The sequence below is a fragment of the Urocitellus parryii genome, chromosome 3 (genome assembly GCF_045843805.1).
Source record: "Urocitellus parryii isolate mUroPar1 chromosome 3, mUroPar1.hap1, whole genome shotgun sequence".
NCBI lineage: Eukaryota > Metazoa > Chordata > Mammalia > Rodentia > Sciuridae > Urocitellus > Urocitellus parryii.
This window is the reverse complement of record NC_135533.1, coordinates 182,230,589-182,302,677: the sequence shown is the minus strand read 5'-3', so window position 1 is coordinate 182,302,677 and position 72,089 is coordinate 182,230,589. Positions and strand designations below refer to the sequence as shown.

The window sequence follows — 72,089 nt, the reverse complement described above, 5'->3', positions numbered from 1 at the left end:
AAGAACCAGCTCACACCTTCCAACCCACTGTGACTGGCTCAGGGTGCACTGGAACAGGAGCCATGGAAGGCTTGTGGGATTCAACCAATCTTGTTGCACTCATTCAGAGTACACAGGGTCAGGAGCCAGGTTCTAAATGTAATTCTGGACTATCTAGGCTGAATCCCAAAAAATTGATGATTGTTTTCAATGTAAAAGTAACCACCATAAGAACAGAAGGTCAGCATGCAACTTGCAAGACATAAGGAGGAATGGAAATGAAGAAAACATCATCCATTCAACAAAAGCCATTTATATGTCTCCCTCAAATCCACAAACAGAAAAAAAAAGCATAACTAGTAATATTGCACATTTAAATAATGCAACCATCATACTTGCACTAAAGGTAAAGAGATAATTTTTCAGCCAATTTGTCCTCAAACATACATGCAACATTGAAAGAACTACACATCATGCCACAAAGACCTCAAAAACTCAAGAAAAAAAACATGCAGAACATCCTGTAATACAACTTTAAAAAATCAGAAAACAAAATAACATTCTTCCTCACTGAAGAATCTATCCAGATAAAAATGTGAAAACGCTCTTTTAAACCTAAACAAACAAACAAAAAAAAAAAAACTAGAAATAATCAAAGGTGCCCTCCCTGAAACAGCCATCAGGTTCCCATGATTTTACATGTAGCTTCTGCCAAACCTTCAAGGTTACACTTTCCATGTTACATAAACAAGTCCAGATCAGAGAGAAAGTGAGGAGCTTTTTCATTAATATCACGAGGTTGGCATAAGACTGATACTGAAACCAGAAAAAGACTACACGGGGAAAAAATCTCATCTGCAAGCATATATGAAGATTATTTACAAAGCATAATATTTAAATAATGGGGAAAATATGACTCATTCCAGGAATCCAATGTTAGATCACATATGAAAACCTGTTATTCCAACCTCAGCAATTTAGTGAGGCTCTAAGTAACTCAGTGAGACCCCGTCTCTAAATAAAATACAAAATAGGGCTGAGGATGTTGCTCAGTGGTCAGTGACCATGAGTTCAATCCCCTATATCCAATAAAAAAAAATAAAATAAAACTCCTTTTAGGGCTGGGATGTAGCTCAGCAGCAAAGTGTTTGCCTCACATTTGCACAATTCTGGGTTTGATCCCCAGTTACCCAAAAAAAAAAAAAAAAAGATTATCACATACAGAATTACTTTAACAAATCCAAGAAGAAAAGTTATAGAAACATTCAATATATAATGGAAAACTCGGTGATAAATGTCAATACCCAGCTGGATGTAGGGGCACATGCCTGTATCCCAGCAGCTCAGGAGGCTGAGGCCCAAGGATCACCGAGTTCAAAGCCAGCCTCAGGAACTTAGCAAAGCACTAAGCAACTCATTGAGACCCTGACTGTAAATAAAATACAAAATAGGGTTGGTGATGTGGCCCAGTGGTTGCCCCCTCCAGTTCAATAACCAAGAAAAAAAAATGCCAATACTCATTTGTAGGGCCTGGGGCTATAGCTCAGTGGCAGAGCACTTGCCCACCATGTGTGAGGCACCAGGTTTGATCCTTAGCACCACATAAAAATAAAACAAAGGCATTCTGTCCATCTAAAAAAAAAAAAATTAAAGAGTTAATACTCATTTCTTAACGGGGGGGGGGGGGACCTCAAGCTAGAACCAAAGAAAAATTCAAAATTCAAAGTCAATATAAATTTAGTGTAATGACAGGGTGCTTGTCACCCCAATTTTGCTTTTAAAACTGTAGCAACAAGTGGCAGCCAACAAGAAAAAAAGTGTTACAAGGAACCAAATCACATAGCATGAAAAAATCAAGGTAATCAACTGACAAAGCATTAAGGCAAAGTAACAGGAAATAAGAATCAATATATAAAATCCACAGTCCTACTAAAAACCAATAGTAACCAAATGAGAGAAAAAAAGATGTATCCCATTTACAACAAAAACCCTGCAATATACACAAAAAATATATAATCATCTACCTAAAGAAACCTATAAGAATTTAGTAGATTTACTACAAAAAAAAAGTCTGTCATATATTCCCATAAATTAATTTACAAATTCAAAGAAACCTCAAATAAAAATCCCCAAAAGATTTTCATGGAATTGGATACAGTGATTCTAAAATTTATCTGGATAAGAAAATGTCCAAGTATAGATTGTTTCTACTAAAAGAAAAACTATGTAGCATTAGAGCAGAGACAAAATGATACAAAAATGACACAAAAAGAAAAATCATAATGTATACAATGTAGGAATTTAGCATGAATTTGATTTTTTAAATTGTTTTTCATTAGAGAAAAGACAAAGTATGCAATAAATAATTTTGATGATTAAATAATTGTTAACTGACAGTTTTGATAATTTGAATATCTTTCAAGTAAATTGGGAAACAATAGTTAAATTTCTTATCACTCACAACAATAAATTTCAGATGAATTAAATATTCAAAGTTAAAGAAATGAAAAATTTTGGAGAAAATCTAGAATGTTTGTAAGCATAAGTCCCAAAGTTTAAGTCAAAAGCCATAATTGAAAAGGGGCTGGGGTTGTGGCTCAGTGGTAGGGCACTCACCTAGCACATGTGAGGTCTTAGGTTCGATCCTCAGCACCACATAAAAATAAAGATATTGTGTGCACTACAATTAAAAAACAAATATTTTTGTAAAGTAAAAAGATTTTTAGACTAGCTATAAAATCTGGAAAGTAAAGATACTAATAAACTTGGCAATATCTGAATTTAAATTTTTCATGCCATAAAAATAACGTTTCTGACAAAAGATTAATATCCAGACTATACTAAGCACAACTACAGATAAAAAACAAACAACCCAATAGAAAATGACAATTGAGCAATTTATAAAAGTAAAAAACAAATGGACAATAAACAGAAATACATTCGAGTTCAGTAGTCATCCATAAAATGTAAACTAAATAACAATGAGAAATTCAGACTCCTCCTGATTAGGAGAATTTGAATAGCTTTATAATATCAAATATTAGTCAGGATGCAGCAAGACTCAGCACTTAGTGAGGCTGCAAACTTCTTGGGAAGCCATTTTGCATATTTATTGCAGTATATATTTATTGCATAAATATTGCAAATATACATATACTGTAGATACATTGCAATATGTTATGATATAAAATATATAATGCAAAAAAATACATTGAAATTTGAGATGTGAATTTCTTTTTTAAAAAATATGTTTTAGACATTGATGGACCTTTACTTTGTTCATTTATTTACATGCAGTGCTGAGAATCAAACCCTGTGCCTCACACATGCTAGGTAAACACTCTACCACTGAGTCACAACCCCAGCCCCAACATGAATATCTTTGATCCAACAATTGCCTTACCAAGTAAATACCCCAGAGAAGCACTGATGCCTGTCCAAAAGAAGGTAGGCATGAGGAAAATTGTCTCAGCACAAGGAGTGATAGAGAAAACACTGGAAATCCCTTCAAAACCATGTGGGATACCATATTTGTAAAAGCAAAAATTATATTTCTCTATGCCCATAATTCTATAAATGGTCTTAGAAGAGCCTTCAAGGCAACACACAACACTGGTCCCGGTGATTCTGGGGAAATAGTCAAGAGGAACTTCAACTCTATTGGCTTGAATAGATTATAGTGAAAGTATATGTTTTTCCACTGCTGAGTGGAGTATAGTATAGTATTGTAGAGTTTTTAGAAAGTTTTAAAAGTAAGTTTTAAAAAAAAATTTTAGAAACAAAGATAGAGCTCTGATACACTGCCCATGGATTGGCCCATTAACATCTTTTAAATAATGACACTTATTTTGAGCCAGATGTGACACCATTCTCTTATTCCTTATACTTTACTCAGGAAAAATCTGGAATCACAGGGGAGGGCAAAAAAAAAAAAAAGAAAAAAAAAAAAAGAAAAGAAAATCCAGATGCAAAAAGAACCACTAGGCACCAGGCTCCAATGAGGACCATTTCACAAATTATTGACTAACTCTCAATGAGAGTTCTAAGAGACAGGCATTACATTTTACATCTCATAATTGATAATGAAATCCAGAAACACAAAGTAGCTCACCCAAAATCAGTTTCTAAGTGGCTCTTTGGGAATCATTCAAATTCAGTCAATTCCAAAGCCTCTTCTATTTCTCCTGGAACTGTCTACTTTTTTCCTCCATCTCCGAGAATGATCATCCTTCCAGTTGCCCCAGCCCAAAGCATTCATTCAGGCTCATGGAGACAGGTCCCACAGCATGGATCCAGAGATGCGCTTTCCAGGTCTCCGGACCACAAAGGACATTTTTCCCAGCTGCTAAGAGTGAGTGGTCTGCACTGTGGGACTGCCCTGGGTGCAAAGGAAGGGACAGAGACGAGTAGAACTGGGCTGTTGTCACCCTGGGCAATGGAGTCCCGAGTTGGAGTCTGGTGGACAGGATGTACATTCGAGAGCACCCCTGGGATCAACATTTGTGGAAGGAAGGGAGAGGAAGGGTCAAAGCAGAGTTAGACACCAGGCCTTCCTGGCAGGTGAGCTCTGGAGCCAAGGCGCCCATCAGAGTTACCCCAGGTAGTCTGTACGTGGCCAGGCCACTATATCCCTGCCTCCATCAGTGACTGGATGTGGACTACCCGGGAAGGGTATGACCTTGATCTGAGGCCATCCATGAAAGGGATGACAGCTGAAGGCTTTCTGCCAACAGAAAGGCAGGCAACAAGACATTCCCTGAAGGGAGAGCGGGGGATGGCACACTTCACCTACTGTAAAGCAAGGTCTTGATTAGAAGGGTAAATGAAGGACAGTTAGAACTCAGGGTCTACCCCTCCCTAACTTCTGCAGGGAAAGAATATTCTAGCCTCTGGGGAAATATACCTGGGGAGGTTCCTGGCTCTTAAAGACCAGGAAAAGTGGGAGGTTGTGGGTAAAGCAGGGGATTAAGAGCAATAGGCTGAGCGACCAGAGGTCTCCTAGGTGAGAGCCCTTCCAGCCTCCTTTCCAAACTCCCAGAGCCAAGCTGGAGAGTCCCCTGGCTGGAGGCAGAAAAATGCTCCTTAGGAGAAATTGAGCAACCAAGGGGGATGACAAACGTTTAAGGAGATGAAAATGATAATTATCCTAATGTGGTCATGACACATCATACACCTGGTTTCAAATGAGCACACTGTTCCCCATCAACAGGTACAATTATTATGTGTCAATTTCTTTTAAGTCATACACACAGTGTCACAAGAGAATATCAAATCCACGAACCAAAGGCAAATTGGTTTTTTTGGTTTCGCACCACCACCCCACCCCCCCCCACCCCTGCCAAAGAAAGAGGAAGAAATCTTAGAAACTAAGACTTTGGTGTCACAAGAGAGCCACAGTCCTGGAAAGAAGGATGGGGAACTCCAGGAAGGTGGGGGAAAAGGAGAGCCAGTCTGGCTCATCCTCTGCTGGAAGGTGTGAGATAAACTAGCAGCAGGTACGAAGAAAAACTGAGCCCATGTTGATGCAATTAACAACTCGGGGGGGAAAAAAAATAACAGGAAAGGAATTGTAATTGAAGGAAGCCAAAATATTTCTCCCTGATGGACTGAGGATTATTGAGCTGAAGAAATTTAGGACTACAAGATATTTCTATCCTTTTCCTCTGTGTGCCTCTAGGCAAGGACATAAATTGCTCTTTCCTGGACACAACTGTCATCTGCTGAGAGCCAGCCACCAGAGGGATCTCCAAGCAAGCCCCGCTCATTAAATTCTCCTGGTATATTTGCATTCCACCGCTTACTGACTTTAGAGACACCCCCCTTTCATCCCGTCACTACTCTAAGATTTATCATTCTTCATCTAAAAGATAAGAAAGCATCTTGCTTTAGCCCTTTCTTTGGACTTCCTTGTTGAGAGGATGCCCATGCTCATCCAAAAGTGAATAAAATTTGTATGCGTTTGTTGTCATTCATCTGCCTGCATTCATTTGGTTCCTAGATCCAGTCCAAGAGCCCATGGGAGAACTCATCAGGGTGGGGTAGGGTAGAGGAGGCCCCTCCTCCCCTATGTAGTCTTAGTGTGGTCCTCGCTTTAGCACTCAACAATATTCACATGGGCATAGTCACAAACACTGAACTAATATTCAAATATTCTACAACCAGAAATGCTGACTGTATTGGGAAACCCAGGGAAAGCACAGGAGTTGGATGACAGGGTGGAGTAGAAGTCATGGAAAAAAGCTAAATGCTCATGTCCCATAAGGTTAAAAAAAAATCAATAAATAAAAACCAAAAAATGGATGCATTAGGAGAAAAAGAATCAAGACAGTGCACACCTGTAAGGAGGCTGAGGCAGGAGGAGCACAAGTTCCAAGCCAGCCTCCGCAACTCAGCAAGACCCTGTCTCTAAATAAAATATTTTTTAAAAAAAGAGGCGGGGAGGCTGGGGATGTGGCTCAGTGGTTAAGGGCCAGAGAGAAAAAGGATGGGGAGCTTCAGGGGGAGAGGGGAGCCAATCTGGCTCATCATCTGCTGAAAGGTGAGATAAACCAGCAGCAGATACCAAGAAAAACTGAGCCCATGTTGATGCAAAGCTTTCAGTCCCCAGTACAGGAAAAAAAAAAAAAAAAAAGAATCAGGACAGTATTTAGAAATGTAAGTTTTAAGTCCCAGAAGCAACAGCAACATGAATGGAATGGGACTGAGGGGCACATGGGGTAGGGAACAATTCTTTTACGCCTTCGTGCACTACTTGATTTTTTTTTTAACTTTAATAATGAAATTAATTTTTAGAGGAAATTCCAGGTAATATTCTCTCTCTCTCTCTCTCTCTCTCTCTCTCACACACACACACACACACACACACACACACACACACACACACACCGCCCAAGCACACGCACAAGTTGATAGAAATCAAATCCAGACTCAAGACCAATCCTAAGGTTATGCGTGTAGACATCTCCAGTACCCCAACTCACTTTAGGTCTCCAGGGACTTCAACTCGCCTCTCACTGAGCACTCACCTCAAGTGCATGCTGGGACCCCTCCACAGCCCCAGACCCCAGGGGCCTCACCAAGCACGCACATGGGGGGGGGTTTCCAGCCCCAGGAAAGCCTCTCAATAATGGGGACCAGGAGCTGATGCCCGATTACTTCTCCCAGTCAATCCTCCTGTCGACTGTTCTGAGAGGCATTTTACCCAGAATGTTCCAGGCAGGACCAAGCCCCACTTATTCCAGCACTGACTCATGAATGTAGCCCTCCCCTTCTCCCCATGCCCCTCACCTGTGCAACTTGGCATTGCCAGTACCTCCAAAATAATCCACCTGCATCAAGTCTCAAGGCTAAGCTTTACGGAAAACACAAGCTAAGAGCCAGGGGACACTTCATGTCCCAGTTTGCCTGCCTGGCTGGGGAGGTGGGGAATTTCCCACAACACAGAATATTCAGTGCTAAAATAGAGAAGGTCCCAGGCAAACCATGATGAATTCACCCTGGCCAGACAGCAAGGCTTTGCCAATATCCAAACAGCTTCAAAACTGATTTCTGCAGTTGTCTATTCATTTGCAAGTTCTCTCAATGTTTATATCAGGTCATTGTCTGTGCCAAAACCTAGGAACAAAGGTCGAGAGACCCGTCTTGGAGTTCTCTGGGCAGGGTGGGGGAAACAATGCTATGAACAAATCATCTCAGTCTGTGGCAAAGCATGCTACCATGGAGTCAGATGCTAGATGCCCAGCAACACAGAAGGAAAGTGCAGCTGGGGGGCAGGGAGGGCATTGGAAAAGAGTACCCAAGTGACTCTTAAGAGAAAAGACTGTAGGATGGGGAAGGATTGGCAGGCAAAAGGTTGTGGTGGGGGGTGCAATCCAGGCACTGCCAAAATCCCACATGTATTTTTTGATTTAAACATTTCATGTCGGGTGCAGTGGTGCACACCTGTAATCCCAGGGGCTCGGGAGGCTGAGGCAGGAGGATCTCGAGTTCAAAGCCAGCCTCAGCAAAAGGGAAGAACTAAGCAACTCAGCGAGTCCCTGTCTCTAAATAAAATACAAAATAGAGCTGGGGATGTGGCTCGGTGGTTGAGTGCCCTCAAGTTTAATCCCCAGTGCCATGGTGTACTGGCTTTCCTTGATACCCAGGTGGGAGTGTTCTCCCACCTGGATGGGCAAGTCCACTCTACCCTGGCTGCAGTGGTAGATGACCTCCCCGACACACACACAGCCAGCTGGGAGGGGTTTCCCGCATGGAGGGCCAAAAAAAAAAGAAAATCTTCATGAGTTTACAGATGAAATAAAATGAACTCTGTCCATCAGCAGGACTTTAACAACAACAAATATGGTCTCACGTGAACCTGGACTGGGCCAAGAAATGCGGTTAGCTACAAAACCCCTTCACTGATGTGCAAAAGCAAGACTTTCAAGCACAATCAAGAGGAAATTCCTGAGGGAGCAACAGCATGTGTCCCCACAGCCAAAACCTCTGGAGTATACAATCCTCATCTGAGAGCCACCTTAGAATCAAGATACTACTTGCTAATGTAGCAATCCTTCTATGCTGGAGACAGCAGGAGGCTCAAGAAGACAGCTGAGGGAGAAGAGAGAAGGAAATGGTTCTAAGGAAAGAGAAGAAAACTATTTTTAAGATTTCATAGAAGTAGAGAGTAGAATGACAGCTACCAGAGACCAGAGAGAGTAGGGGGGCAGGGAGGCGGGCAGAGGTATGCTAAGGTATAGCTGGAGAGGAGCAAGGTTTAACCCCTTGCTCCTCTCCAGCTATAACCAAAAGAGGATAAACCTTTCCTCTTTTTAAGTTGATCATCTCACGTATTTTGTTATGGCAATAGAAAGCTAATACATTTATTACTATTTCTCCTTTGAAATGCAAATTTCAAATTTGGTTCAAATAATAGTGAGATAAACATTAAACAACAAAGAAGGAAATAGTAAATGCTATCATTTGGACCAGGAATGTTCCCCAAGGACCATGTGGTAAAGGCTTGGTCCCCAGCTGGTGACATTATGAGGAGGCAATGGAACCTGTAAGAGATAGAACCTGGGGAGAGGTCTTAGATCACTGGGGGCATGCTCTTGAAGGGAACTGTGGGACCCTGGTCTCTTATTCTCTATTATTTCACTTCCTGGAGGCCTGGAAGTAAGCAGCTGGCTCCACCACATCTCCCCACCCCAATACCCTGCCTTAACACAAGCCCAAAACCAATGGGAGTCAACCAACCATGGATTGAGATGGAAACCAAGAGCCAAGGTAAACTTTTCCTCTTTTTAAAATTGATTATCTCAGATCTTTTGTTATGGCCACAGAAAGCTAATAAAATAAACTAAGATGGGACATCATAAAGCTGAACTGATCATGAGAGTCATGGGGACAAAAGAATACAGAGAAATTGAAAACCAGAAAAGGATGAAGAGGAGGGGACATTGTCTCTCCATTGGACAAACCATAAATTTCATATCGGGAAGTATCTGCCGTGTCACAGTTGACCTCTACTGTTGTTAACATCATATGGAAATAGTAGACAATTAGATATGAAAAAATTAAAAGTAAATGATGGAAATAATGAAGCAATGCAAAAAAAAAAAAAAAGAAAAACCTACAGAATCTAGAAAAGCAGCACCCTACCAAGCAACCTAGGAAATCCAACAAAACTAAAACACATGAAAATGAATAGAATTCTGCAATTTAGCCAGGCAAAAGAGCCAACTGATAGGCAAAAGAACAAAACAACCTACAAATAGGCAGTACTTTCTTAATAAGCAATTAAAATTATAATTTTAAGAATTCCATTCATAACAAAAACAATATCTAAGAATATACTAAAAATGTAAAAGACTGATATCACTAAATAAAAATGTACTCCAGAACAAAAAGGTGACCCGATAAAGGAAGCAACCATCCATGCCCCTAGTTAATTAAGAAGGCTCATTATTGTGATGAACTCATTCTTCTCTCAAATTAATCCATAATTCTCTGGCAATTATCAAAAATACAAACAACAATAAATGTTGGCAAGGATGTGGGGAGAAAGACACATTCATACATTGCTGGTAGGTCTGCAAATTGATACAACCCCTCTGAAAAGCAGTATGGAGATTCCTTAGAAAACTTGGAATGGAACCACCATTTGACCCAGCTATCCCACTTTTGGGTCTAGACCCCAAGGACTTAAAAATCAGCCTATTACAGGGACGCAGCCACATCGATGTTTATAGCAGCTCAATTCACAATAGCTAAATTAGATGCCCTTTGACAGATAATGGATAAAGAAAATGTGATTATATTATATATATATATGTGTGTGTGTTTATATGTATATTTATATGCACACACAAATACACACACAAATGGAATATTACTCAGCCAAAAAGAATAAAATTATGGCATTTGCCCATAAATCAATGGAACTGGAAACTATCATGCTAAGTGAAATAATCCAATTCCCAAAAAAACAAAGGCAGAATGTTCTCTGTTATGTGAGGATGCTGACTCAATAGGTGCAAGGGAGGGAGGAGGGGAGGCTCACTAGATTGGACAGGGGGGAAGTACAGGGGAGTGGGGAGAAGGGAGGGAGGATGGGAATGGGAAAGACAGTAAACTGGACATAATTTTCCTTCGTTCATATATTAATACACCACCAGTGTGACTCCACGACATGTTCAACCACAAAAACGGCAAGTTATACTCCACGTACATATGTCAAAATACTCTCTATTGTCACAGATAACAATAAAAGGAATTTTTTAGCATCCATAAATTCTCAATTAGAACAACCCAAATCCTAGTATGATTTTATAATGAAACTTGACAAATTAATTATAAATTTCCTCTGGATGGGAAAATGCTCAATAGTTGAGAAATATTCTTTAAAAAAAAAAAAAGTCCACAAAATAGCAAAAAGATTTTTAAAGTGCAACAGTAGTGCAATAGGAAAGAAAATAGTAATTACACCTTTAATCCCAGCGGCTTGGGAGGCAGAGACAGGAGGATCGTGAGTTCAAAGCCAGCCTCAGCAAAAGTGAGGTGCTAAGCTACTCAATGAGACCCTGTCTCTAAATAAAATACAGAATAGGGCTGGGGATGTGGCTCAGTGGTAGAGTGCCCCCGAGGTCAATCCCCAGTACAAAAAAAAAAGAAATTTTTAAGACACTCATTAGATCAGACTGCATTCACATACAAATAGTGTTTAAGACCAATACAAATAGAAAAGTTATTCATGTTTGGGGGACAATTGGATGCTCAGAAAACACTTAGGTGAGATCTCTACCTCATGCAAATGTGTATTGAAGATCTAGCAATAAGCATAAGAAGAAAGACATTTTTCTGTCCTTTAGGGCGCTAACAGGTGGAAAAATGGAAATTAAGTCAAAGCCCCACACAGATAAACGAAAATGAGTGTCACATTGTGGCAAGGGCTACTAAAAACCTGCTTCTTGCAGCTATGAGAATTTCAAAGACTGAGAACTGGCCAAGAGAAAAGGCTTCTCCAAGTGGCCGGGCCAAGTTCTGAAAAGAAAGAACAGGAAGCTCTGCTCAGCTAAGAGCGAGGGGCGACACACTGGCTAAGAGGAGGCTGAGGGAGGGAGGGTGTGTGGAGCCCCCCAGGAAGTGGAGCAAGGCCAGTGGGCTGGGACTTAGAAAAGAGGAAGCAGGAAGGAAATGAGCCTGGAAAAGCAGGCGGAGGCCAGACCATGCCTGGCCTTCAAGGCCACAGGAAAGGCCCCAGTCCCCATCCTGACCACAAGGGGAACTCATCCAGAGTTTGTGCCAGGGAAGAAACAAGAGACTTTGGCTTTGAAAAGATCAACTCTGGCTGGGCTGGTGGTGCACCCCTGTAATCCCAGCAGCTCAGGAGGCTGAGGCAGGAGGATCATGAGTTCAAAGCCAGCCTCACCAACTTAGCAAGGCCCTAAGCAACTGAGAGAGACCCTGTCTCTAAATAAAATATAAAAAAGGGCTGGGGATGTGGCTCAGTGGTCAAGTGCCCCTGGGTTCCATTCCAGGTACAAAAATAATAAATAAATTATGGCTGCAAGGGAGAAAAAGGATTCTCTGAGAGGCTGTCCTGGACCAAGGGATCACAGATGTGGGCAGGAGCCATGGTCCATACAAAAAAGGAAAAAGAAAAAGAGTGGTGGTGATGAAAATAGAGAGGTGCATCAATTAAAGATACATATCTAGAAAGTAAAATGAAGGCTACAATAGACCAGATGCTAAAGTGAAAGCCAGAGAGGTGTGGGTGGCGGGCTCTAGTGTGGCACTCCACAGTGGGGAGGAACACTGGTGTACTATAGATTTCAAAAAAGCTAGAAGATTTGATTTTTTTCACCACAAAGAAATAAGTGTTTGAGGAGAGAGCAATGCTTACACTCCTTTGAGAGTTTATGCAATGTATACATGGACGGAAATGTCACATGGTACCCCATAAACATGGGCAATTTGAACGTGTCCATTCAAGAATGGATGATGGTCACTCTGTTCACCTCAAGAGCGCATGACCAATCGGGAGCTGGTGAGATCATGAACTCAGGTTTGGACATGCACACTAGGAGGTATTTGTGAGATATGGGACTAGAGCTGTTAAGTAGGCCAGAGAAGCTCATGGGCGGGGGGGGGGGGGGGGGGGGGGGGAAGGGGGGAAATTCCATTTCAGTTTTTTTTAAATGGAACATGAAATAGGATACAATTAAATGTTATAACAAATAAGCCCCATAGTTTTATTGCCTGAACACAACCGAAATTGATGTTTCACAAACAGCAAAGCAGGTGTGAGCAGCTCTCACCCACCTGGGTGGGATAACTTGGGTCTCTCCTCCTGGAAGCTGGCTCCTCCCCTGGGGTCTCACTGTCCTCTGCATTCAGGCAGAAGAGGGAAAAAAAAAGGACAGAAGGCACCACTGTCACAGTACATATTGCTTCTCCCCAAAAGTTGGAGAGACAGTCCACAGGCAAGGGAGCTGAGAATTGGAGTCTCCGGCTGAGTAAGTGCTTCCCAGGTGTTTAAAAAAAAAAAAAAAAAAACTATTTGATTTTTAGTATGAGTATGTCCCAAATAGTGTATCTTAACTTCAAATTTAATCAGGTATCTTATTCTTCATGTTTCTTTGTTGGCTAAAATTGGCAACCCTATCCCAGGAACAGGTTTCTCTACAACAGGGCAATCACATATTTTGATGGATAGTCATTTCATTCATGTATTTCCTGTCCAAGCTAGTGCAGGGGAGGGGACAGTGACTTGTTCTCGAGTTTGGAGAACCAGAATAGAGAACTCTGACAAGTAAAGGAAGAATGAGAACCTTTTTTTTAATTTTATTTTATTTTATTTTATTTTAGTTGTAGTTGGACACAATACCTTTATTTTTATGTGGTGCTGAGGATCGAACCCAGAGTCTTGCATGTGCTAGGCGAGCACTGTACCGCTGAGCCACAACCCCGCCCCCCCAGAAGCATTTTTGATAGACCTTAAGATAGTAAAGTACACAATGAATCAAAATGCATTCTGCCATCATATCCCTAATTAAAATAAATTTTTTAAAAATTAAAAATTTTTAAAAAGATAGGTTAAAAAAATAAACTAGACCCTGTTTATAAATGTACTTTATTCATTTGGTCAACGAGCATCTATTGAGCAATTACTATGTTTTTAAGAGCCATGCAAGGGACTAACAACACTGAGATATTACAATCCATGCCTTCACACATGCTCATGGTGTGAAGAGTGGTTGGGGTGGGGGAGAACATAAATAAATAGATGAAGGAGCCCTTAAAACAAACTGGTGGGAATCAAAAAGGTTTCTCAGAAGGGAAATGGCTGAACTGGGCCTCAGATGTCAGTTAAACAAGAAATAACTACACTAGGGCGTGTCTTACCCAAAAGTTGGTAAGATGTTATTTCTGGCTGTGCCTGTAAGGGTATCCAATCTGTTGAGTACCCAGATAGGACCAAAAAAAAAAGGTAGAAGAAGGGCAAGTATCACCTGCATGCACGCGCGTGCGCACACACACACACATACACAAATATCAATAATCAATCTCTCATTTGCACATCCATCCATTCTGTGTGTGTGTGTGTGTGTGTGTTATTTAGACACAGGATCTTGCCAATTTGCTTAACACCTCACTTTTGCTGAGGCTGACTTTGAACTCGTGATCCTCCTGCCTCAGCCTCCCAAGCTGCTGGGATTACAGGCGTGCGCCACTGCACCCAGTTCTAGCTCCTAGTTCTTGGGCCTGCAGACTCTGTGCCCTGCCTGCCAAAGCTTGGACTGGGAGTTACACCACCACCTTCCCCTAATTTCCCATCCTTTGGACTCTGACTAAATTACCCTGCCAGCTTCCCTGGCTCTCCAGCTAGCAGACAGTCTATCTTGAGTAACTATATGGGCCAGTCTCCAGGATGAGTGTCCTCTTATGTGTCTATATATATATCCTATTGGTCTGTTTTGCTGGAGAACTCTGGCTTAAGAAGACAGTAAATCACCATGTTCCTGAGGCGGCCCTCCCTGTTCCCAAAAACTTAGCCAAGTGAAGGGAATATCGAGAGTCCAGACCAGAGTGTCCAGTTCCGTAGCATCTCATAGGACCCTGGCCTTCTCTCATGCATGCTGGGAATTCGGGCAAGTTAGTGTCGTCTGTCGGGAGCTCCTTTCTTGCATGCATCCCAAGCTTGTTGGGATGCTGGTCATACAATGGGATGAAGCAAGCTAAGTTAGTGATGTTCCCCCTTCTTGTAGCCTTGCTCACAAAACCTTTTCCTGCAGTAACTGGTGCATTACCAAAGCACAGCAGAGAGGAAGTGCTCTTCTGGCCAGCTGCCACTGGGCTAAGTGTCATGGGGGAATGGAGGTAGTATTGTCTGGCAAAGCACCAGGGCACTGTGTGAAACACAGGTGCCCCTGTCCAGCCTGTCCCCACTGGACTTTCTGGCAAGATACCTGTCCAACCCATCACCGCTGGATCTTCCCTTGAGCATCTCTTAATAAGCCTCATCTCTCACACCCCATCGCCGGGTCTCTTTGGTCTCTCAGCAACCTATGGCACAGCCCTAGCACAACCGGGCTGTGGATGTTATGTACAAGGAGACTGAGACAGCTGGAATTTTCTGGGCCAAAGTACCAGAAAGGAGGGAGATATGCAGAAAAGGATTCCAGAAATCTGCCAAAGCTCTCCTAGAATCCTTGACGAATATAATCTATACACACTGAGGTTAAAGCTCTACCTGCCAGAGAGCTTGAAGCTATATAATTCCCAGAGCCCATTCAGGGCTGGAAAATGTTTTGAGGTCTCCCAGCCACAGCAGAGGGGTCTCACAGAATACAAAGACATTCAGAGAGGTTCCAGATGTGTCACACCTTTGTAATAAAAGGCTGCTCTGCACCAGATCTAACAAAGCCAAACACCAAGCCTAGAAAGAATCAGGTTGATCTGCAGGTAAGTTTACTACCTACCAAAACAAACTTTGATGATATTTAGACAAGATTCGAATTCAAAAAAATATATCATTTATAACTTCAATATCCAATTTTGAAGTTATGCAAAAAAAAATATATCATATATATCTATATATGACCCCACACCCAAGAGAAATGTCAGTCAACAGTCAACAGCAACAGATTTGGAGCCTGGCACAGTGCCTTTAATCCCAGTGGCTTGGGAGGCTAAGGCAGGAGGAGCACGAGTTCAAAGCCAGCCTGAGCATTTAGCAAGGCCCTAAGCAACTCAGTGAGATCCTGTCTCAAAATAAAAAACACAAAAAGGGCTGGGGATGTGGCTCAGGGGTTAAGCACTCCTGGGTTCAATCCCTGGTACCAAAAAAAAGAAAAAAAAAAGAAACAGACTTAGAAATAATAAAGATAGAATTATCAAGTGAAGGTAGGTGGGAAGATGACATAATTTCAAACCAAAAGCTGGAGCTCTGTTGTTCCTGCTAGAATACAGGCATAGAGTAGCCCTCAGCCCCAGGGGTGGGCAGCTGCACCTGTCCCAAACCATGTATTTACAAGAGATATGTAAATACATACACACACACACATGCAGATATTATATTTACATTATATATATATATTATATAAAGAAAATGTAGCTAGGTATGGTGGCATATGCCTGCAATTTCAGCAACTCAGGAGGCTGAGGCAGGAGGATCACAAGTTCAAGGATAGCCTCAGCAACTTAGTGAAGTCCTGTCTCAACAAAAAGGACTGGGGATGTGACTCAGTGAGTAAGCATTCCTGGATCAATACCAGGTACCAAAAAAATACAGATAGTATATATTATATGTGTATATATTACATACATACACATATAAATAAAATAGTACATATTATGTGTGTATATGTATATATATGAAATCAATGTTAGATTTCCTGCATTTGGAAACCACTATGCTCATGTAACAGCCCTAGGTCTTAAATACATACTAAAGTTCAGAAAAACAATATATTACATATACACGTTGTAAAATTTTTAAAAGGGTACATGGGAGTTTTGGTGGAGGGGGGTGGTGTTCATTTGTTTTTTGGCACTGGGGGTTCAGCCCCCAGGGCACTTGACCACTGAGCTACATCCTCAGCTACATCCTCATCCTTATTTTTTTTTATTTAGAGATGGGGTCTCACTAAGTTGCTGAGGCTGGTCTCAAACTTGCCATGCTCTCACCTCAGCCATGTCACTGGGATGACTGGCTGCAACCCCCTCCCTGGCTTTCCCTGGATGGTTTTTTTTTTTTTTAATGTGAGTCCAAAATTATTTCAGAGAAAAAGGCTCAAGAACTTCAACCCACACCAAACTTCCAAGCCAAGCCAAGCAGCTGGAACGCACAGGGCTTCTGGAGAGCTCAGCTGGAGTCTGTGCGGTCCTCCCTGGTGGCCCTGCTAAGAAAAGGTTGTACAGCACAGACACCTGCCTCCATCAGAGGCCCTCGGTGACGGGAGGCAAAGGCATCAGTAGGATCTCCTGGGAGAATCCAGGGCACTCACCCAGATCTTCTAACACAACATGGCTCCCCTCCTCCCCACCAAGGGGCTGCAAAGTCCACAAAGCCAGCCAGAATTGGAGCCTCTCTGTCCTGATCACAGTGCTATCACTTTTTTCCATGTGCCAGACACTACAGTAGGCACTCCCACTTACACGGTTTCACTTCATCAATAAACCAGCCCCAAGAGGCGGGTGCTTATCTCTCAGAGACAGAAGCAGATTCTGAAATTAAGGAATTGGCTGGGGTAGGTCAAGAATGTCCAGTGTGAACTGCGATCTGCGATAGCCAGTAAAGCAAACTGTGATGGACATTTTGAAGTCCTCTGGTGCAGGGCAGCCTTGATAGTCAAGCACACTTGGGTCCAAATTCTAGCTCAGTCTCTTACTAGCTAGATCTTCGGAAAGATCTTCAAGACTCAGCTTCTACACAGGTGGAGTGGGGAGAGTATGTCATACTTTGTAGGGTCATGGGGAAAATTAAGGTTAAATACATGATACCAGAATAGAAAAAGGCACATACTTGGGGTTCAATAAGTATCTGCACACTGTCGTCCTCCTTCTCTTCATTAAGTACCCGAGTCTGAACATATATGACCACAGGAGGTTATATACCAAAGCCATAACCAAATCAAACAGAAAATTTTTCAGTAGATATTCAAATCAGTGGTTCTCAAAGTGAGGTCGCTGGGCCAGATGCATCAGTATCACCCAGAATTTGTCAGAAATGCACATTATGACCACACTCCTATCGATTTAGAAACTCAAAGTGGGGCCCAGCAAGCTATATCTTATGGCATCTTTGTGCAATTTTGATGCACACTAAGGTTCCAGACTGTTTGTAGAATCATTTTTCTATTACATTAACTCAAAATATTGTATAGACTGTGTCCAAGTCCTTATAACCAAGCTGACCATTGCTCATCCTTCTGTGCTTTATGGGTTAGTTTCAGATTACTTTAATTTTGATTCTACCTCTCTCCAAGAAAAAGTAAACCAGGTGAAATGGTGTCACATCAAAAACCTTACTCCAACCCCTGTGGAAATCAGTATGGAGGTTCCTTAAAAGACTAGGCATGGAACCACTGTAGGACCCAGCTATACCACTCCTCAGCATTGATCCTAGAGAATTAAAGTCAGCATACCAGAGTTATACATGCATTATACATGCTTACCCATGTTTTTTTTTTTAGCAGCACAATGCACAATAGCCAAACTGTGGAACCAACCTAGGTGTCCGTCAACAGATGAATGGATAAAGAAAACATGGTACATATACACAGTGAGTATTACTCAGCCATAAAGAAACATGACTTCATAGCATTTGCCAGTAAATAGATGGAACTGGAGACTATCATGCTGAACAAAATAAGCCAGCCAGAAATAAGCCAAAAAGTCAAAGGTTGAATGTTTGTTTTTTTTTTCTGATATGAAGGAGCTGATCCAAAATAAGGAGGGGCAGGATAAAAATTAGAGGAAAGATCGGTGGAGTTGACAAAGGGGAATGAAGGGGGGGAAGGAGGGATGGAAAAAGGAAAAAAGTGGAATGAATCTGACCCATTCCTATGTACATATAGGAACATACCACAGTGAATCTCACCATCATGTACATCCACAAGATACTAATTAGAAAAAAAGAACTAAGGAAATAGTAGAAATATCAGTGGAGTAGAAGGAAGGAAATAGGGGATGGAAGGGGAAGTACTGGGGACTGAATTAGAATAAATGAGTTTTACTGTCATGAATAACTAAAAAGGACCAATTTTTACAAAAAAAAAAAAAAAGGAAATTATGTCATGGATGGAACTAGACGCCATTAACGGAAATGAGCCAAACTCAAAGTCAAGGGTCATATGTTTTCTCTTATACGTGGAAGCTAGAGGGGGAAAAGTAAGAGAGCTGGGGCGATCTGATGAAAAATCAAAGGGAGATTAGTAGAGGAGAGGGACCAAGGGGTGGGAGAGAGAAATTGCTGGATATTGGGCAAATCAGATGGTCATATTGCATACATGTACAAATATGCAACAGCAAATCCCATCAACATGTACAACTAAAGGCTGAGACAGGAGCATCGCAAGTTCAAAGCCAGCCTCAACAAAAGCAAAGTGCTAAGCAACTCAGTGAGAACCTGTCTCTAAATAAAATACAAAATAGGGCTGGGGATGTGGCTCAGTGGTGGAGTACCCCCGAGTTCAAGCCCCAATAACCACCACCACCCACAAAAAAAATACAGAAGAAACCTACCCCTCCCAAAAAAGACTGACCTGTTGATTTGATACAAAAAGATAAATATAGAACTGTTTTTTTAAAAAGCCATCTTAGTGGCCAAGTGGAGGAAATGAAGCCTGAATCAGGCATACCGCCCTAACCCCAACAGCATTACTAACACTCCAAAAATCCAACTGTCCACACAGTATAAAAGTTTTCATTGAGCTGCTCCTGTCCCAATCCCTGTAACTAAAGCCTAATTCCTAACTCAGCTGTCCCGTTCTGCTCATTGGCAGCGCTGGGTCACACTGAAGCAATCCTGAGCCTGAAATCAGGCACTTGTCATTAGGCGCAAGCGTTTATGTGCTAAAGACGTCAAACTACTGAAAGTTACAGAACCAGAGCTGGCTGTGGTCTGGGCAGCTGAAGCCAATTACACAGGAGTCACTGGGGAATCTGAATACTTAGAATGAGTCCCAATTAGACTGCAGTCGTCTTCCTTGCTCTGAATTGCTGATACTCCTCCACATCCCTCTCCCGAGGCTCTCCTCCTCTGTCCTGCCCGGCAGATGATTCCAATTGTCTGTTTTGTTAATCTTCCCTTTTATTTCCGATGCTTTGCTTTCCTTACTTCAGGATGCTTTCAAACAAGGGTTCACAGGCGTCTCATGCTTCTACAGAGGCAGGGATTTTTCTTGCTGTCCTTGAAGCGACAGCTTGTCTTTCCCCTCAAGTGTCTTTGTCGCAATGCCTGATAAACTGTTTATTTTTCCTAACAGCTTTCCTTTTTAGCCTGAAAAAACAAACATGAACCAAAAAAAGTCCTTGTTTCACGGAATTCTCACTTTCCAAGCCATCCCTGATGCTGGAGCGCCGCCTGCTGAGGAAACGAGGATTGACAGCTTACACTGCCTTTGGTTTGGCCAAGGTTAATAATTGAATTTGGGGCCATATTTTATCAATAGATTCCTTAGAAAGGACTGCTGTAGCTTTTTTTTATTTTTCTGGGGGGAGACCAAAGATTGAACACAGGGGTGCTTAACCACTACACCTCATCCCCTGACCTTGTTATATTTAGAGACAGGATCTCACCAAGTTACATAGAGCCTCACAAAGTTGCTGAGGCTGGCTTTGAACTCACAAACCTCCTGCCTCAGCCTCCCAAGGCTCTGGAATTACAGGTGTGTGCCACCACACCTGGCTGTAGTATTCTTGATATTGTTCTTCTCCAAAAACTCGTGCAAAAGTCATTGTACATTATCCCCAAGAACTATGCTTCATGGCATACTAAAACTATTTTCTTACCACCATCTACCATGCCCTGCAGAGAATAGGTACTCAATATTTATAGGTAGAAATCAACTAATATTCTGTGAGAGCATTTGTCAAACTGCATTTTAATCCTTTACTTCTTTTTGTCCCTCAGTAACAGCCCCTGAAAAGGTGGGAGGAACAAATAGAAAAACTGTCCCCAGCACCCCCAAAAAAAAAGAAACAGAAAAACTTTCACCATTGGACCCCAGCACTGGCTAAGTCTGTGTAATAGATGTTAAGAATGTGTTTGAAAAATACTGATGATGATTCTAAATACATAATAGTCACCATTTTTCATATCTATCAGGTGCTAAGAACTATCCTTGGCATATATGGAAGAAAAGATAGCACCATTTATTGAAGAGGCTCGGTAAACTGGAAATCCATATGTAGTAGAAGGAAATTTAACCCCTATCTCTCACCCTGCACAAAACTCAACTCCATGTGGTAAAAAAACTAAGAATTAGACCAGAAAACTGTACGTACTAGAGGAAAATGTAGACCCAACACTCCAACATATCAGCTCAGGAACTGACTTCCTCAACAAGACTCCTAAAGCATAAGAAGTAAAATCAAGAATCAATAAATGGGATGGCATCAAACTAAAAAGCTTCTTACAGCAAAAGGAAACAATCAGAAGCATGAAGATAGAGCCTACAGATTGGGAGAAAATGTTTCCGACTTGCACATCAGATAGGGCATTAATTTCCAGAATATAAAAATTCAAAAAACACTCCCCCCAAAAAACAACCCAATGAATAAATGGGCAAAGGAATGGAACAGATAGTTCTTAGAAGAAATACAAATGGTCAAAAGATGAAAAAATGTTCAACATCTCTAGCAATTAGATAAATGCAAACTAAAACTACAAAGATTTCATCTCACTCCAGTCAGAATGGCAATTATCAAGAATACAAGTAACAATAAATGTTGGTGAGAATGTGGGGGAATAGGCACACTCATACATGGCTGATGGGACTACGAGTTGGTGCATCCACTATGGAAAACAGAATGGAGATTCCTCAGAAAACTGGGAACAGAACCACCATTTGACCCAGTTATCCTACTCCTTGGTCTATACCCAAAAGACATAAGATCAGCATACTACGGGGACGTACCACGTCAATGTTTATAGCAGCTCAATCCTCAATAGCTGAACTATGGAACCAACCCAAGTACCCTTCAACAGGTGGATTGTACATGCACACAAGCATTATTACCGTCATAAAGAATCACTTCATGATATTTGCCAGTAAATAGATGTCTCTGGAGATTATCATGTTAAATGAAACAAACTGGTCCCCAAAAGCCAAAGGTCAAATGTTTTCACCGATATGTGGAAGCTAACACACAATAAAGTGGGCAAGGGGAAGAATAGATATTCAGTACATTAGACAAAGGAGAATGAAGGGAAGGGAGATAGGGAAAGGAAAGACGGGGAAATTATTTTAGATTCATTCTACTATATATATGAATACACCATCGTGAATCGTACCATCAGGTACAGCCACAAGAATGGGGTTCTAATTAGAAAAACGTATCTCATGCTTATATATCAAAATAAACTCTACTGTCATATATAACTAAAAAGAACCAATGAAAAACTTCAGAAAAAGAACTGTTCCTGGTATCCAACATCTTCTTGGCTCCTTTAAGCCTGCCCATTTTACAGATGTAGAAGCAAATTCAGGGAGGTGAAGCTCTTTACTCAAGATCTCGAGTCCAAATCTGATTCAGAAACCCACGCCCTTTCCACTCAACCAGCTCCCTCTGACGAATCTGAAGCTATGACTAAGATTATTAAATATTCCTTTTAAGGTATCTGATAAGCAACCTCACACCCCGTCACTGCCACCACACACATTCACCTTCTCTCCCAATACAGTTAGCCACACATCGGGCGGGGCATGGTGTCGCACGTCTATAATCCCAGTGGCTCAGGAGGCTGAGGCAGGAGGATTGGGGGTCCAAAGCCAGCCTTGGCAATGTAGTGAAGCCCTAAACAATTCAGCGAGGCCCCATCTCTATAAAAAAAGGGGGGGCTAGGGATGTGGCTCAGTGGTTAAGTGCCCCTGAGTTCAATCTCTGGTACTAAAAAAAAAAAAAAAAAAAAAAAGCCACACATCTTCCCTCATATATGACGCAAGCTACACATGTCCCAAAACGTGGGATAACGCTTTTATTTGAACCAAAGATATGCAACCTATGAGCCTGTTTCAAAAAGCCCAGATGATTAAAAAAAAAAAAAAAAAAAAAAAGGTCTTTTCTTCATTGAAGCCAGCTGGCCATCATTTTTATAGCTTTTGCCTATAGTTTTCCAATCTTCTTCTAAGACAATAGAAAATTTAATTACATGAGTACTTCAAATATTTGCAATGTATTATCATATCTCCCTAAACTTTCAAAATAGTGATCATCCCCCAGTGACTATAAATCAGTATGGTAGAAAGTTTCCGTGTCTGACTTAACATAGCAGGTGGCAGCCCCAGCCTCTAAAAGTGTTAGGGAACCCACCCCGACTGGACACTCCTCCATCCTGCCATGAGCCACCATCTTCTGTATTTTACAAATTTTATTTCCTGGTAGTTACGTTTTCAGGTGGCTAACTTGATCTTCTTATTCTATAGCTGAGACAGTGGCAAAATGATAGATTAGAAAGGTAAAGGCCACATTAATTTTTTTGCCACAACCGGTTTTGGGAAAAGCTCCTCACCAATGGCTAACTTCCCATCCCAAAACTCAAAACACTCATTTTCAGGGCTTCTCTACGACTCTGACACATTCTTAGCACCTGGTTTCTCAGAAAATTCCATTTTCAACAGCCACCTGGGACATTCTTTTGTTAGCATAGCAACTCATAGATGAGGTGAGAAATCATGTGCACACATGTACAAAAATTGTAAGTCCAGCAGGGTGTGGTGGTGCATACCTATAATCCCAGTGACTCGGGAGGTTGAGGCAGGAGGATCGCAAGTTCAAAGCCAGCCTCAGCAACTTAGTGAGGCCCTGTCTCAAAATAAAAAATAAAGGGCTAGGAATGTGGCTCAGTGGTTAAGCACCCTTAGTTCAATCCCAAGTCTCACCCTACCCCTCAAAAATTATAAGTCCAGGTGTGGCAAAGAAATGGTCACAAATTCTTTTCTTCCTTATACCTACACCAGGGCAATGTGACATTAATTCCAATACTAACCCATCCCAGCCTAGCCAGATCTTGCCAGCTGAACCACAAGCTAAATAGCTATGTTATATGAACCTGCCACTTCACCTATAGTGTATCTGAGCTACAAATTAACCAACTTGAATCCAATCAATTCTTTGGATATAATTTCAGATTACTAGAAATATAATGGATAGAAGAAAAAGTTAACTTTTCAAAATATATATGTACATTCTACACACAATCTATGTTGTAGGGACAGACAAAGCAAGGCACCGAAGATAGCAGGAAACAGTTTTATTTGGCTGCAGCAGGTTCAGAGGGCAGCACAGCTTTTGCTGCAATCAATCCCCTGAACCCAGAGTTCAGATAGTTTCAGAGTTTTATACCCAGCATGTAAGGGGAGGGGCTCAGAAGTTCCCAGTATGCAGAAGTTCACATAAAAGCAGCTTTTTCTTTTACTGTTCTGGGCAAGTTAACCCTTCAAGGACAATACCTGAGAAGGGGGGAGTTTCTTCTCCCCTTTCTTCCCCCCACCCCCTGCCAGCTGTTACCACGGAGCCCAATTGGTAACCTCTGTTATCTTAGGAATGTAGACATCTGTGTGAAGCCCCAGCTCAAGGCCAGAGGCCTTGTTTACTCATTTTTACATACTACTATACTGGATACATTTGTGAGAAACTAGTAAGGGAGTGTCCAGCACCTGGAGTGCTGATTTCTTCCGGCCAGTGGCCAAGTAAAACAGGGCAACGTGAAAATCGGAAGTTTATCTACATTGAATTCTTTTGTAGAGACTCTTTTTCTGATTGTCCTAAAAATCAGCCTGGTGAAGATTTCTGGAAAAGCCCAGTGAAGGCTTTTCTGTAGAGAAAGGGGTGCCACTTCATTCACACTCTTAATTTAGTATGCCAAGTTAGAGAATGTCCTGAGGACTTTGTCAGGCATTTTCCTAGCACTTCTTACCTGAGACTAAAACCAAATGGGTATCAAGCGCCACACATAGTGGTGCACACCTGTAATCCCAGCAACTTGGGAGGCTAAGGCAGGAGGATTGCAAGTTCGAGGCCTGATTTAGCAATTTGGTGAGGACCTGTCCCAAAATAAAAAGTAAAAAAGGCTGGGGATGTAGCTCAGTGGTAAAGCAACCCTGGATTCAATCCACAGTACAAAAACAAAAACAAAAAAAAGGTTTTAAAGGATCAAACTAATGTCCCCAGTGTTGTTTATGGCATTACAGGGTTCTAATGATGGAAGATGTGACATTATATTTGGTGAGTCCTCCTGAAGAGTGTTAGAATCCAATTCCTTTAGAAACTATGGTAAAGATTTGTCTATGCAGCTTCTAAATTGATTTCTTCTCAGATAAACTTTTTAAGGATTTGTTTGGCTTTTTGGTACTGGGAATTGAATTCAGGGGTGCTTTATCACTGAGCTACATTCCCTGGCCCTTTTTGAGACAGGACCTCGCCAAGTTGCTTCTGGATTCCTAAGTTGTTGAGGCTGGCCTCAAATTTGTGATCCTCTTACCTCAGCTTCCCAAAGTCACTGGGACTATGGGTGTACACCACAATTCCTGGCTTAAGGATCATTTTCACAGTCGCTTTCTGTAACCAGCCATATAGTCTCTATGATTCACTTCGAGTCAAGGAAAACCATTAAAACAACCATTTATCATCTCAAAATTTTTATTCTCATTGAAACAAGAAAGGATTTATTATCCACTTCTGTAAGACTCAAGTAATAAATTAGCCTTAGGGGGTTGAACTAGAAGCAGAAAAAATATGGCAGACGTTTGGGTTCATCTGGTGTCTGGAAGGCTTTGGGATTTTGAAATTCTCTTTAATATATTTTAGGTTTTTTTAAAAAATGCATAATATTTTCTGAAGGCTTTTCTTTATTTCTAAACCAAAATGTTTGAGCAAAGAAAGTGGAATCCACGTATTCAGTGTATTTCCACTCATTCGTTACCGTGCAACACTGACTCTTTTACCAGAGTCTTTATGACTCACATGATTTTGAGGCTAAAATTTACAGAACTTGCTTCTCCTAGTTCCTCAAATAGTTCCCAAAGTTGCAAACCAGACTCTTGACCCCTCACCTAGAATATCAGCTTCTTAAATTTTTTTTAGTCCAAATTCAATATTCCTACGATGAAAAGCCCAGTGAGGTAAGGCCTTCCCCTCTCCCTTTGGCCCTGGATTTTAACGGCTCTGGTTAAACAGAATGAACTGGAGTCCTTATGAAGCAGCACTCAGTCCAGTCTTTCAACTGTCTCAGCCCAAGTAGAACAGCCTAACACTGGAGAATCCCATAGTGAGGAAGTGAGAGACAGGGCAGCCCCTTCACAAAGCCCTTCTCAAAATATTATCTTTGGAGCTGGGTTGTGGCTCAAGGGGTAGAGCGCTCACCTAGCACACATGAGGCATTGAGTTCAATCCTCAGCACCACATAGAAATAAAGATATTGTGTCCACCTAATAATTAAAAATATATACATTTTTTGTTTTATCTTCAGTTATTGCAGCTGGAAAAATCCTACAAAAGCAAGCCCTTCCATTGCCTCCTCTGGAAAAATGACAAGCTATCCTCACCCCAGACTCCTATGTGGGCATTTCCTCCACACGCTCATCATACATTGGGCAGTTTGTTGAGCCTCTGTGCTCAGGCAGATGAGCTAGTGACACTGACAAGGAACAGTTTAAAGATTTTTTTTTAATAATTTTTTTATTTTAATTTTTTTAAGAGAATTTTAATATTTATTTTTTAGTTTTCAGCAGACACAACATCTTTGTTGGTATGTGGTGCTGAGGATCGAACCCGGGCCGCACGCATGCCAGGCGAGCGTACTACCGCTTGAGCCACATCCCCAGCCCCAGTTTTAAAGATTTAAGTGCTTTAGAGAACCGATTTTGAAAAAAGAAATGTTTAAATTTGATTTTTTTATTTGAAAAGGTTTTATGCACGGGATAAAAATAAATTTAAAGGAATGAGTGTGGATGGATTAATTTGGCCACCAGTTGTAGAAAGTATCACATGTCAGATGTGCGTGTATGAAGTCATTTCAATAACTTTGAGTGTTCTAGGTATGGACACAGTTACCCCCACTTTTTCCTTTGTCCTGAGAAATTCAATTTAAATATGAGTTAAAACAGATTTGAGGTTATCCTTATTAAAAATGCTACTCTTACTACTATTACTCTTAGTACTCTTACTACTATTACTGCTAAAATTTTATTGATTGGGGAAGAAAGGTAAGATTACCACTAGGGTCCTGGAAATTGTGTAAGTGTTCCAGTTAGTATTGTTGCCTAGCTAAGTACTTCAAAACAACCACCATTACATTTTAACTCGCAGATTCTGGGAGTCAGGGTTTCAGACAGATTTAGACATTTCACTTGGGGTCACTCCATGCATTGCAGTCAGATGTTGTGTTAGGGCTGCAGAAATCAAGGTTCAAGGGTGTTAGACATCCAAGATGGTGCCCTCGCCCCGTGACAGTGAATGCTAGCCACTGGTTGGGAGCTCAACTGGGCCAGAGAGCCTACACACGACTTCTTCAGTGGAGCAGTCTCAGGGTATTTGGACTTCTGACACAGCAGATCAAAGCTCTAGATGCAAATGTACAAGTAACTAAAGTAGAAGCTGTGAAGCTTTTTATGATCTAACCATGGAAGTTACTTAGATCACTTTCTTATATTCTATTGGTCAAAGCAGTCACAAACCTGCCTAGATTCAAGAAACAAAACCAAAAGATCCCTACCATTTAAGGGAAGGTATTTCAAGAGTTTGCAGATAAAATTTTAAAATAGTCTTAATAACCATGGATATACCCTCAGACACTATTGCTACCCTGGCCCACATCCGAGTCCGTTCCTATGGTTGCCGACAGCTTTGACCTTGGGTGCCCAAGTGTAGGGCTCCCCGCCACCCAGTTATCCCCACTTTTTCCTTTGTCCTGACAGACTCAGAGTCCCTTGATCATTCCATGACTAGATCAATATGTTTTTCCCTGCAGGTTCGAGCCCAATCTATGGCCTTGAATATTCCTAAACATAGACAAACTTGTTTAAAATATTGGTGGAAACACTAAAAGATCAAACACATTGCTAACCATGCAGAAACTAGCCCCTACTGCCCTGAGCCAAATCCCTTAAACTCTCCTACAAACTCCATATCATAACCCCATCATTATGGGCATACCTAGGCAGAACATCCCTTGTCTTGCTGTCCATACCTAGAACACAGTATATATAAGCTCTCCCCTAATAAATTCTTTAGACTGATCATTCTAGAATTTGGCACTTTTTTTTTTTTAATCCCAACTGGCCCCAACTCAGGATGGCTCAGAGAAGTCCCTTGCAGTAATTCCCCTGTTGCCGATATTGAGGTGACACCAGCCTCAGGTTAAAACAGATGGGACACCAGGTCAGCTACTCAGCCTGAGGTCTTTCTCTGGTATGTGGGAACTAGCTCAACTCTCAGGGACAATCCTGAGCCAAAGCCAACTCTCCTGTCCCTTAGTGGGACAATTCTGAGGCACTTACAAGGGGTTCCCAGCATGAAGGGGAACCTGGCATCGTTTCGACTTCTTGTTCAAAGTCTGTTTAGAGAGCCTCCCCCCAACTAAAAATTCCATGACTTTGTGTCCTGGTGAGAGAAAAGTCCGAGTAGTGTTGTAACAGATGATCTCTAAGGCGTCTCCCTGGCCCAAATTCCTGTTATTTTTATCCATTGTATACATTTGGTTACCTACAAATTTCTGAGATTGCCCCAAGTTCTCAAAGAAGGGATGGGGTGAAGATAAGAATCACCCCAATGCCAGGGTATATAATCCATGTTTTCATAGTTGACCCCACTTTCCTTATGAAATAAGGCAATTTTTACACCAAAACACGAGGTTACTCCTCCCTTAACACAACCATAAAAATCAGTACTAAATGAGGGTCTAAACTAAGACAAAATAAATATATCCCAGTAAAATCTAAACTGTCCTAGCCAGCAAACTTCTGCCAATTGCAATTTTTTTTACAACTAAGGTTTTATCTAACTTCTTAACCATGCCTCCTAGACTTGCAACCCGGGCTGTAGGTCTGCTCAGAAATCAGCTTATCAGATGAATCAGATGTCCCTTGGCTGTCTGGATTTTTTATAATTAGCTTTGTAATATATAATGCATTCAGTGGCTGTGGGCAAAGCTCAGAGGAGTGAGAAAATCCATTTAGAGCAGTTGCCAGAATTTCCAGTGTTTCCTCAAGCTTAGCCTACTAAATTCAATTCCTTGGCATAACTCAGAATAGATCCCTAGATCTGCCAGACTTTTGTGGCTTCGCCCAAGTTGGAAATCTCTCAAGAATCAGTCTCGTTATTTTGGCACCTCCTTTAGATGTCCCACCCGAATGGACAAAACGTGGTCACAGAAATAATAGAAGACTGCCATGTGTCAAACCTTGGTTGGGAGCTGGAGTTTATTAACTACATAGATGCCAACCATCCCTAAAGTGACAAAACTGCAGGGAGACAGTAATGTGGTTGTTTGCTTGAAAGAATTCCAGAGACCAAAGTATACAATTTTGAACACTGGGCTATTCAAGGGCCTGGTAAACTTGGAAACCACAGAGGCGGGGGAAAGGGACAGAAGAGGGAGCAGGATGTCAGCTCTAATTCCACATTCACTTTGCTCCGCTCTGTTTTACAACAATGTCAGCTCTATGGAAGAAAACAAAATGTGGTTTCTGTGTCTTTAAGGCCCAGGAGGCATTGGCAATGGGTAGGTTTCCATAGCAACTTGCAATACTACTGTCTATTAAGTTGAAAAGCAAAAATAGAAACTCCCTAGCAGATAAAGTGCGATACTTCTCAATGACAATTATCTGCTTTTTGGGGCCTGGCTTTTGCCATACTTAAAAAAATCCAACACCTAGATTCCTTTGCCATGTTGGAATGAAGCAGGGCTATTTTTTTTTTTAAAAACTACTTTTCAAAAAGCTCTCAGAAAAAAAAAAAAAAAAAAACATGTTTTTGAGGAAGTTAAGCTGCTTTTTGTCCCCAGAAGAATTTTCCCTCTGTAAACATACACACTGCACACAAGTAGCAAGAAAGATTAGGTAATCCAGAAATCTATCATAGCCTGCTGTAGTAAGACTGGATTCATCAAGATCCCATGTCAGACCTCCTTGAAAGCACCTGAAGTCATACCAAGTCTAGACAGGTGTGCTTTGTACACACCAAAAAAGCAAGATCATCATCAATAAACCTCAATAAGTCCCCTCATTAATAGTCAATAATCAACTTAACACTTGTTGAAAATAGAAGGCATTCTTTGGAGGACACTAGAGCTATAAAAATAATGAAGACCCATTTGTGACCTCTATCTGCTCATAAATGGAGAACTGAACATAGACATGCAAACATAAAACCATATGATCAGGTTTCCCCAAGTATTAGGAGCTGAACTGTATCCCCAAAATTCATGTGTCAAAGTCCTAACCCATCATACTCCAGAAGGTAAACTTAATAAATCTCTATTAAAATGAGGTTATTAGGCTGGGTGTGGTGGTGCATGCCTGTAATCCCAGCAACTCAGGAGGTTGAGGCAGGAGAATCACAAGTTCCAGGACAGCCTCAACACTTTAGCAAGACCCTATCTCAATAAAATAACATTTTAAAAATAGCCAAGGGTGCCAGGTGCGGTGTGGTGCATGCCTGTAATCCCAGCTGCTCAGGAGGCTGAGGCAGAAGGATCGTGAGTTCAAAGCCAACCTCAGCAACTCTGTGAAGCCCTAAGCAACTCAGCAAGAACCTGTCTCTAAATAAAATACAAAAAAGGACTGAAGATGTGGCTTAGTAGTTAAGCGCCCCTGGGTTCAATGCCCGGTATCAAAAAAAAAAGAGCCAGAGGTCATTAGATGGAGCCTAATTCAAACTGACTGTTCAAGAAGACACTAGAAACAGATCCTCCTTCACAACCCTAGAAAGAAATGACCCTGCCCACACCTTGATCTCAAACTCTCCACTCCACCCACTTCCAGGACTGAGAAAACTAATTTCTGCTTTTATCAAACCAGGGTAGGGTCCTCTGTTACAAAAGCCCTAGCAATCTAACAAACCAAGCTATTTTCCTCCAGTACAGTAGTTCTCAATCTTTTAACTATATGGAAATCACCTGGAGGACTTGTTAAAAACAAGTTCAGGCCCCAGTCCTGAACTCTGATCTAGGAGGTCTGGAATGAGGTCCTAGAATTGGGAATTCTGACCAGTTCCCAGGTGATGCTGATGCACGTGTTGAAGGTCCACCCGAGAACATTTGCATCAAATGAAGGAGAGGCTACATCTAATCTTAGCTAACTCTAGATGGCAGCCCTGGTGCTCCCTCCTGCCTGAATCTAAAAATGGAAAGGATTCCAGCTGGAGGTTCCCAGCCAGGTGCAGTCACCCAAGGGATACTGCCCAGGGGCACTTGCCTACTGGAGAACACAATCAATGAAAGCTGTATTTTGCAGACAGAAAGATGCTAAATTTCAAGGCACAGTAACCCTGCCTGTTACTGAAACCTAGCCCATGAATAGCTGCACCAAGTTCTGATTAATTAGACCATTAACTCTCCTTCACTGAAAAGTTAGGCCAGCAGATGAAGGGTAAAGAAGTTCACATCCATCCCCTCAGAGGGGACCGAAGTATTCCCCCCTTGACCTTACCAGGGGCAACTGGGCCCCTCCCCAAGACCACACTTTAGAAGGCCTACTCTCCTCCTCTAACTGTTCCCTCCCCTCCAAGGGTGCAACCTAGCCCAGAAACCATGCCCTTTTCTAGATGAAGCCCCAGGTATTCTAATACCCTGCCTAAATGGCCCTGTACTTGCACAAGCCTCTTTAGTTTGCCCCAACCCATTTTTTCCTAGAAGAGCCCATTACTCTCTACAGAAACTGAAAAATGTTAGCTACTTGCTGCTGCAGGTTCCCTTGCAGAAAGAAGCCCAATCTGGCCAGTGGGAGGTAAGAGGGGAAGTCTGCAGGGCTCTTCTGGGTAAGATCCCCTGTATCTCTGCCCCTTTAGTAAACACTGCCAGTGTGTTTAATCTAAACCCGAGAGGTGATTAAGAGGAACAGGGCATGAGGCTTAGTTCTGGGATAGAAAGAGTCCTCATCTATAGCATTCATTGGCATCCAAGTAATCACTACTCCCACCAAGGCAATTCTGAGAGACCAGAGTGAAATCAATTAGCTTCCAAATTGGCTTTCACCATCACCATAACAGAAAGACTGCTGTGCAATGGGGCAGGGGCGGGAGGTGGACTGAGGTCTTCCTCTATATTCTTGCCCTGGCTGGCATTTATCAGAGGTAGGCCTGGTTCCCTATAAATAGCACCGTTCTTCCATCAACTAGGCCATGGATACCGAGCTCACAGAAGAGTACTCTTTCTCCCTAGCAGTATTCCAAGTAGACTACACTTTTTTTTTTCCTAGAAGAGCCCCGTTACTCTCTACAGAGGCTGAAAAATGTTAGCTACTTGCTTCTGCAGGTTCCCTTGCAGCAAGAAGCCCTATCTGGCCAGTGGGAGGTAAGAGGAGAAGTCTGCAGGGCCCTTCTGGGTAAGATCCCCTGTATCTCTGACCCTTTAGTAAACAAGGTTTCTCCTTCTTCCTTTCTAGACATAGTACTTCTGTTTCAATGCCTAAACCCTGGCAGCCATTTCACAACCATGAGAGAAAGCATTACCAACATACAAGATGACAGAGAAAGATCAAAACTCCCAATTGTTTTCTTTTAATTAGTTATGGCAAAATATACTTACATGGTTAAGATGGTAAGTTTTATTAAGTATACATTTCCGGTAGCATTAAGAACAATCATGTACCATCAGTCTTCTTTCATCTTGCAATATAAATTTAGAAACAACACCACAATCCCATCTCTCCCCATCCCCTGGTAACCACCTTTCTATAGCTTGTCTCTGTGAATGTAACTACAGTAGTGCCCCCCCCTTATCTACAAGGAACGCTTTCCAAGACGCCCAGGGGATTCCGGAAACGCAGTATCAAACCCTATACCTATCATGATTTTTCCTTTGCGTACACAGAATATAGCATGGATACACTGGCCAACGGGATAATTCACATTCTGGGCAGGAAAGAAATGGGATGGCACAAGATCTCACCATACCTTCAGAACACCACACCATTTAAAACTTATGAATCATTTCTGGAATTTTCCATCTAATATTTTTAGATCCTGGTTAACAGTAGGTAATGAAACCAAGAAAAGCTAAACTTTCTTGGCGGAGGGACACTACGGTTCCGACAGAAGCCCTTGGGGCTCTCATCTGGCCCTGTTGGGTTTGCAGCCTGAGCTTTGGGTTCCCTCTAATGTCCCAAGGAAACCCCCGGCTGCGGTGGCCCCTGGTTCTCCACAAGGCAGGCACAAATTCATCACCACAATGAGAAACCAATTTGGAGATTCTTACTTACAGAACCTGGGCCGGGAGGACGCGGTGAGTCGTGCAAAGCAGGAAGGAGGAGCGAGGCGGAGCGCTTGCAGCCCCTGCAACTAGCGGTATATATACCCGGGACCAGGGCAAGGCCCGCGTGGCCCGTTTCCCGGGAAGCCAAACGCCAGCTCAAGAGGGGGCCCCGTCCGCGGGCCAGATGAGGTGCCTCTAGTTCTTGCTTCTATTTCTTATCTTGACCACTGGCTTGGGTCATTCGGATGTGACATTCTTGTGACTTCTTGGGACGTGTCTCAGTACTGTCACCTGAAAGTCCTGGGCTGGGGGATCTTCCCTCTGCGCCCTGAAGGTGGTTGGAGCACAAGTGTGAGCCATCGAGTGAGCCTGCTTCTGTAGCGTTCTGATGCCAAGACAGCCACCTTTGCCGTGGTGGTCTTTTTTCACATTGTTTATACATTGTGTATCCATTCGTACGTCGATGGACCCGGGTTGCTTCCACATTTGGGCTGTGAGTAATGCTGCCGTCAACCAGAGTATGGATATCTCTTGGAGACCCTGCTTTCAATTTCTTGGGGTATACATCCAGAAGCAGGATTTCTAGATCATAGTTCTATGGTAGTTTTTTGTTTGTTTCAGGTTCCCCCACACACACACTGGGGATTGAGCCCAAAGGCACTTAGTAACTGAGTCACATCCCCAGTCCCACTCACCTTTTTTAGAAAGGCGCTAACTAAATTGCTGAGGCCGACCTTGAACTTGCAATCCTCCTGCCTCAACCTCCCAAGTTGCAGGAATTATAAGCGTGTGCTACCATGCCTAGCCTATTTTTAATTATTTAGGACCTGGCACATAGTGTTCCGCAGTGGCTATAGTTTGACACTCCTCCCAACAAGCGTTTCAGTATCTTCACATCCTCACCAACACTCACTTTCTGGGTTTTGTTGTTACTAGTTGCCATGCTAATGGGTATGAGGTATGGTCCGGTACTTTTGTTAGTTTTGTGGTGCTGGGGATTGAACCCAGGGCCTTGGACATTTGAGGCAAACCCTCTACCAACTGAGCTGTATCCCCAGCCCTGGTCCTGTCCTTTTGATGGCATTTATGGAGCTTATGAGCCAGTGTGGAACTGCCCTGCCTCTAGAGATCTTGTACACAAAATAAATAATATCCTTATGGTTGAACTCCCCTTTAGAAATGTCTTAAGCATTTTCTAACAGATACACTGCTCTTCCTATAAGACCCAAAACAGGATTCATTCTCCTCGTGATTCAATTATGTTTTCCCCATGTTTTCTGTTACAGATCATTTCCTGCACTGAGAACTTAGCACCGATCAAATCACAACACAGTACAACCTCAAAGGAGTGCTCATTCCAGCTTCACCGGTGATAACCACAAACTGGAAACAGCCCAGATGTCCGCCCAGTAAGAAGCTGGATAAACCATGGTATATCCATACAAAAGAATACCATTTTGCAATAAAAAGGAATAAGCTATCAGTACATGAATGACACAGATGAATCTCAGAAACATTATGCAGAGTGAAGAAAACTTCATTCAGAAGAGAACACTGCAATGACTCCATTTATGTGAAGTCTTAGAACTGGCTATGCTAATCTGTGGAGGAAAAACGATGGCTGTGTAGGCCTTCCCTGTTAGTAAAGGGTCTTTGAATACATTTTAATTCCCTCTTACAACCACTTTATTTTATTGCCTCTAGAAGTTAGCATAAGAATTAATGTGTGAAAATAGTGGAGCCCTGATAACAGTTTAACAACCAGCCCCCTGGGTAGGAAAGAAGTATGTGCGTATTTATTTAGTTACTGAAAGGATATAAAGCACACAATTTATAAAACATACAATAATCTTTATTGTAAATTTTATATAACCAATCAGTTCTCACAGAATGTAGTACTTGGTTTCTGCCGAAGTTACAACTGTCAAGTATAGTTCTGACATAAAAGCTGATTGATATTTAATGTGTATTAATTAGCAATAACAAAATGAAACAAGGAAAACTACATTAGAACTTATCAATGATGTGAGGAGCTAATTTGGTGAATCAGGTAATAGTTCTCAATTGCTGGAATATTCTTCAATTTTATGTGCTATTCCTTACAGTTACACACATGACATTTTTAAATTTAGTCTGTATTAACGTTTTCATCATCACTTTTAAGTCTAGACATTACACATGATTCATCTCACCTTGATTTTCATAGTATCTGTCGATTTCCATGGTATAAATAACTCCACTCTGGCCAGTTCTGAGCTACAAATGTACCATCACTAGCAGGAAAGAGATGTGCAGGAACACAGTAATTTGAAGTATTTCCACCATACCAGTAAGAATTAAGGCACATAACCTCAAAAACTTAACAGTAAAACTCAGTAACTAGAAAGTAAGAATTTTTAAGGATGGATTTACTGAAAGTTATATATATATAAAAATTGGGGGGCGAGGGGTACCGAGGATTGAACCCAGGAGCGTTTCACTACTAAGCCACATCCCCAGTCCTTTTTATTTTTTATTTTGAGACAGTGGCTCACCAAGTTGCTTGGGACCTTGCTAAATTGCTGAGGCTGGCTTTGAACTCGTGATCCTCCTGCTTCAGCCTCCGAAACTGCTGGGATTACAGGCATGCACCACCACACCTGGCTATAATTTTTCAATGATTGTGTTTATCACTGGCTCCCTAAATTCCTGGAAAGGTAACAGATCGTGTGAGTCATTCAAGCCAGCTGGAGTACATTACAGTTAGAACACCAGGTTGTCCTGGTAGTTTTTCTTGAAGATCCTGTAATTGGAAGCCCTCATGTTCCACGTGCACACAACTCCCCCAACACAATCAGGATTAACTCCCGGCTTTTCATGGAATTTCATTTTGCATTTGGATTTAAAAATAAAAGATACCCAGATGTTCAATAAATGTGTGCATTATTAGTAAATGACTAAACCATTACTGCTCCAAATTCTAGTCAGATACAACAGCTAAGAAAAAGAGCAGCTATCACAAGGAGCAAGAAGTTGATCAAAAGAGAATGAACGTAGGTGCTTTCCACTTTGGAAACTACCCTACTGACATTTAACTGCAAACCCCAAACAGGAAACGAAATGGCTTTCATAGGGGAAAAAAAAAATAGATGAAGTTAGAAACAAAGCAACATCGTAACAAGGGGTGGGGCAGGTGCTGAGGTTAAGGATAGGTGTTCAGAAGAAAATGAGACAACAGGGGGGAAAAATGCACACATCTTACTTCAGAAACTTTAAAAGATCAGAGTTGACTCTGCAGACTCCATTAGGAAAAATAGAGGGGGAAATATCAGAAATACCATATTTACCTGTGTAATCTGTACATTAAAATTCTGAAAGCAAATTCACATTCCAGGGAATGTGCCCCAGTTAACCCTCTGGAGGGGGCTGAGCTTCCTCCAAAGAGTGCCCTCAGGCTCCCATGCCCACTCAGTGTTGTCCTATGTGCATCTTATCCTTGGTGTTGGTCAATCCCCTCACCAGCAACCAACTCTCAGAGTGGGAGCAACTGTGCCCTGCTACTAGAACACAAGCCACAGCTGTTTCTAAACTGAAACCGAAAACTTGGGAAAGCAAACATAACAAATTTTAACATGGGCTCAATGCAAGTGTGAAAACTAAAACCAGATCCGTGAATCGGTTGTCTTTCCTCAATGACTCACAGGCAACAGTTTTTAAATTCTATCAACTGACCATTTATTTGGAGCTCAGTGATACCTTGTTAGGCTATGCCAAATGGGGGGACAAAATAAAGTGCAAATTTTGAGTAATCGCTGAATTTGATCAATATCCTGATCAACACCTCAAAGTAGGTATGAGATTAACAAGGGTTTTGTTTTTCCCAAAAGCACAATTTGCAAAGGAAAAAAGGGGCGGGGGGGTGGGGGGTTACTTTGTGGAGAGTCTGTGGCAAATGGCATCTCAGTAAAGCCTTTCTTAATTTATAATGCTTATTAGAGAACAGGACTGACTTGAAGACATCTGAGCCACCTCATTTAACCCAGCATTTCCAAATGTATTTGATCAAGGAGCCTATTTCTCCCACCTAACACCAATTAATATCCACAGAAAAGCAGTGGGCATTACCCATTTAAGCAACCGCCCTGATATGGGCAGCTGGCATGGGGACCTGTGAGGAAGGGCAGGGGGCTGTCTCCTGGAGGCACTTCACCCCACTCATGGCCAAGGCCGATCAAGCACCTCCTCTTCTTCCCCACCCAAAAAGAAAGACCTCCTCAGATACAGTGGTCCATGATTCAGTTGACATTACAGAAAACGGCAGCAGTCCTTCCTTGCTGGACTCTAAACTCTGAAATCTCCTTTCTTAAAAAAGCCCAGCATATATCCATTTCCCCAGGCTGAGTCAGGGTTTCTGCTATGCTCAGGGGAAAGATTAGCTCAGTAAATTAAATTATAAATGGTTTTATAAAATGTCAAGGGAGGTAGACACAAAACACCACTCAGTTAGAAATAATATTTATTATCCCCTCCCCCCATGTACATATTACTTCTCAGAAACATGAAGATATTATCCATGTCCTCATCAATTACAGTATGTAGAAAATAAACAACTCATATCCTGTCAATATATTTTCTATCTTTTTAAAACAATAGCCGCTTTATTTCATTTTTTATGTTAGTTCAAGAATAGTTTCAAGTTTTATTTTTTGGATCAAATCAATACAGTCTTTGTTTACAGGTAACAATTTTCTGACAGAGTCCCTCCCCCCAACCCCTAAAAAAAATTTCTATATCCTAAGTGATAAACTCTTCTTGTACATTCAGCAAACTTTATATTGGAAAAGAAAAAGAATAATTGAGATAGGTATTTACTCTCGTGCACAGTAATAAATCTAGCTGAGCTTCTACACCTTGCTTTGCGATGATGTTTGCATAAAATAAATCACCTCTTATCAAGTTACAATGGTAATTTCTTGAAATGTAGATATGAAAGCAATACACTTAATCCACTGAAATTTCCTTCTAATTTTTTAATCTGTAATTAAACTATCACCATAAGGACAAGCTTCATCCCAAGATGTTTCTCCTTACCCTCAGCTATTTCTCTCTGAATCCTGGAGTCTTCTCTCAGATCACATAGACATACATTAAAAGCACAGGGGAAAAAAAATGTTTTAGCTTGCTGACATAATGCCCTTAAGTTTGCTGACATAATGCCCACATTTTAACTTTAAAATGTAAAATCAGAGTTAAAGCATCACTTAAATCGTACAGTACATTATTAATCAACAGTGTCCCACAGACTCAGAAGTTCCCTACACTGGTTGTCTTCTTTGCACTTAATAAGTCTGTAACATGACTCAATCAAAGAATGTGCTTGTAATAGGCTGCTGGTTTAACTTTAGAATTAGAAGTTTTATACTGGGCTATTTTCAAATATGAGAAAGGCTATGAGTGGTATATGAACTATTAATTTTGTTTCCCATTACCTACAGGAGGAATTTATTCAAATAAAATTTTACAAGACAAAATGAGAATCCTACATGTGGATGCATACATGTATATATTAAACCTAACTAAAGTTTTACAAGCAATACTAACATAGTTCTGGTTACACATTCCTAAAGACTTAATGGTCTTAAAGATACATGTAATAAAGAGGCTTATGCAAAAGGCAAAACTTAAGAACATGATCTTTGAGGTTTTCAATATTACTTCAAAAAGCTGTTTCTATCCCTCATAGAAGAAAACTATGCAACTGTTTATCTTAGGGAAAAAAATATAAAAAGATAATGCTATCATGTAAGAATTCACAAAAACTATAACTGCATATTCCATAACAGTCATACCTACTTAAGGTAAATCACAATTGTGGTTTGTATTGTGTTACAGACATCACCATTACTTTTCCTCTTTTATAATGAGAGGTTTTATCTTTTTAAAAATTATTTAACAAGTGCCACAGAAATTCAAATCCCAGTAGCAACAAGTTAAACAATATTACAAAATAAGGCATTCTGTTCACATGTCAGGAAAGTAACAGGCTTAGTGCAGTAAAGCGAGCTCTTAACATTTTACAATTTTATATAATCCAAACATTATAAAGAAGGCAATCTCTACCCAAAAAGTCCAATTCATTTCTATTTTTCAGGGAAACAGAAAAACATACATAAAATTCTCAAACTTTGGCTATTTCTCCCACTGCCATAAACAGAGACTGATCTTAAGTATTTAATAAAGCCATTAGACATGTGGATCAGTCTCTGACTATGCCATTTCTAAGCCTGTAGGTCACACAATAAATGATTCCAAATTATAGATTAAATCTAATTGACAAAAATCCCTGTAGTGTTATTTATGAGGGGAAAAAAAACAACACGTGAACTCAGGACACACACACACGTGTGCAAACACACACAAGCACACGTGCCACATAGTAAACAGTTTCCTTAATTAGTTCTCCAGAAAGAACCAAAATTCTTTATCATATCATCAAGCTGCAGCATGTGTACGAGGGGCAGCAATGCAACCTTATAGCACAAGGTAAGAATCTGAATGAACTTTTAAAGAACTAGTACCTTGAACCAAAGATTTTACCAAAGATGAACTCTAAAATACGCATTTTTTAAAAATTTGGACTTGACTGCCTGTTGCACTTTTACATTAAGTGTCGCTTAAACAAAAATAGAGCATAAATTCAATATTCTACCATCTAAACATTTTAAAGCAATGGTTATGTTATCATCAACAAGTAAAATGCACCTAATTTGGGTCTTTTGACACCTCTTAAGTTTATTGTATGATAAAGTTCTTCACAGTTTAAAATATTGTGAAGAAATATATTTTTGTATAACTATTCACATACATACTATGTACACATACTATGTATTTGATGTATCCATAAACTCTGAATGTATGTATTAGTAGGATACCCACAAATATGCAGGAACCCTAAATAGACTGGTGTGAAGTGTGAAATGGTTTCCCGGAAATGCTCAGAAAAGAATATTATTATGAATAACTGTAATAACAAACATTTTACCTTATTTACATAGTGCCTATCTCCCAAGAGGTAAATATGCTTTATAGACATTTCTTAGTATCTCTGTGAGGTTGGGCACTGAAGACACTATCAATTCTCATTTTCCACAACCAAGTACCTGCCCAAGATCATACACTTTAACAGTGGCAGAGTAAAATACAAACTTTAAGCTCTCCCAGCTCCCAAAGTCTTTGATAACCAGATCTAACAGTCCTGTGGTGATACCAATATTTCCAACATTAAACACAACTTCTACCACAAAGGATCGATTTCTACATCCTCCTGTACTTGTGATTGTGCGTTATATGTATATCACAGGGAGATTAAAATGGTTTTTGGTTTTGGCAGATGAAAAAGTCTAACATTCAGTGTGATTATAATTCAGTGTAACTTCTCCAGTTTAAGTGCAACACAGCTGATTGGTCTACTGGGGAGATGCAGTCAATGTCTAATCATAGCTGAAGAGTTCCTGATCCAAACAGCTACTGTATGATTACAGAGATAGCCTACAATCTTGTATTGTCTTAAAGGTCTTTTCTATCTCCACATATGGTATACACATATAAATAAGCATTTTAGCACAAAATGTACAATTAGCATCAGTTCATGTTCAAATAAACAAAGGCCTTAAGGATGAACTTTAAAGGCCAAGAGCTCCTCAGAGTGCATGTTGTTTAAAGATCGAAGATCTGGCAACTTTAGAAGTAGTTTTGTAAAAATAGAGGCCTCGTTTGGATGGTTTTTCATTATTAAGGTCCTTAGTGCACGAATGAGGGTTTCCTGCAAAGCCTCCACAGAGTTGACGTTTTCTATTCCAGATCGATCTAACAGGAAGTAAGGAATACAGAAACAGAAAGGAAGAGGATATATTATTGACAATAAATAAAAATACAATTCTTGTTCATCAATCTTACTAACAAATTCAAACAAGGTCTTTATACTTTAAAACAAAGGCAAAAGATAATCCGACAAAATTTTTTCAATCTAATGGCAAGTTTTCTAACTGTATTAAAATGCACACGTATCACACAATATATTTGATAAATCAAAATTCTTTAGTGCTTTGGAATTTTGGTTCACATAAAACAAGAAGTTTTGATCTGTTAAATCAGATGCCATCTGTGATGTCAATGGCTTTCCAAGTGCCAAGATAGAATGAATAATGTGATACAGAAATATATTTTTAATACATATAAGCCAAATTCCACACGTGAAATGCAGGGACCCTCTAAAATAACCTCTAATAATTCCCCTGGTATTCATACCCTGTGTAATCCGATCCTCTTTCATGGGCTAGACTGGCTGAATCATATCTAATGAATAAAACTCTGGCAGAGAAGTTTAGGTTACAAAAACTTGAGACTTCCATCTTAGGTATCCATCTCACTAAGAAAAGTCAGCTACCACACTTGTGAGCTGCCCTATGAAGAGGCCTCCGGGGTAAGGAACTTAGATGGGTCTCCAACCAACAGGCCACAAGGAAACAAGAGGTCCCGCACAATAGCTTTCCAGGTGCTGAATCCTGTCAATAACCACATAACCCTGAAAGCAGAGCCTTTCCTCCCCCAGCTTTCAAATGAGGTCAGGGGCCTCTGCTTCACTACAACCTCCTAAGAAACCCTGAGCCGGGGAATTGTCTCTAAGCCACACCTATATTCCCAATCCTCCAAAAAAGTAAGATAAAAAACATTTATTTGTTTGTTTGTTTGTTTACTAAGAATTGAACTCAAGGGCACTTAACCAGTCTCATCCCCAGCCCTTTTTTTATATTTTATTTAGAGACATGGTCTTGCTAAGTTGCTTAGGGAGGGCCTCACTAAGGCTGGCTTTGAACTTATGATCCTCCTGCTTCAGCCTCCCAAGCTGCTGGGTTTACAGGCATTCGCCATTTGCATTCATGAGGCACTAAGTTTTGGAATAATTTATTATGCAGTAATAGATAACTAATACACCATGCAACTTTATTATACTAGCTATATTACACTACATTCACTTTCATTTAGCAAGACTATGTTTACTAAGCTTGCCATGCAAAATGTTAATTAGTGATTTAGAATAAACCAGCAATAAAGTATCTCAAAATTAGCCAAACCATATGTAGTCAACCCATAGGCTTTTTTCATCAGCAAGTTATTTCCTCTCTTTACAAAAGGAGGCAGTAGTGCACAAGAAATATGCAATGGTCCCCAGTAGAAGGCAGCTGTAATTAACATGAAAAAGATTTCTCTTCTACAAGGAGGCAAACTACTTTGGTCATTCATGCCCTATCATTTTTCACAAGGATACTGAGGATGTCTTGCATTAACACTGGTAGTTTAAAAAGCCCACTGCAATGCAAGCATTTAGAATAAGAACTAAAATTTAATAATAAAGTGGGGAGGGAGTGTGATACAGAAAATGTACAGGAAACATGATGAAAAAGGCTTATCTTTTTCTGTGAAAGATGGGGGAGGAAGACATACTAGACATGGAATCCAGGGCTTTTCACATGCTAGGCAGGGTTTCTACTGAGCTACAATACCAGTCCTTTTTTATTATGAGACAGGGTTTCACCAAGTTACCCAAGCTGGCCTTGAACTTGCAATCCTGCCTCAGCAGTAACTGGGATTACAAGATGCATCACCATGCCTACTGAGTTTACCTTATACATAACAAAATTTGAAATCATAACTATGTCAACTCTTATGCAAAAAGAAACAAATTGAATACTGATTATTGATATGAGGAGTCAGAATTTTTCAGATAAAACTATTAGACAAAAAAAAACCTCTTTCTCTTGGCATCTTGTAGCCAATCATAAAGTTATCTTTGCAAAAATACTTAAAGTTTTCCATAATGCTTCCAAGAATCTGTTTTGCCATGATATTCAATTGTTGTTTTGTTTTGTTTTATAAACATCTTTGTAACTTATTGAATCATTAGCCAAACTCTGAATGTATGTGCTGGCTACTCTTCTAGGTGCTTGGAAATCAGCAATGAACAAAACAAACCAAAATCCTTTCCTTTTAAGGAGGTTATATTTTAGCAGAATATAATATTTTGGATCTTATCATAGGTAATTACCATATCAGAAAAGAATGACAGCGTTCCCCTCAAAATAACCAACACGGACAAAGAGAGAAACCAATGCTAAGGAGGTAAAACTGTTTGAGTGGGAACTAGGATCATGAATAAATTGGTCCTTTGGTTAATATTTGGGTTTAGATGACCTATGCTTGTTTCCACAGCTCAGAACTCAGGGAAATGAATGCCTACAGTAAAATGCAAATCAAATTACATTTTACAGAAGCCTTGATTTCTTTCTTTTCTTTTGGTACCAGGAATTAAACCCAAGGGCATTTAACCACTGAGTTATACCCCCAGTCCTTTTTTGTGTTTTATTTTGAGTCAGGGTCTCTGAGTCAACAAGTTGCTGAAGCTGGCTTTGAACTCCCGATCCTCCTGCCCAAGCCACTGGAATTATAGGTGTGTGCCACCACACTTGGCTCAAAAGCCTCAACTTCTAAAACCAAGTTCTTTATGATTTTGAGGCCAAAGGACCCAATGATAAATCTGGCTGGACCATAAACAACAATCTGCTATAGACTGTAACACTGAATGCACAGACTGAAGTGGAAACCCATCTTCTAAACAGTGCACTGAATTAGGTGACATGTTCACATCTGTCCCCGCTTCTTCAGCTGGTTCTTCCTGCCACTCCCAAAAGCCTGTACACCTCATCAACCTCCTCCAGGATGCATCTATAAAGACAACTGAAATCTCTATCTAGAAGAGTCTGGGCCAAATACTGACATGCTGGTACCTAACCTTCAACCAAAAATTATCACTGTCACTTCACACAACCTGAAAAAAACTTACCTTCCAGGTGTAACTCCCCTTCAATGGCATCAGGATTCTTCCAATCTCACAGACAAGGTCATGTTGAGATTCCCCTCTCCCTTAGCAGCTAGAGCTATTTCTTCATAAGCAGTACAGTGGGAAGGCTTTGAAGCCAGGCACTGGAAGCTCAAACACCTGCTTAGCCAATTATTAGAAATGTGACCTTGGGTAAATCATTTAACCCTTCTATTGCTCAAATCCCTTGCCTGTATGACTAAGGATAACATGTCCTAGGCTCACATGAGAGGTCCTTAGAAAATAGAATTATACAAGGAGACCTAGAAATTAGCTAGCATTTCTTCTAACATCATCAAAAATTTTTTTACATAAATGAAGTTTTAAAAAAAACAGAGACAACTAGAGATTCTAAAGAAAACAAAAAGCTATTCAAAAAAAACTATAATGAAGAGAATATAAACAATCTATTTGTTACTTGACATGGAACACTCCCCATCCAGGCTAGAGCAGTTTGGGGCACAGATTTACGTCATTTTTTAAAAATGTTTTTATTAGTGCACTATAACTGTACCTAATAGTGGGGTTCATTATGACATAGTCATATGTGCATTATACCTTGACTATCATTTCATTGCCCACTGTATGAATACTATGAGCACTATTTACATACCATTTATTCTACAAATATGATTTTTAACATTCCAACTTTGAAGTTGATAAATGAAGCGTGTAAAGCAATCAGTTCCAGAACAGGACACAAATATTTTGTTTCCTAATTACACAGAAACCATGGTATAGAAGACACTTAAGATATAGCGGAAGGAAGATACTCTGTAATGGAGAAACTCTACCAAGACTACCCAAGAAAGACAATGTAGAAGTGAAGGAACATATTAATGTACTTAAATTACAAATAAGACAAGCAACTTAAAAAATAAGACAAAAATTTAGAGGAAAATGTAAGGGCACTTTCATTATCACTTGTATCTGCTAAATAAGAGTTAGAAGCAGTACATTCAGTGTTGGGTGTTCATCCATCAGAAAATTAGATTGTTAGAAACTTAGTCCTCAGATGAATAAGGTTGAGATTACAGAAAAAGAGCAGAGACTTTTCATTTTATGCTCTTCTAAATTTTTTAATCTCATTTTCCCACTTTACAAATAGGTGATTTTTCAGTAGTAAAAATTTAAATCTGATGTGAAAAGTGCATTTGTGTATGCTTGTATATCTTCAAATAGAGACATAACAAAAATGAGAATGTGGGCTGGGGATGTGGCTCAAGCGGTAGCGCGCTCGCCTGGCATGCGTGCGGCCCGGGTTCGATCCTCAGCACCACATACCAACAAAGATGTTGTGTCCGCCGAGAACTAAAATATAAATATTAAAAAAAAATGAGAATGTGTTGCGTTCTTTTAAAATCAGTCTTTCTGCTTAATATTTCAAATATTTTATTTCAATAAATAGGTAAATAGAGAGATGAAGGGCTAGGTAAATGTTTGATAAAGACACCAAAATTAATAGAGATCTTTTTTGGTAATGCTATTTTCATCGTAATATTTTCTAATTTTTCAAATAATCCATATTAATCTTAGAATCAGAGGGGAAAGTCCTTTTTGAAAGATTAAAACAAAATAAAAACACATGCCTGGTGGAAAACATAAGTGAAGTAGCATGGCTCTGGCACAGAGCTCCCTTCGCTTTCCTGTCTCTCTCTGAACTACCTCCAGGACCTGGTCCCTTCTAGCACCTCGTCCCTGCCCTGTTCCAGAGGCACTGATTCTGCTGCCTCATTTCTTTCGCTTCTGCATCCTCTCAACCTAACTCGCCAGCAGTGACTTTCCTATCTAATCTACCCATGATAAAAAGGCAGAAATAATGTTAAGCACTGCTATGTTCATGCCCAATCACTCCCCTATTGAAGAGGTGACAGACTCTGCATTGCCTGTAGATCTGTTAAAACTTCCCCACTTCATTCTCATAGCTAGTAGCCCACCAGCTCGTGCTCCCCTAACTCTCAAGCCCTCTGTTCCTCCAACTGACAGACACCCCAGGCTCTGGCCACCTGCCCCTTCCTCTGACCCATCTCATGCATTTCCAAGCCTTTCCATCTTTCCACAAAGAAAATTTTAATAATACCTTCAAATTCCAGCTCCACTTCCATCTTCCCCTCAAAGCCTTCTCTGATCATTTAATCTTCCTTTCTTTTAACTCCTGGCCCTCTCAGCCAAAAAAAAAAAAAAAAAAACTATGCAGTTTAGTACCAAAAAGGCTTGTGTGTTAGTTGTGTCTCTCCTAACAGAACACAAACACTTTGGGAGTAAGCTTGTGTCTTATTGTTTTTTGTTTCCCCTGAGAACCTACCACAGAGTGTATTCATCAGATGAAGAATTTAACTAGTATTGATTATATCTCTGGTTTCACAAAAATTAATCTGATGTCAACTCAAATCAATTCTAATTACTAATCAAGAGATTCTGCAAAAATGGTACAATGCAAGAGGAACTACAAGGTTAATGACAAACAGGCATCCCCTACTGACTTTCACACTATTCCATATCATAAATGCACTTCTAGTTATCCAGGTAGAGCTTATCAAAAAAAGCAACCAAATTGTACTTCCAAATGGCATAAGTCTTTATTTATCTACTGAATATAAAGCCCTTTGAGATACACAGGGTTCTCTAAGATTTATTATAACTTAGCCATCAAATCAGAGGCCATAATTTATAACCCTCACAGTGTCTAACACCTAGGATGCTTTACAGAATAGGAAACAAATGGGAAATTTAAGAGATCAAAATATTGTAAAACGTCCAAAAAATGTTTTAAAATGAAGGTAAGTGATACCTAAAAATGCTGGTACTTATATAGATGCTTCCCAGGAAAATCAAAGTCTCAACTTCCAATTTGCTATTGTATACTATCTGTGTCTTAATAGCTATTGTCTTTATTGAACTGAAAAAAATTTTAGTTTGATACAACTGCAATATAAATTCAAGATGGCAGGGAAATTCAGAAACATCATCAATGACTCACATAAATAGGCATTAAATGTAAGGACTCAGAAACCTTGATCACTCAAATAGTGCCTGACACCACAATAAGTTCAATTAGTGAAATCCCTTTCCGTTAAAAGGATGAGGAAACCAAGATCCAAAGGATAAAATTACTTACCAATTCACACAGAAAATTCAGCAAAGCTGGGCTGAAACCACAACTTAATATAATCATGTTTATTTGCTCTTGATGCCTTTAACATTTTCAAGTAACCCACATTATAATTAAAACTCAAGATTCATGTTTGAACCACCTACCTACCTGGCAATACATAATGTTCCAAAAAATAAATCCGTGAAATAAAGTTTTACACTTGCAAAATTTATGAACACTAAAAACCACTAGTGGTAAATGCAAATTTAAACATTATTTGATTTGTACTGTCATTATTAAAAAATTAATTACACAGAAATAATAGATTCATGTAATATACCACTTTCCTTAAAGGACTTATTTCCTCTATATAGCTTGCTATGACCTAGTTAACTGCCGCCTTCTCCATCCTTGGTCACTTATGTTCTAGTTGTGTCACAATTTAGAATCAGATTGCTTACCTGCAGATACTAGGACAACTGCGGTAAACAAACTCATCTCTTCATCACTAAGCTGCAGGGCATTTAGCTTCTCACTAAATTCAAACATAGAGTTTAGCAGATCCCCTGCTCCCATTGAGTGTAGATCATCCACACTATACTTCTTTCCACTTAAGAAGGTGACAGTACGCTCTTTTGCATCAAATAATGATGCAAACCGTACCATTAAAACCTGAAAAAAGAAAAAGACTTAAATGTATTTGGAAAAGTTCAATAGTAATACTAAGAAATAACAGTATTCAAGTCAGTTAAGAAACATTCTACACACACACATATATAATAAAAAGGAAGCTGTAAAGGGGAAAAAAGTTTATTTTTAACTAGAAAACACTTTAACATAATTTCTCTACCAAAGCAATAAATATTCCAAGGAGAACATCAAGAGAAATTCAGCAACCAAAGGCAAAATACTTGAATCCTATGATACTCTGAAACTAATAGTTAAAGATTTCTGAAACACAAATATAAAATTAAAGCAGTCAATAACACCAAGACGTTTTAAAATGGGGCCTGACCAAAAGCATTAAATAAACTCTAGACTATAAAATACATCACTCAGTCTCTGTACCCAAAGTAAAAAGAATAATATTTCAATGCAGCAACATCTGGAAACATCAAAACACCAAATGCAGACAAGGCAAACACAGCAGATGCACTCTAATTAGGCTACTCCAAGAAACCATAACCCAGAGAGACCACACACAAGATAACTATCACAATAAAAGTGTTCTAAATGCCAAGTTATGATTGTCATTCAAACCAAATCAGTGAACAATCTCATTACTCACCTACAGCATTCCCTCCGTTACACTAACTGGCGACATCTATGTCATACATTTCTCTCATAATCAAACGAATACTGAACAAACATCTTCCTTTTGCAATCCTCCCAAGCAAGGACTTGTTTTACTCAAGACAGTTCAAAAGGAAGTGAACCTCCATGAAAATGTTGTTACCTTAGAATACAGCAATTCCAAGACAAATCACAAGGTGGAAAGAATACAAGTCCTGGAATCTGGGATTTGTGTTCTAATCCTGGATGTGTTATGAATTTACTGGTAATCCAAGAAAAGTCTCTTGGCCTCTCTGGGCTGTAGTTACCTCTTCAAAACAAGTGAACTGAACTTGATCACTGATTTCCCTTCTGGTTTTAAACCTTAAGTTTAAAGTTCTCCTTAAAAAAAAAAAAAAAAAAAAGCCTATCCTGTAAGTGCTACTTTTTAATTACTCTGTAAGTATTTTATTTATGAAAATGTCTTTTCTGTTCTAGTCCAGGTGCTCCAGAAAAGACAGCCTGGGGCAAAAGCTTCTGTGGACTGTAGACAAGCACATATGAAAACAGGAATGAGGGAAAGGAGACCGAGAAAGAGAGCAAGCAAATATTAAAGTATGTATTACTGAGCAGGCCACCACTGAACAGCAAGTACAACTGACAGCTCCATCTTGTGGGACCATCCCAGGCTCCTTTATCCTGCTGATCAAAAGCTCAAAGATCTGGCCCAGCAGACATCAACTTTCCACCACCCCCCAAATCTCAGAGTTTTTGCTTAATCTCAGAGTTTTGCAGGTCCCAAGGCTTCTCACACCTCAGCAAGCAACAGAGAAGCCCTGGAGCAGACAGAATAAAAGGTACCAGCTCACCAGGTCCAACCCAGGTGGGAAGCAATGGCTGCCTCAAGCCCAGGCTGAACACAGAAGAAACAGGAGTAGAAAAAATTAGCCAAGGATCTTAAAGCAAGGTGAGGCCCAAAGGATCTGAAATGGCACACAGAGACATCTGATAAATCCTGAAAATATTCTACAAGTTCCTAAAAGACAAAAACCATATTCTGTTCTCCCTTCTGATTCTGATTGAACATAGGAAACACCAAACTAGGCTATTAGTAGATGTCTAACACTATAGAAACCACCAGTCCACCCCTAAAACTAATAGGAGAACTTGGGAATTTATATGCTAGGGATACAGAGTCCCTAAGTCACAAGTAACTCTAGATTCACCTAGTTTCTTACCAAAACCCTGAGATGGTTATTCTTTTCTTGGTAGCTTCAGATCATGAACTATAAATACTTACAGAAAAGAATGAAAACACCAAAGAAAATGAGATACTACATGTCCTATATAAATATTTAGGATAACTAAAACCTACCTCAAAAGTCCCAGCTTTTAAAAGGTTGACCTGGTCATGCTGAGAGAGATCTCTGAATCCTGGAATACGCTTTGCAAATTCCACCACTTCTTTCACTGCTGGAGTGAAGCTCATGGAAAATTCTTCCCAGATTTCATGCCCTGATTTATGTGGATCCACATATGGAGACTTACTCATTGGACAAACCTGGTATACACAAAACAGAAAAACTCTTTAACTGTAAGAGGTGATGAAGAAATTTCAAGAGTAGTATCTCAGATGTCAAAAACCCTACAATGAAAACAGCCCCCAAACACAAGTAAAATCTACAGAGAAATTCTCCATTTGCTGCTCACACCTTAATATAGGAAGCCTCATGGCAATAAACAGATACAAATGCACATTGTCAATTTACAGTAAAAATAAATTCTAGTCAATGAAAGGTGTGCAAACATTTAAAAAAATAGAGGTATTACAACCTTCACATAAGAAAAAGAAAGTCTCACAGCAACCCAATTTAAGTAATAATTAATTTACTATAAAAAGAGTTGGCTAAGCAAAAATGCTACCTGTAATCTATCACAAAAATCTATTGCACAGGTTTAAGAGTTTGTTAACACTGCTGCCACCTTATGCTGCTATATAGTACTTTAGGTTTTTTAAAAAACAAATTGACGTATATTTGATTCTCAACTCTGTTAGTTATGACCAGTTATAACTAACTCCTGCACCCTCCGCCCAGCCCAGTGCTGAGAATGAAACTCAGGGCCTCACGCATGCCAAGCAAGAGTTCTAACAAAGATATACCCCAGTCCATAATTATTTCTTAGATGAGGCAATGATCTCTAAAAGGTTTGCTGACTTATCTATACACAGCTGGCAGTAACAGGCTTAGAACTCAAGCCTATATTTAGTTATTTTAAACTCACTTATTTCTAAAAAGGCAAAATTACAATGTTGTGATTTCCAAGAGGAAGACAGTAAGGTGATCCATTTTTTAGACAAGGTCACTGCCCTTTTTGTTTCATAAACAATGATGTGATCACTGACCTCCATTTTCAATTAAGAATGACTACAGACACAAGGTGTACTTTCTAAATGCAGACTAAGGGAGCGAAAAATAGGAAGCCAGGAAGTCAGGAGCGACCTATAATGAAACATGTACTGTATATTCTATCAGTAACCAGACTTTCAATTTTCATTAATCAGTTTGAAATCTTAGAACAGGATAATTCTAAAACCATGGAGGACAATCATGAAATCAGAACCCCTGAATGCTTAGGAATGTTTCCTTCTTTAAGGAAGCCACAAGGCTTTAACAAAATATAAGTCTATCTTTCACACAGATCCTGGAACTGAATATTTATAAAGGACAAAAAAACTGGAGTAGAGTCAACTATTTTGAAAATGAAAAAAGAAGACTTTAATTACCTGGTGGTAGAATAATATCAAGCACTATCAAAGGACCTCATGGTTTAAACTGGAAATGGTGTAGTACTGTTGTTTTTGATGAAATTTTGGCAGAATAGTAACACTGTATTTTCATGTAGAATGTTGTATTTGATGAAAAAATTTAAATGATATGAATAGCATTAACTTATCTCACAGAATGAAAGTTGAGAAAATCCTTACGTTAGCCTATTAAATTGAAATATTCCTAAGTTCTCAAATAGTAAATCATCTATATTCTATATTCAAAGACCTTTCTGCATAATAATGGTTACGATGGCACATGCCTGTCATCCCAGCTAAGAAGGCTAAGGAGCCAAGAAGCTCAAGACCAGCCTGGGCAACAAAGCAGGATTCCATCTCAAAAAAAATTAACAACAAAACCTCTCTCCACCAAAATCAAAGAATTTCTGACTATGGAAAGCTAAAAGATCAGTCCTTTGGAGAAAAATCCCAAAGCTAATACGGTACTAATTAATCACGCTACTTAAACTTTCAAAGGGATTTCTAAGAATTAAAGGCCCAATTCTTATGAATGGTACATGAAATCTTAATCCCAATCACAGTATCAATTAAATCATATGCTTATACCTAGCCTTGTGTGAAATTAGCATTCCACAGAGGCTATTTATTAAATTCTTTGACCTAAATACTATACAAAATCAACTCTATAAATTTCTTAGGCTTTCTGACCCACCTCCCAAGTTGGTACATCCCCACATAAAAGAAAACCTTCAAAGCTTTCCTTGATACAAGGTGAGCAAAAAATTGATTGCACTATACCAGATGCATCCTCCCTCCAGTGTTGCACAGGTAACTATTCTTGTTCTCATTCTGAGAAAATCCATCTATTGGAACTCTATCACATACTCTTTGAGTATAAGCATTGGAGAAGTTCATACAATGTCCATTTGCAATACAAATGGCATGCCCATTTGGGTAATGCATTATGTTCCTCCCTTTGTACTGTCCACTGAGATGCTGCTGGCTCTCACTACAAGGAAAATGGCTATTAAGCCCATTGCCACAATGGTCGTGATTTAAATTATACTGCTCCATGTTCTTGGGAATCCGCTCTCCTCTCTGGGGCTGCATGCTCTCAGCTGAGTTTTCTCGCTGCTCTTGATTATACATAAAGGTATCCTTGTGGGCTCTGGTCACCATGCCAATCACTTCTTCCTTTGCAAAGTCAGAAGAGGGAGGAGGAGAGCTTTTGATGTTTTCTTGCTCCAGCTGGGGCTTCGGTCGCAGCTGTTCCTGGGCTGGTAAAGCTGTCTGTTCATGATGTTCTACTAATGTGTCATTCTGCAAGTGACCACTGAACTGGCTGTTCATCATGGTCTTCATGGCACTTTGCATTTCAATTAGCATCCTCTGTTTTTCACGCTTAGGAATACGACCAAACCGAACAGCTATTAAAGAAAAAGATATTTAACATCTAAATTCTAAGTAAGATCTCTTAGTACAAAAAAATTATCTCTGATAGTTAAGGCCTTTAGACATACAAATAAAGAACATCTATCTATACGTCTCTGGACCAAATTTTTCTAAACTTGGTATTGATGTTCCAAAGGAAATAGGAAACAGAAGGAAATTTTTCTATTCTTCTTCTAAATCAAAACAAAGGAGATTTATTTCCTAGGTATTTTACAAATAAAACGTAAGAAAGAAATATAAAATTAACTAATAAAAACCACAATTTGAAACAGACCAGCATTACTAACTTGCACCTATTAACAAGGCTGAGGGCGCTGTTTTCAGGCAGGCCTGAGGGATTCAGGACCCGTGACCAGGAACACTGACCGGACCCAGCAGGCACAAACATTCCCAAAATGCTTAACTCATCAATTCACACTTGTAAGCTTACTCTCAAGAACCTAAATGTTAAATTATCTGTGCCCTAAAAGCACATTATCATTTTTGGCTTCCTAAGAAAGAAAATCACTTTAAAACACACACACACATACAATCAACAGAAATGTAGTTATTGGAAAATACACTTGCTGGGTTTTAATTAAAATCAATGGAATAAACAAAAATTAGATCAGTCACCTGCCATTGTTTTAGAAGTTAGCCTTAGGAGGTATGTGGTCCCTAATAATTCTAACTCCGAGGCAAAGGAAAGCTATTTTCTAATCTAATATTTAATCAAAGATAATAAAAATTCTATATACCTACCTAGCAAGAAAGCCTTGCTAATCTAATTGTAGCCTCTGACAATAACATTATCAAAGACAAACAATTTTATCATGTTTCATATTTTACTCCTTCCCTCACAAATGACTATTGGTTTTCTTCTTTTGAGGCAATCATATCTATTCACTATTTTCTCTCTCTTTCCGCCCCCCTCCACTAGGGACTGTGACTCCAGGGGTGCTTTACATACCCAGCCCTTTTGTATCTTTTATTTTGAGTCATGGTCTCACTAAGCTGCTGAAGCTAGCCTTGAACTTGTGATCCTCCTGCCTCAGCCTCTGGTGTTAGATGTGCACCACCACACCTGGCTCCATTCACTATTTTTATAGTGCTAGTCTTACAAATACTACAAAATTCCAGGCAACTGAAAAAAATTAATTATTCAAATCTCTTATTCTACAAATTCCTCATTGCAATATTCAATTTCTGTATCTGAGGATATTAGAGTTAGAGTAATCAGAGGGATTGCCAAAATACTCCTCTCTAGATAAATAGGACTGCTCAGCAGTTCCTAACTATCCACACTAGACTAAGGCCTCTGAAAACCTCACATTCCTCCATCATGTTACAGAAAGACATTATCCAGAAATGATTTTCCCTAACTACAAGAGTCAAATCTTCAATCATATCAAACATAGATACCACTAGGAATTCCATAGATAAACACTTTTCTTTTCAATGAAAATGGATTATGCCAGAATTGAGCAACTACCTCCATTTCAGGTCCCAAAATTTCTTTCAATTTTGCATCTCTTCTGCATGTGTTCAGAATCTGTATACCAAAGCATATTTTCATCTCAGGCTAAAAAAATTATAGACAATTCACATAAGAAATGGGTTCCTCAGTAATCCTAAGAAATGAAGAAGAGTCCAAAATTTCTATGTGAAGAGAAACCAAATCTTTGTCTTAGAAAAAGTCTTCAAATTGTTTAGTGGGTAAAAATGGGTTTTTATAAGAAGTAACACCATCAAAAAAAGAAATTAAGTCAAAATCTGTTTTGAGATGATGATGCTAAAACTGAATTTAATGAATTTAGTGTCCTACAAGGAATCAAAATGTGCCTCCTAAAATCTGCTTCACCCTGAATACAAGAGTGCTATGAGTAACTGGCTGACAGCCCTGGTTCCTTCTGAGGAATAAAAGCCCAGGTTCATACACTTTAAAAACATTCTTTAAACTAGAAACATACCATCTCTTGACATTCCCACAGACAGACACTTTTTGAAGCGACACTGCTGACATCTGTTCCTATTCATTCTCATTATAGAGCAGTTTTCATTCTTCAGGCACTTCTTGTATTGGATGTTTTGCTGAATACTTCTCCGAAAGAAACCCTACAAACAAAGGAAGATTTACCCATCCTTTAAAAACATCCAGATGAACTCCACAAAAGCACTGCTTCCTCACCTATCTACTATGAGACTAGCTACCTGGGAAATAATTTCAGCTTAGGACAAAGGGAAATATAATACTGACACACAGAATCATCTGGATTCTTACTGTTATGGATAAGCAAGTGCTGTCTATACACTGACCTAACCAAGTTTTTCTTCCCCATAAGGATTCTCTGCACAGACCCAAAGTCCCCCTTCACCACTTGGTACCCTGTTACCAAGTCTCCACCTATGACCACATCTGCCATCTCATACTTCTACTCACATACAAATTCTAAAACTTTTGAAATAGAAATGACTGATTCTTATAAGATTGGTAGAGAAATATGTTTGACAGCTATAATTCCCTCACCAGAACCCTGAATTACGTTGGTAGAGATTGGTCTTTCCTGAATCAGCCAGATGTACCTGGCTAGTGTCAGCAACAGGTCTTCATCATGCGCCCATAGGCCAGTTACCACCCAAGGAAAGACAATTCCCAGCTAGAGGACTACAAATTGCTACCTTCACTACACACAGAATTTAAGTACATGCCCTGACAGGTCCTCAAAGAACTCTGGCTTAGTGGTTCCCCAGAAAACAGAAAACTCGAAACACAATTACCAAAGTATTTCTTTCCTCTTTTTATTCTTTCCCCTATACAAGGGGCTGAATCCAGAGGTGCCCTACCACTGAGCTACATCCCCAGACCTTACTATTTTTTTATTTTGAGACAGGGGACATGGTCTTACCATGTTGTCCAGACTTCCTCAAACTTGCAATCCTCCTGCCTCACACCTTCCAGGAGCTGGGATTACAGACCTGCGCCACTGCACCCAGCTACCGAATTCATTTTAAACTACATTTTCCCTGCATATTATGAATGACTACACATTTCATCTTTAACCAGTACTTGTGGGATATCATGTTTGTATATTTTGTAACGGTTATATTACACACTTGAACATGTAAGAGCTAAGTTAAACACTTTTTAAAAGGGTATTAAATAGGCATATGCATTTATCAAGAATACACAGTGAATTTCATTCACTTTGGGCTTTTATTTTCTTGCTATAAAGAGAAAATAATACCTGCCTCATAACTACTTCACATTTTTGTAAGTGTATACATATTATATGATTTTTGAAACAGTAGAAAAGAGATGTGCCAATAGAAAATAGTAAGTAGTAAGTAACCTTGCAAAGAGACTTAGTCATTAAAACTAAATCAAACTCAAACTCCAATTTACTTTGAGCCACCCTAGAAAAGATTTCCTCTTTCATCATGTACATTCATTATCTTGTTCACCCACCATATCCTGCCAAACTGGATTTCTGCTTCTGGCCTTAAGTCAAAAGAACAACAAGAACATGTGTCTTCATCATGCTAATTTTTGATAACAGGAGAAAGGTCTGTGCCATATATTAAAGAGACTCAGGGAGAAAAACTATTGGTTGACTGACTGATTCCTGGGATAAACTCAAGACAGACTATCTCTTTTTGGAATTATCTGATCAACGCCCTACTAGTGATAGCTAAGAAATACTCAACTTGCAAATTAACTACAATCCCAAGTGTTCAAGATTGTACTCACTTGTTTAAGATACTACATTTTTACAAGTAACTAGGAATCATTATTTCCAGCTCCCAGTACCTGACATATCAGAATATCAATGTATCCAAGACCTGCTACGGTTTGCATGCGACACCCCAAAAGTTCATGTGCTAGAAACTTAATCCCCCTTACAGCAGTGTCAAGAGGTGGGACCTTTAATTGGTGATTAGGTCATGAGGGCTCTGCCTTCAGGGATGGGCTTTGTTATCCTGGGTGTGGGTTTGTAATAAAAGTGAGTCCAGCCCCTTCTCATGCTCATGCTCACATTTCTGCTTGCTCTTCCTCCCTCTCTCCCTCTACAGCGCTTTCCACTACATCATAATGTAAGAAAAAGGCCCTCACCAGACTAAATCCCTTGATCTGAGACTTCCAAACATCCAAAACTCTCAGCCAAACAAATTTTATAAATTACCCAGGCTGTGCTACTCTGTTATAACAACACAAACAGAACCAAGACCTACTTCAAAGTTTTGTTTAAATGAAGTTCAACAAGGTAATAACAGTGCCTTGCCTGTTTTGCTCCATACTGCTTCCCAAACTCCCAGAACTGTGCCTGACACAGTGCACCTGGCTCACACCGTAAGCCTAACTGAGATGGCAAATGTATTTTGATCAATACTTTAAAGAAAAAAGAAATGCTTTCACTGCATTAAGAATATTTTTCTAAACAAGTTACATTTAGACACTACATAAATGCATAATACTTGAAAGAAACAGCTGACTTCTTTTTCCCTCCCAGATATTCAAATGAGGGAATCTGCAAATCTAACCCCAATTTATTTTACCCCAGAATCAGTAGTTTAAGGAAACAAAAGCATGTTTTACCTTACAGCCTTCACAAGCATGAACTCCATAGTGGAATCCTGATGCCACATCCCCACAGACTTTACACAGTAGAACCATGCCACTAAATTCTAGAGCACAAACAGACACAAAGTGAAGAGCTGGAAGAAAAACTTAAAAAAATATTTTCTTTCCAATTGAATATTTATTTCACTCAACCTGAAAAATACATATCTGCTTTCATAATGTAAAAGAAAAATCTCCTCACCAAATTAATAAGAGTAAATCATAGTATTCTTTCTTTTTTTATTTTTTGTACTAGGGATTGAACCCAGGGGCGCTTTACCACTAAGTTACATCCCCAGTCCGTTTTGTTTTTTATTTTGAGGCTGGGCCTTGCTGAGCTGCATAGGTCCTTGCTAAGTTGCATGGGTCCTTGCTGGCCTGGAACTTGTGATTCTTCTACCTCAGCCTCTCACACTGCTGGAATTATAGGTGTGTGCCCTACATGCAGCCATGGTTTTCTTTTAAATACAGCTTATAGAACTGCCAAAAACTTAGAGTACTTTTTTCCCCCTTTCTTGATAAATTTTAAACATACTCTCAAATTTTGTAAATTTGTAGTTGCTTTGCAGCAGATATGCAATCAGAAATAAAAAAATAATTCTCTGGATAAAAATTAAGATTTTAAGCAGAGAAATCAATCAATAAAAGATGTGGAAGGATGTCTCCACAGGCAGCTGCACTCATTCCACTCAACTACGGGAGCAGCCAAGTGCACTCCTTCTGACCCTTCCCTCTGCCGGTGCTTGCTACTTCCACACTCACTCAGGAACCCAGATCCACTTCTCACTGGTTATCCCAATCCTGCTTTGTTGTCTAATCCTAAGCATTCCCAACTCCAACTTCAAGAAACTAAACCCTGTCCCACAATTCTTTTTAGTCTTTTGTTCGAGAAACAAGATTCAACACTAGGAGTCAAATAGGAAGATATGTGATAAAAAGGGATACCCTAGAAGAAACCCATGTTCAGGCAGAGAATATAACTACACTGACAGCCCCTAGGCTATTACTTTTAAAATCACTGCTGATTTCTTCTATACTGATCTATGATTATCCAGAAGGGAATGAAAATTATACTCAGAAATATATTGACTCCCCCAAATGAAAGATGATCAAATAAGCCCCACCTGCAATTAATGGCAACAACCTTCAAAATATTTAAATCACTTACTTGTCACACCACTATGACTCTTTGTCATCCCAGGAGCACTCGATTTGCTTGTTTTCATGGAACAATCTATTCGGTCATTCTTCAGGATGCCTTCAATATTGGAGAGATCCCCATTCTTGGAATTACCATTGGTATCAGAATTAGAGCTATTTGGAGAAGATGGAACAGAAGAGGAGGAGGACTGGAAGCTATTCTCAGAACCCTCACTGTGACAAGAGGCAGGGCTAGAGGCCGAGCTGGAAGAACTGATATAGGCGATCACACCTCCTAGAAAACAAGGAAATCAGATAGTTAAACACAATATGCATTTTTTTATTTTTGCAAATCTGAACAATTTACCAAATTGTTAAGTAAGGTCACTCACTTTAGAAACAAGTTACTAGTATTAAATGTTTGCTTACATTAAAAAGTAAAAAGGAACCCATTCCTTTATTTCCTACTACCCTTTTGTTCCACGAAGGTCAAAGCACAGGTAACTCCCACTGATTTAAAATGTGAGAAGGTCCTTGTGGGTTTGATTTCTCTAAGTACACACAGACCCAAACCTAAAGCCTTTCATTTTCCACTCTTTTCCTAAAAGGGCTGAAAATCATCCCTGAGTGACTTCATAACTTACAGTAAACAAATTGTTCTGGCTGTAAAGAGATCTGGTTCTGGTCCTCTCCTTGCCTCCTCCATTATCCCCTCATCAAACAGTGTCATAAAACAATGAATTCATCATCTGCCTCCCAAGCACTTGGCTGAAACACAGTTGATGGGGAGGGAACAGATGTAACCTTTGGATCTTCAAATAAAGTGATATATCTCACAACAGGGAATTTCCAAAGGTTTGTTGCTCCCAAACCTTTTGTTTTGATGCTCTCTGAAGACCTCTATGACTGTCCACTAATCCCTAGTCCTCTCCCTCCTCCACCCCATTATTCTGCCACTGGACTTGCAGGCTCTGAGCAGCTCCTAAGGAATCCAGACTCACAACTTGTTCTTCTGACTTACTATTCATAGTACATGTTAAAGAGGCTTGAAAGAAGAACTCGGGCTATGAAAATAGTAAGGCTGCAGCTAATGCACTCTTCACAAACCTACTCTCAAAATGCAGTTTACCAGTTCACCAATGTAAACCCCACAATCCTCTGAAAACTTGTCTGAACCTCCTAGGTTAAGACAGAGCCCATAAAATTATTCCCAGGGTATAATTTTCAACTTCTCAAAAAGATAAAAGGTTGCAGGAGTAACCTCAAGGCCAAATATAGTATTTTTCCAAATCCCAGGAAAAATAAGTCATTCTCATCCTCCCTGCCAAGATCTACCATATTTTCTTCTTCCCTCCATCATCAACAAATATTTATTGGCTTTTTTGGTATGCAGCATATAGAAAGTTTAATTATCTCTTTGATCACTGTCCTAAAATCTTACATACACTACTGTTTTCCTGTTTCCATCTATTTCTCAAGTAGACCATGAGCACCAGGTACAGTGTAAATTCTCTGTACATGCTTCACAGATAAGTCTGCCATAAATTGTTTTTAAGACCTATTTTTCCACCTTTATAAAGCCCACATCCAGTAACACAGACAAATCCTAAGCAGTGACAAAATTACCAGAAAGCCACAAGTGTGACACAAAATACCCGCTTCCTGACAACAGTCTTAATGTCTATATAGAGCAGAAAGGGGAACTCTGCACCTTTCCAAAGTAACAAATGCAATTTGAGAATTCATCCTGAAATAAAAAATATCCTCTGCTAAAAAGAAATGACTCCCCATTCTCCCATTCTTTCTTTTTCCCCCAGATGAGAAGCCATGATTTACCAGTCATTCTCCCTCTCTCACACATACACACACACACACACACACACACACACACACACAGCAAAAATAGAGGCCAAGGGCTGGGGATGTAGCCACAGTACTAGAGTGCTTGCCTAGCATGTGTGAGGCATTAGGTTCAATTCTCAGCCATATATATATATATACATATATATATACACACACACACACACACACACACACACACACACACAAATAAAAATAAAGATCCATTGACAACTAAAACAAAAGTTGAGGCCAAAACAATTCCAAAGAATAGACAGACATTTTAATTTAGACAAGAACAGAACAAGCAGAGGAATTTAAAACCACTTTTACTCTATTATGCTGAAATTAGGTATGATATATGTATTTAGCCATCAATATACACATCCAGTCTGGGAAACCCCTGAGGAAAAAAACACAACCACCACTCTCAAGTGGTCTGAGTACAATTCAGAAGAGAAGGAGGACACCTACTCTGCCAAGAAACAATGCTTCTTATCACACACAGATTTAATATGTGTAAATTCAACTTCATTTGAATTTCACTTGTACTTCACTTTTAAAGGCAAAAACATAAATAATGTGGACAATCCCATTCATTATGATACACACTCAGTACATGCCAAGCAAGAGTGGAGGTAGACATCTCACTCCAGTAAGAGTGGCAGCCATTATGAAGTCAAACAACAATAAGTGTTGGCGAGGATGTGGGGAAAAGGGTACACTTGTACACTGCTGGTGGGACTGCAAATTGGTAAGGCCAATTTGGAAAGCAGTATGGAGATTCCTGGGAAAGCTGGGAATGGACCCAACATTTGACCCAGCTATCGCCCTTCTCAAACTACTCCCTGAGGATCTTAAAAGAGCGTACTATAGGGATACTGCCACATCAATGATCATAGCGGCACAATTCACAATAGCTAGACTATGGAACCAACCCAGATGCCCTTCAATAGATGAATGGATAAAAAAAAATGTGGCATCTATACACAATGGAGTATTGCGCAGCACTAAAAAATGACAAAATCATAGAATTTGCAGGGAAATGGATGGCATTAGAGCAGATTATGCTAAGCGAAGCTAGCCAATCCCTAAAAAACAAATGCCAAATGTCTTCTTTGATATAAAGAGAGCAACTAAGAACAGAACAGGGAGGAAGAGCATGAGGAAAAGATTAACATTAAACAGAGACGAGTGGGGGGAGAGAAAGAGAGAGAGAGAAGGGAAAGCATTTGGAAATGGTAGGAGACCCTCAATGTAACACAAAATTACATATAAGAGGTTGTGAGGGGAAAGGGGGGGAAAAACAAGGGAGGGAACTGAACAACAACAGTGAGGTAGAGAGGGAAGATGGGAGGGGAGGGGAGGGGGGATAGTAGGGGATAGGAAAGGCAGCAGAATACAACAGTCACTAATATGCCATTATGTAAAAATGTGAGTGTGTAACTGATGTGATTCTGCAATTTGTATTTGGGGTAAAAATGGGAGTTCATAACCCACTTGAATCAAATGTATGAAAGATGATATGTCATGAGCTTTGTAATGTTTTGAACAACCAGTAAAAAAAAAAAGAAATTTTCCATTCCCACTCTCTATGTAAGAATCCCCCCCCCAAAAAAAAAAAAAAAAAAAAAAAGAGTGGAGGTAGAAGGTGTCAATCTGCTTTTCTTACAGTTAGAGCCACTCTCCACATGCTGTCTTGCCGATTTCACCTGCCCAAAGGGAAACTAGAGCTTCACAGTTAATATGGTCCCTACTACAAACCAATCATTCTCAAAGTGTGGTCCTTGGACCTGGGGCACCAGCTGTCACCTGGAAATCTGCCAAAAATGTAAATTCTCAGGTTCCCCTCTTCTCAGCTCTAGCATATCTGAAATGTTAATATGTTCTCTTAATGATTTTGATATGCAATGAAGTTTGTGGAACACCGTCACAAGTCAATTACTTCAGCTGTAGTGAAATGACGAAGGACAGTTTTCACCTACCACTGATTTTAAAATCTAAAAGCTCCTAAGAGTCTAAACACAAAGAAAAATCTTCCCAGCCTTATTTTCACCCCAAGAGAAATTATGTAAAATATTTATCACCAAAGCTATCCGGTGCTTTTTCAAAATCCATGTTTCCAAGGCGAGAAGTTACCCTCAAAAACATGCATTTTTGCCTGGCAGAGTGGCACAGCCCTTTAATCCCAGTGACTTGAGAGGCTGAGGCAGGAGTCCAAATTTGAGGCCAGCCTCAGCAACTTAATGAGACCCTGTCTAAAAATAAAAAGGGCTGGGGATGTAGCTCTGCCAGTAGAATGCCCTTGGGATCAATCCCCATAAATCCCCAGTATCACAAAAAGAGAAGAAAAGAAGTATGCATTTTTAATAAGCTTTTTGTAAACTGGAGTTTAATATGGCTACAGGAAATTCAAACATAAATTGGCTCACAGTTGTAAAGACTGACATCTGCTTGACACAAGTGCCCCCAGATCTTCAATACCCTGTGAATTCAGAGAAACCATTTTAACCTGGAAGTCTATCTAATGCCACATTACTGGGCCATCTGTCTTTATAAAACTTCTAGAGATTTGAAGTTCATGTTAGGAATTCTAGGTGTTAGCTGTTACCTTTTTTACACTTAGTACAGGAAACAAAGAAAAAACATCATTTTTAGTCCTCAATAAACTCCCTAAGGAATGTCTCACAGCTGTTTGTCTTTCCTAAAGTAGAGCCTTAGGTAGAAAGAAAGATGAGAAAGTGATTTTTTTTCCCTGAAATAAGACTTTCCTAGGGCCAGCATTGTGAATCAGTCATTTTTGTTCAAAGTCTTCTAACAACCTCTGCTTCCAAATGAACTTTTAGAAAGCAGAGCTATCCAGATGACTTAAAGAGTTGGTCAAAAAGCAACAAATGAACAATGGAAAGTGTTGTAATTACAACATCATGTACAACCAGAGAAATGATTCCATTTATGTAAAAAATTAAATTAAAATTTTAAGAAAAAGTGTTGTAATTAATTACCCAAAAACCAACTTCCTTCACAAAAGCTCCAAAATCAATCCTGAGAAAAGTTACTGTGCTACCACTATCAATTAAGATGCCATTCCCACCTTGGAGGAGTTCAAGCATTTGTACCAGGGACACAATCTAAGATGACTCACCTAGAAGCAGCTGCATTCTCCCAACAAAATATTCAACACTGAGTCAGTTGTCTTAACATCCATTCTTTCTACTACATACCAGTCTACCAACCTGCAGGTTTTATTTAATTTCCTAGAAGGTAAGGACTACATCAAGTAGTTCCTCAACCCATGAAGAAAGGGAAGTAAAACTACAGTCATCATGTACCTATAGGACACCAAGCATAAAACGACACAATCTCATGTCACATATTATCCTCCTAAGAGTCCTGTGAACCAACTTCCTTTAACCCATGTTATAAATGAGCAGTGCAGCTCAGAATGGTTAAGCAATATAGCTACTCTGTGGCAGGGCCAGAGCTGACAGCGGAGGCTATGTGATCGAGTACAGACTACCACATCTTACTGAGAACACCTGAGCAAACAAGCTACTTTCAATCTCTCTAAACCTGAGTCACTGTCCATAAAATGGAACCATCTGCCAGAGTTATTACACAATGAAATGGTGCTCATAAAAGGGATTATTATTAAAGTGCTTTTTTGCACAGTTTTTGATGATAGAGCAAGAAAGGTAAAATCCCCAAACCAGCAAGTCCCAACCCCTCCGGAAGCAGGCTGAATGTACTTCTTAGAGGCCTTGAGCTAAAATTAGCTGAGGCAGAGTCTTCTCTATTTTTAGCTGAAAGGGACCCTGGCCTTGGGCCAGGTTCCCAGGCTACGGCTTACCCAGTGGTCAACTGCAGACAAGCCAGAAGTCAATATCCAATTTGCACTGCTGGAAAGCACTGCTCCTGCACGCACTGGTGTTTTCTTCCCCCTTTCCAGGGCTGCCCACCCTCCTGGCAAGTATGCTGGATGTCAAGTCACGACTATACTTTTTTTGCCTTATGACTTAGAATAAAACAGTTTTACCACTGAGAAATTTCAATTTTCTCATCCTAAAAGCGGGCTATAAATAATTCCCCCCTCACAGCACCATAGGGTAGATCTAATAGAAGCACCAAACTTCTGGGTCCTGGGTGTCTGGACTCCAGAGTACAGCACAGTCCCTTCCCTAAAAAGTCTCAGAGAACCACCAGGTAAACGCACATGGAAATGTGAGCAACATTTCATACAAATGACTGAAATGCTGAGGATCACACAGAGCATAAAGAGGGCAGAGATCAGGAGGGGCAAACACAGCAAAGGTGACAAAGTCAAAGTGGGGTCTTAAAGAACTTAGAAATTAAATGATGTATCACTAGGAGACATTCTTAAATGGGGTGACAAAAAAATGTAAAATCAGCAGCACTTTCATCTCCATGCAAATTGCTGGAAAAGGAAGGCCAAGGTGGAATCTTGCCTCTGGGAGGGGGAAAAAAAGCCAGCTTAACTAGCAACAAGGTTAAAAAAAGAGAGACCTATGTGGATATAAGGAGGCTGTGCACATGGCCGTCTTTTTAACCAGCTATGACATCACAACACTGCAATTCAAATGGATCCTTACAGTATTTCCTCCAAGCCCAAGAACACAGAACCACCAACTTGTGCATACATTTTCAAATGTTATGTAAGCTAACATCTTTGATGGCATCATAGTATTCTGAGCAATCCGAGTGGACTTTTGGGTTCAAATTCTTACTCTACTGCTATGCTAAGTTATTTAGCTTCAATTTTCTTAGGCCCTCACCTTTAATATGTTGACAACGGTACCTTCCTTCATGGAATGTGAGGGAATATATATATAGTGGATCTGACACACAGTCTGAGATCAACAGATAGTGCTGTTATTTTGCCATTGGAAGAGCTCAATGAGAACAGTTCAAACAAATCTAGACCCCCTTTTCCTTTTCTTCCTTCACTTTTTAATGTCATTTGAATCCAGGTGTTTTCTCTGTAGCTTATGTCCATACTAACTTTCTGAATTCCTTAATCCCACTAACTAGCCAAGCAACTTCCTACCCATTATTTTGCTATTTCTCTCTTTGTGAAGATTTCTTTGAGGGGCTGGGGATGTGGCTCAAGCGGTAGCGTGCTCGCCTGGCATGCGCACGGGTTCGATCCTCAGCACCACATACCAACGAAGATGTTGTGTCCGCCAAAAACCAAAATAAATAAATAAATATTTTTAAAAAAAAAAAAAAAGATTTCTTTGAGCTTTGTCCCTCTGATTTTTCCCCCAAGACTGGAAAAACATAGAATACAGATTTGTAAACATAATAAATTGTGGGAATATCTTCCATTTTAAAAATATGAATTATAGCCATGGTTATGAAGGATGTGTAGTGAGTCATCTTTTACTTTACACATTTCAGTATACTCAATCAATCCTACTGTGACAAAAGTATATAATCAATATCTCTATACAACTTCTCACTTAACTATTTCGCATCCTTAACTAGGGGACAGCAGAGATGCAGTGGGTCATGAATTACAGACAGTAAGATGAAACAATCACTGATTGACTGTATCAATGTATATACCAATCCTAGAGAGAAGAGCCAGAGGTATGCCTCACAGCACTGGTCAATATTTACAATCTGAAGGAAGTTAAAGGGAATTCTTATCAAAACTCCCTTTGACAGATGGCACAAATTGTTAATATACTGGCTAAAAGCTTGTCCAGCCTTGAACCTGCGACCAAATAAATAACAGAAAATTTTAGAAGGTAAGTGAAAATTCCTACACTTCAGGTCAAGCAATTATCTGCACTATTTTTAAGTCTAACTTCAAAACAGTTAAGTGAAAAAGGTTCTAGATGATGGTGGCAAGATTACTGTGAGTCAGCAAAGCAATATGCCAAAAAAAACTAAGCCTGCCAGATAATTCATCTGCAGCAGGTTCCAAAACAAAGAAGGTAACTTGGAACTTGGTAATTGTCCAACCACTTCCACAGGAACCTATTCACTTCTGGATGCTACATCCCAAAGGGCAAGAAGGATGAGTGGTCAGGGAAAATTTAAAAAAAAAAAAAAAAAAAAAAAAGGCACAAAGCAAGGACCAAGGGATGATAACTACATGTGGAAGAATTGAAAAGAATGGGGGGAAGGAGCTGTCAAGTCTATCCGGCAGATTTTTATTGTTTATCTCTAAAAGTCAACATGAAAATCAGACATGTTTCAGGAAAGTTCAAACCAGAGAAAACTTCCACCACATAAGCCAACACTCCCTAAAGGTTGCAAAATCTGAAGAATTAATACTAAAGCCTGGGTTAGAAGAGAGTGAACCTGATAACTTTTAAATATCTATCATTTAAAAATTTAATTCCATAATTACTGAATGTTTTTAAATACCCTCAAAGACTAAGCAGGACTATAGGTAATCAACACACAGACAACGACTTTATTGTTATTGTTAGTAATATACTTATTATCAAAGTATGATTTTTAGAGGTGCATAAAACTCAAGAAATTTTTAAACAAACTGGCTGTTGCTGTAATTTCATTTGCTTCAGGTATAAGGGCCATCATTTGTCTGGGGCAGACTAAAGGAGGACAAAGAGTGCTGTATTATTCTGTGGCAACTTAACTGGGTTCAAGTAAAGTGAGCAACCTGTAAATTTTTTTAATTTAAATAAAGAATGAGGGGCTGGGGATATAGCTCTGTTGGTAGAGTGCTTGCCTCACATGCACAAGGCCCTGGGTTCAATCCCCAGCACCACCAAACATAAATAAATAAATAAATAAATAATGGCTGGGGATGTAGCTCAGTGGTGAAGTGCTTGCCTAACATGTGTGAACCCTTGGGTTCCTTTCCTAGTAAAACAAAAAAAATAGAACAAGGACTGGTTTTCCATAAGGTCTCAGAGTCACCTATGATGACCTGAGTCATTCTGACCATAGTTCCTCGTATGGCACTTTGCAGTAAAATTCCAATGCTAGGGGACTTTTAAGCAGTTTTTAAGACAATGGGCTTAAAAAGGCAGGTCGTCCTAAACTTTTTTTTTTTTTTTAATCAACATCAGGGCGGCAACCCCACGGCAAGTGCTTGCGGGTCTCTGTGTCGTTGTTCAGGATCTCAGCGGTTCAGTGCTCCAGCAAGGATCTCCAAGGGGAAGCGCACGCTTTCTTAGAGGCACTCGCTTCGCCCTCGCCCTGCAGTCCTTCCTCGGGCTCCGCAAGGTTAGCTGCAGCAACATCACCAAGCGCCGGTCCAGTCCGGATTCGGGGTCGGGGTCACCTAGCGGCCGTGCGGGCGTAGGCCCGCGCACTGCGGCGCGGGAGTCCTCCTCGGGGGCGCCCCGCCGCGGAGTTCCGCGGACGCGCACGCGCAGCCTCCTCCGCAGTGTGCAACCCCGCGGGGGAGGAGGGAATCGCGGCTACGTCACAGCCCGGAGGGTTCCAAAGGGGCGGGGCCTCCCGGGAGGCTGCGGCGCTCCCAGCCGGCGCGCGCGCGCGCGCACCCGCCCCCACGTGTCCCTGCGGCCCCGGGGAATGTGGGTCACAGAGCCGAGCGGCCTCACGTGTCCCCGCCCGCCACCGCCGCCTCAGCGCCCATTATGTAATGCCGCGTCACGCGCCCGCCCAGCCAACCGGCGCCCGCGCGCCGCCGAACGTAAACACAGCGCGCACGTGGCTCGCGCGGCCGGGCCATGTGAGGGGGGGGCCGGGTCGGGCGCCACCGGGCCGCGCTGCGGCGTTGCGGGGTGTCGGGAGGGCCAGCGCGGGGCAGCCCGTGGGGCGACAGGAACCGAGCCCGGGACAGACACGCGGCGCGCGGCAGCCCACCCCGCCGGCCCTGCGGACACCCCCCGCCTCCGCCCCCCAAAATGCTCACTGGACCCCTCCGCCGTACCCTCGCCGCAGTCCAGCTCTTACCCGCATTCACCTCCATGGTGCCCTCGGGGAGGGGGCCCAGGCCTCCCGCTTCCCGCAGAGGGGGCAGCGCCGCCGCCGCTCAGCGCCGCGCAGCCCCAGGCTGGAGGCGGCGGTGGTCGCGGGGCCCCCTCATGGGCAGGGCCGGCGGGGCGCCCGGGACCCAGGCCCCGCCGCTGAAGAGCGGGCTGCAGGGAGAGGGTGGCGGCGGCCGGCGAGCGGCGCTCCTCCCGGGGTCCCTGACAACAAAAGCGGCGGCGCGGCGGCTTCCTGCAGCCAGCGCACCGCGGCGGTGAGGGCGGCTGATAGGGAGGGCAGCCGCGACCATGTGACCCGCGCACACACCCCCTCCCTCCGCCCGCCCCTCGGCCGGCCGCAGCGGCGACTCCGCCCCTGCCCGCGCCTCCGCCCGGCTCGGGTCCCCCCTCCTCTTCCCCCGCTCCCCTGCCCTGCCTCCTCCCTTTTCTTTTCCACTCCTTCCACCTCCTTTTTCCAATTTCCCTCCTCACCATTCCTCTTGCGCCCCCTCTTCCCTGTCGCTCCTCCAGGCTGACCTTCCGGCCTTGCGCCGGGAGCTCCCTGCACTCTGCTCCCCAGAACTGTACCCCACCCTTGCCATCTCTGGACTCCTCCGACCACCCCGAAGGTTACGAGGACCGCCCTACACGTCAAGCAGAAGTGCTTTCCAGGACCCCGGGCTGGGCCAGCTTCTTCAGGCTGGTCCAACCCCTGACCTCCAATTCTCTGGTTCCCGCTCTTCCATCCGGCCTCTTAAATGCTGGGCTCTGTGGACAGAGACCTTCTCTTCCCTCTATACACCTGAATATTTTCATCCAGTCTCATAAATAAACCTGTGTTTTGATGATTCCAAAACTTATATTTCAAACAGAAACCTCTCCTCCCAGCGCCAGATTCCCACATCCAACAGCCGGTTCAATTATGCCCCCTTGCATTTCAGTTTAAGGCGTGGACAGGTGTATGCATTGTCAGAACTCAGCCAGTATGCACTTAAGATTTGTGCATTTCACCTTGTATGTAAATTTTAGATCAAAAGAAAAATGAAAACAGATTAGATTCTTGCTGATGTGAATTTAGAAGGAAATGCATTGAAGTCTGCAATTTAAATGTACTCCAAAAGTAAGGCTGATAGAGGCATATACAGATGGATAGTAAAGTGTAAAATTTAGAAGGTGGGTTTTGTGGGTATTCGTTGTAAAATTCTTTCAATTTGCTCTTTGAAATTTTTCAGTGTATAATGTTGAGGAACACGTCATATGAAAGACATTTATATGCACAACACTCTTCTTCCCCCACTTCCTCCCAGCCCCCAACGCAGAAGTTCCTTCACCATATCAGTCTTTACTATTTTGGTATATATATCTGCCTGCTCTTGAATGCAGCAAGTTAAGTTACTCTATTCTGTCTCCCTGCCATTCAATCCATTAACAAATCTTTAACCTTCAAAGTGTCTCCAGTCCCTGTGCTTCTCACCAGTGTCTTTGCTCTTACTCTAGAGCAAACCACCATCATCTTTTGCTTCCACTACTGCAATAGTTATTTAACCCCCAGACTGCTTTCTGGGTCCACCTACAGTCTCTTCTTCCCAGCAGTCTGTGTGTTATTTTTAAAATGTAAATGAATTCTGATTACTCTGCTTCAAACTCTCTGATGGCTTCCTGTACACTTGAAAGAAAAGCCTTTTCTTAACCTGCATAGCACTGCCCAGGATCTGGGCCTTGCTCCTATTTCAAAGGTGCTCTCCAAGCCCTCTCTAAACACAGTTCCCTGGCCACAATATTCCTCATTTCTTCCTTCCCTCAGGGCTTTATCACCCCCATGTGATGTGGACGAGTTTCCCAGGTTACACTTTGTAGCTTGCTTTTTCCTTTTATGTATCAGTCATCATCTACTTCTCCACAGGTAAAAATGAGGTTAATACGAACTGTGTAGAAGGCAGAAATGAAGTCATGAAAGATGACACCACCACTCTGAAATTGATATAAACTATGAGATCCCATCTACATGACTTTCTGGAAAAGGCAAAAGTATGGTGATACAGGAAAAAAAAATCAGTGAGCTGGGCAATCTCCTTTAATTCCCAGCAACAGAGGAGGATGAGGCAGGAGGATCCCAAGTTCAGCGCCAGCCTCAGCAACTTGGCAGGAGCCTATCTCAAAATAAAAAAGGACTGGTGAATGTAGCTCAGTGGTAAGAGCCCCAGGGTTCAATCATCAGCACCCAAAAAAAAAAAAGAAAAAAAAATCAGCAGTTGCCAAGTGATATTGAAGGGAGGAAGGGATGAATATACAGAGCACAGAGGATTATAGGGGCACAGAAACTATTCTGTAAAATATTATAATGATAAATACTTGTGTTTATGTATTAATCAAAACCCATAAAGTACACAACTCCAAGAGTGAAGCCTGAATGTTAATTAAGGGCTTTGGGTGATGTGTCTGTAGATTCAGTGATGGTAACAAATGTATCACTGTGGGGCAAGATGCTGGTAGTAGGGAAAGTTGTGCATTTATGGGGACAAGAGATACACTGGAACCCTACTTTCCATTCAGTTTTGCTCTGAACTAAGAACTGCTCTAAAAATAGCCTTTTAAAAATATATTAAGTTTTATCCTCATCCCCTTTGCTGGGCACCCTTTGAGAAACTTCAGTCTGGAAGCTACTGGCCTTCTGTTTGAATATTTTTCATAAATCATATCTATGTTAATTTCCTTGATTCTCTCTTTCTGGAACATTATTTGGCCCAGTTTTAAATTTTTATTCACTTTATCTTTTTTTCTTTTTTTTGCTTTATTCTCTGGTATTTTAAAAAATTTATTTTCTGTCAGTATTTTGTTTCTGCTACCCTATTTTTAATGTCTATGAACCAGTTTATGGTCTAATACTTCTTTGTTCCACAGATGCAACATATTTGGTTATTTTCTTAAGGATATTAATGATATTTGTATATTTAAAGAATTATCACTACATTTTTATTATGTCCTATATACTAACTTTTTTATTTGTTTCTATTTCTAAAAAATAAATTTTCCTCATATGTCTACTCACTATTGATTAACTGTTTATATTTCAAATTGACAGAATAAAAAACTGATTGGAATATATATGTGTATGTGTGTGTGTATGTGTGTGTGTAGTTATCACCAGATAAATTTGAAAAGAACTTCTATAATAATGCCTGTAAAATAAAATGTGTCTACGAGTCTCAGGATCTTTAAAAACTGCCTTCTTGTGAGGCTTTTCAAATAATCATCAGAGGATATAGAGCTATGACCCAGGTCAGTGGCCAGTCACACCACTGGCCCCTGGAAACTGGTGGGCTCTTCAGTACCAGAGGAGAAGGCTGAGTGACAACCAGACTGGATTAGCCCCAGAGTGCTGCAGTGGAAATTGCCTTTTGCTGTTGTCATTCCAAGGAGCGTCATTTATTAATTCTGCATTGTCTCAGGCTCGCTCTGTTAAGATTTTCAAACTATGCATGGAAGGCTCCTACTCCATCCATCTTCCTCATTCCTCAGACCAAAATAACTGTGGAATGAAGTGACTATGTCTTCAAACAATAATCTGCAAATTATTTCCTTGAAAATTGTTTCCATTGGCCTTTACATTCAACTAACAAGGTCCTGTAAAATGCAACTCAAGAGAGGACAATCTGAATGTGGATAAAGGAGGGAAAACCCTAAATTAGAGTCTTCTAGCTCCAAACTCAAGTACAATGGGTCAGTACAATAAGAGGACCTTGATGAAGGAAGGATATTGGGGGGGGGGGAAGAAAGTAAAAAAGGGAGATGGGATTTCCTTAAACATGAGGCGAGTTTCTCATTTTAAAAGTCCTTATTTTTTTCAGTGTTCCAGTGAATCCCGCTAGTTCATAATGCCACAACATTCCACTTAAACTTTACCTTTTCTGTGCCCTAGATCAGCAGTTCTCAAACATTTGACCTCAGAACTCCTCTA

The 72,089-nt window shown here is 40.5% G+C and overlaps 1 protein-coding gene across 1 annotated transcript; it reads right to left on the bottom strand.

The window, feature by feature from the left end:
* Nucleotides 1-39,711: 39,711 nt before the first annotated feature.
* Nr1d2 (nuclear receptor subfamily 1 group D member 2) lies at nucleotides 39,712-68,426 on the bottom strand. Its single transcript, XM_026405269.2, has 8 exons — nucleotides 68,118-68,426; nucleotides 58,387-58,653; nucleotides 57,195-57,283; nucleotides 54,571-54,715; nucleotides 51,968-52,596; nucleotides 49,757-49,942; nucleotides 47,571-47,781; nucleotides 39,712-40,945 (listed from the first exon to the last, which is right to left on the bottom strand). Exons 1-8 carry the CDS (start codon nucleotides 68,131-68,133, stop codon nucleotides 40,749-40,751), a joined length of 1,740 nt encoding a protein of 579 aa, XP_026261054.2. The 5' UTR covers nucleotides 68,134-68,426; the 3' UTR covers nucleotides 39,712-40,748.
* Nucleotides 68,427-72,089: the final 3,663 nt, after the last annotated feature.

Bases quoted from the DNA above. Each gene is read 5' to 3' on its own strand.
- Nr1d2 (XM_026405269.2), bottom strand. The intron at 49,943-51,967 runs GTATAGTGCAAT...TGTGTATACCAG, and splicing joins CTGGAGGGAGGATGCATCTG to GTTTGTCCAATGAGTAAGTC. The intron at 40,946-47,570 runs GTAAGCAATCTG...ACTTCCTGTTAG, and splicing joins AGTTGTCCTAGTATCTGCAG to ATCGATCTGGAATAGAAAAC.